Genomic DNA, 58,991 nt, shown 5'->3' on the forward strand with positions numbered 1-58,991 from the left:
ACAGGTACACATCTGCACTCTGTATGTGAGGGCCAGGTAAGGTTACCTCCTCAACAGCTGCCCTACAGGGTCAGCCCCTCCTGCTCGCAGGTCCTCTGACTGCCTCTCCGAGCTGGGGGCCTTGCCCTCACACCCAAAGAGCCCCGGGATTGCTGGGCCCAAGCTCCTGCATAATTCTTTGCTGGAGCCTTTGTTCACCTTCTCTGCCCCTGCTTTGTGGCTTTCACCCTCCACATCAGCTTCCTGGTGAGAACTGGGCTTGGCCCCCCTTCCTGCCCCTTCAGTTCTCTTCTACTTCGGCAGAGAAAATATCCTCCCAGCCTCACTCCCCACATACACGTAGGATTCCAAGCCTGCCCCTTCCTGTCACCGTTCTTCTCACCCTCGGAACCTGCATCAGCTCCGGGGAGCGGGGCACCTCACCCCTTGCATCTCTTATGGTGAGATTTTTAACCTTCTTCTCATTTTTCACTGCTTCAGTTCTCAAACTCCCTAATCCTGAGTGTCTCAGGTATACACTTAGCATCTCGGGTTTTCCTGTCCTGACACAGAGCTTCAGGGATCCCTCCTTAAATGCAGTTTGCACATCCTGAGCACCGAGAGGCAGGCACTCCCTTCCACTCCCTGCTGCCCCATTCCACCGTCCTGAGCAGTGAGCCAGACCGCTGCCCCATCTCACACTTCACACCCACCACCGGGAGTCAGATTAGAAGTACAAGAACTGTCATGGATGTCTGGCTTTTTTTATCCTCCTAGACTTCGAGTATCCCACGGGGACCCCAGATACACACTTAGCAGCTCCATCCCTACCCCCTTCCAGGCTCACACATACTTCGTCCCTCATGTGGCATCTAGGACAGGAGATACGGCTAGAAAAGAAGGGGCAGCCACACACACACACACACACACACACACACACACACACACTTGATACGGCTAGAAAAGAAGGGGCAGCCACACACACACACACACTTGGAAGCAGAAACCATGTTTTCCTCCCAGATAGCTCAGTTCTGGGCCTTTCCGTCCATCTTGCACTTCACTTCCCTTGCCTTTCAGCATTCAGGCCTTGGGACCGGGTAGAGATGGCACCCCGAAGTGTCAGTCTCCCCCCTTCTGGTGCATAGCGGCCCCAAGAGAAGCTGTTGCCTCACTTGCCTCACGTCGCCTTTCTGATCTTGAATGGCTCTTCCACTTGCCCAGTCATGTCACCTCAGCGTGGCCTGGGAAGTCCAGGCAGCTGCTGTACAGGATGGTGCCGAATGCAGTGGGATTGGAGAGCAGAGGGGGAGGAACACTTATTTGGTCTGGTCCTGTCCTTGGGGCTCCTCTGTGGGCCTTCTGTTTCCCTGACCCCTTGCCCTGTCCTTCAGCTCTAACAGGTGTGCCCTGCCCTCTGCCCCTCCTCATGGACCTCACCTGGTTTACTTCCAGCTAGCTACTTCTGGTCTGACAGTCAGAATCTGTCCCCCCCAGAACAGGAACTTGTTACAGAGGGCCTGTGTGACTCCCTTCTCCCCATTTCACAGGGACGTATCAACACAGCAGATCAGCTCCCAGCATCGTCCCTTCACACACCCGTCCACAGCTCTGAATTGCTTTGACAGCTTAGGGACATCAGTTCCTATAGGTCATTGCCTCCTTCGGCATCCTCCCCTTGCCGAATTTTCAGGTGAACTGTGCAGAAAGAATGCGATCTCATCCTAATACTGGTTTAAAGAACAGAAAAGGTCCTTCACCGATTCCTAAAGGTCCATCTAATTCCACTGTGTTCATGGTGCCACGTGTTGAGTTCATACAGGCCAGAAAAAGCTGCCAGCCCCAGATATCTTACGGGAGGCCAGGGAGGGTGGGGATGAAGGTTTGAAAGGCACCGCCCACTGTCCATGTGTCCCCCGCCCCCGTGCTAAGTCCTGCGTGCCCTCTGGGGATGGGTGTTTGTATTGCACACTGGTGTGTCTGCTTCTGTGCCCTTTGTCACAAGTGCTGCTAAAGCTCACATTGCACTTCCCCCTTCTCGAACTGCTGCTTGAGTCAGCGTCCCCTGGAGCAGAAGGCCTGTAGAGAGGCATCTTTCCTATCAGTTTATTTAAAAGAGGGTTTAATTGTCTGCCTTGAGACCAGCAGACTCAGCTGAGACCAACAGTGTTTGCCATGCCTGGAGGATGTTCATGCTGCCTCTCCAGCCACCTCCTGCTCCTCACCCTTCTAAGGGTGATAAGAGAGAGGAAGGTCCTGGGAGTATGTGCCGGATCATTTAGCATATTGACAGTTAAATACAAAGTTGTCTGCTTTTCTCTTTGGTTTTATCTCCTCTTGTTCAGGGAAATTGCACATGTGAAACTTGGTTAGAGGAGCAGTGAGGCCATTGGCTTCAATAAAAATTGGCTGTTTGAATTTGGAGCACTTCCTCGAAGTGAGTGCCGCTCCTCCTAAGAGCTTTACAGAGGTGTCAGGTGGGTCAGGTAGCAAGGGGTTAGAGATGGCCATAGGTAGAAGTCAGAGAATCTTGTTTCCTGTTGGAGGAATCTAAAGATTTTGACCATAGAGAGAAAATGCCCAAGATGATGTTTGTGTTTCTTTGGGTGGATTTTAGCCCAGAGACCCTGGGATGAACTCATGGTCACTGAAGAATGCTTAGGATTTTGCCTAAGTGGACAACTATCTTTACTTTCTAGGGGCCAGTCTGGTGGACCTGGCTGGGAAAAATCTCCAGCCATAGACCAAGCAACCAGGAGCACTGAAGCCCAAACCCAGCTGTGCACCTGACTTACTGTGACCTTGGGCCCTTCCCAGCCCCTCTCAGCCCTTAAATTTTTCGCCTGAGGGTGTTAAACTGTATAACCATATACTTTGGCTACTTTCCAGCTGCAGCTTTCTGGGGGGCCCGATACTGATGTCAGTGTCTAGAAGACAGTTGAATGCCGTGTTTGGCCTGATTATCACCAGAGCCAGTCCCTCTTGGTCCCACCTGTTTTTCCCATTATCAGGGCAGCCCTTGGGCTGGTACCATCAGTTCCCCCCGGCAGTGAGAGACATAGGAGAGTGAGCCTAATGAATTATCTATACTCCGAGGAAGAATTCTGGTGGGTTAAACACCGTATGTGGTGGATATAAACATAAATTCAGAGGCCTCTGACAGAACAAAAACGAGGCATGTTGTCAAATTCTTGGCTTCCAAAGTAAACCTTAAATCCACGGCACTAAACCTATTAACAGGAAATCTACCCGGTTGGATGGGGGGGATTGTTTCTCTTCGTCACTTAGTGGACTGTTTTGATTCGTTTCACTTGCGGTTTTTGTCACTCTCGTTTCTTTGCTTCAGGCCTGTGAGTTTCCTTGTCATCCAGCCAGCTTTTAAACCATGCCAGTTGCAACATCTTAAATTGTATTGGGGACCACTTCTCCCTTTGGATTCCTGAGCACTAAGGGTGACCAAAGAGGAGAGGCCCACAGTTCTCTGCCTTTGAACTCCCATTGTCCTTGGTGTGTGTAAGGGCTGTGGTGCCCATTTTTGTGTTTTGCTGTTGTTTTTCGTCTTTGGTCCAGCTTCTCCCAACATACTCTCCTGAGTACAGAGCTTCCCAGTCAGTCCACTTGCTTGTGTTTAGCCACATAAATAGGTATCCACGAAAAAAGTATATAGAGTGTTTTTGTGTGTTTTAAAAATTTTTTACACGAGTGATACCTAGCTGTAAATCACATTTTTTCTTAATTTTTAAGGAAAGTTTAAGTTGTATTTTTGACTAATATCTGTACGATGCTACAATTTGATCTAGTTTGTTTCTTGTAACTCCTATATAGTATTCCACTGCAGGCATATCTTTTCATTTCACCTCCACTTTGGTGCTCACGACAAGGTTGTGACGAAGGTCCCTTGTCATGACCCCTGTGCTTTTGTGCACAGGGTTTCTTCCAGGAAGAGAGGTTTGGGGTCATAGGGTGTCAGCTTACCTAATCGCACCAAATACTGCCAGATCGCTTTCCAGAAGGGTTGTAGGAATGTAAAGGGCCACCAGCGGTGTCTGAAGGTTCACATTCTCCCCACACCCACGTGAACACCCGGCCAAAAAAAAAAAAAAAAAGGGAAAATGGATAATACCCGTCTGATGGTTGTAACCTGGAATCTCATTATTTCCACCTGTCCTTCTCTGGATGCTAGTCAAGTTTTTAACAACAGCCCTTTATATACTGTTATCTGCCGTTATCTTTTGCTTGTTCATATCTTGGCCAAGTTTTCAAGTGGGTTCCTAATTTTTATTGTTCATTTGCCAGGCATTCCCTTAATGTGCTAGTTATTAGTCCTTTTTCATTTGTAGCCATGGCAGAGTGGCTGCCTGTTAGTGTTGCAGTGTCTGTTGTTGAGCAGAAGCTTTAAATTTGGAACCGTCTCAAAGACAGTACTTTTTCTCATTTATGAATCTCAGGAAATCTTTCCCCACCTGTAAATCACTCTATTACTATAGAAATAGTTTAGGGGTGCCTGAGTGGCTCAGTTTGGTTAAGTGTCTGGCTTTTGATTTTGGCTCAGGTCCTGATTTCACGGTTTCTGAGATCGAGCCCCGGGTCGGGCTCTGCACTGACAGTATGGAGCCTGCTTGGGATTGTCTCTCTCTCAGCCCCTTCCCGCTGCTCGCCATGTGCATATGAGTGAGCACTCTCTTTCTCTCGAAATAAACTTAAGAAAAAAGAAAGCTTGGGGACACCTGGTGGTTCAGTAGGTTAGGCATCCAACTCTTGATTTCAGCTCAGGTCATGATCTCACAACTCATGAGCTCGAGCCCCATGTTGGGCTCTGTGCTGACAGCGCGGGGCCTGCTTGGGGTTCTCTGTCTCCCTCTCTCTGTCTGCCCCTCCCTTGCTTGTGCTGTCTTTGTCTCAAAAATAAGTAAACTTAAAAAAAAAGAAGATCTTGATCTTTAAAAAAATAGTGTAGAAACTGCTTCTCAAACTTTAATGTGTAAAAGGAAAGTCCTAGAGTTATTTAAAAAGAAAAAGAAGACATCACAACTCACAGTGATGCATTTTTACACACACCAGCTTGGCAAAAATTTTTAAATCGGACAGTGACGGAGTTGCTGACCATGTGGAATACAAGAACTCCTATGTTGTTGGTGGAAGTGTAAAATCAGTACCTCTTTGGAAAACAGTTTGACTTTATGTCATGAATTAGAAGTTCTTTCCTCGTACGCACTCTATGGAAGTTCACTACGTGCATGCTAGGACGTGTGTACACAGATGTTCACAGCAGCCTCATTTATAACAGCCAACCTGTACACAGTCCAAATATGCATCCCCACCGAATGCGTACCTTGCGACGTGTTCACGCAGCGCCACACTGTATGTAGCTGTGAACTTCACGGCAGCGGGGTGCTGTATCATGGATCGTATGTGGTTAAACACTCTGAAACAGATGAACCTCAACAGTATCAAACGATCACCACAGTAGCCTGGACGAGAGTGCACTAGAGTCTTTATTTTTAGATAACGTTTTGGTGCTCCTGTTACAGATGGCCCAGGTTCTGAGCTTTGAAAACTGCTGCCTTAGAATTTCATAGTATCCCTTCAGGAGATTGGCCTGATTCTTGGGGAGGGAGGTGGAGAGGACATTATTAGTAAACCCGAGGCGACGGATTCTGGACAGGTTCCAGTACTGTGTCACAAAGGCAGGCAGCTACAAGGCAGAAAGCACTAGAGCAGGAGCCCAGAGATAGATCCCAGACCTCTGACTTGGGCCGTTTGTTTCTGTTGACCTCCATGTCCTTAACCTGTGAAATGAGGGAGTGGGATTAGATTATCTGTGAAGTCCTTCCTCGCTCTGTGCTCTGAGGTCGTCATCCCCTCTCAACCCTGGTGTCTTCTCAGCCGGGTCCCAATGATAAGAAATCAGAACTGCTCCCAGCCGAATGGAACAGCAATAAAGACCTGTATGTCCTCCGGTATGAGTCGAAGGATGGGTCCAGAAAGCTCCTTGTGAAGGCTGTCACCGTGGAGAACAGCGTGATCATCAATGTGCTGGTGAGTCTCGGGGACATGTTGGTATCTGCTGGTGGGAGCACACGTTGTGATCACCTTTGTGCAGCTCATTTAACAGTACAGATCAAAGGCCTTAAATGTTTGTGAGGCCTTTATCCAAGGGATCCTACTTTTGGAACTGAGGCAAGAATCCTCAATATAAAAAAGCTTTGTGTTCAAAGATATTCACCTTCTGGTTTTATCAAGGGAGGGACTTTTCCATCACTGGGGAATGATTATGTAAATTAGGATAAATCCGTTCACTGACAACAGAGGAGGAAAATGCTTATTGTAGGCCCAGAGGACGACTATTCTTTGGATAAGCCTAGCTCTCTGCTATCCTGGAGCCCTTACGTTTCTTATTTCCAGGGATGGAAAAAACTTCCCCGCCACTGTGGGCCACCTCCCCCGCACCCTCCTCTCTGCCTTTAGCCCCTGCTAACTCCCTCCCGTTTTTCACTTCCTCAAAAAGTGCAGTCCTGACTACCTACTCTCACCTGCCAGAAAAATCTAAATTATGCCTCTCTACTTCATCATTTTATTTCCTTGCCTGGTACCTCCCACAGTTTGTAATTAGGTATTTAGTGTTTGTATTCTGCCACTGGACTGTGCACCACGGGGGCAGTGAACTCTTGTTAAGTTTGTCCTGGTTGTCTCTGCGTGCTCATAGAAAAGTACCATGCAGTCTACATACATTCCATGTAAAGATATACTTTATTTGTTTTAACTATGAGGTAGTCTCTAATAACCATAATGTATTTATCCCTTTCTGTTTTGATGAACATTTAGATCTTGTATCAGACAGAGTTCTTAGTAAAAAAATAACAAAATTGCCTTAGGTTAGTTTAAACAGATTGGGTTTATTAAAAGAGGTGGAATAGTTCACTGAATTATTGGAAAGGCTAGAGAAACAGGTTCAAGGCTGGGCTTTCAAGACAGTCCCTCAAAACCAGGCTGTAGAAACCACTGCTGCTGCTGTCGCCCCAGGCATTAGGTGCCGGCTGATGCTACAGGCCTTCGGCACCTTCTCGTGAGCCACTGGTGTCTCTGTGCCTCCCCTCTTTAGCAAGATGTCTGCCCCTGGCTTTTCCGTGTTGCTGCCTCCAAGTCAGAGACGTGCATCCATTTGGCACCTCAATTACATGCCTGTGCCCAAGCTACAAAAGAGCCTGGGAAGTAGGTTTATTGGGCTCTGCCCTACAAAGGTAATATTCCCAAATCAGAGAAGCCCCCTCTGCTTTGGAAGTATTTCGCGTCTTACAGACATTCCTGGTATGTTCCTTTGCTCATGTATATTTCCTTAAACTGAGTATTTAATTGTTGTTCTCCACTCACCCATTAGCCCAGAAATCTCCCCAGTCTTTCGTTTTCTGTTTTCATTTTTCTAGGAATGTGGCTCACAGCAGGTATCAGATTTGACACTGAACTTGGATGATTATGTCGATTCAGAACACCTGGGTGACTTCCACAGGTACTTCTAAGTGATGGCTTTTCCCTGGGGAAAAAGACGAGAGAAACAATGGAATAGGGCAGAGAAGTCGAGAGAGTCAAGAAAGGTTAATAGAATGGTCTTTGTCTCCTGGGCACAGTCACTTCTCAGTTCTCTTTTCTGTTTTTAATTTATTTTAAGAGAAGATTCACATGGGAAGTGCCACGTGAAGTAAAGTGATGTAATCAAGCATCCACAAGTGCTACAGTGGCCACAGGGGAGCGGTGGGGTCAGTCAGAAGAGGCTCCTGGAGGAAAGGTGTACCTAATTCGATCTCCGCTTCCAACTTTGTTTTCTTTTGAATGGACTTTATTTTTTAGCGCAGTTTTAGGCTCACAGTGAACGAGCGCAAAGAGTTGCCATGAACACCTCCCCCTCCAACCACCCACACGGCCTCCTTCACCGTCAGCGTCCTGCACCAAAGTGCTGCATTTGTTATAGTGGAAGAACCTCCATCAATACACATCCTCACCCGGACTCCATAGTTGACCTGCAGGTTCACTACGGGGAATGTCGGAGTATGTTTGCTTCTCTAAGAAACTGCCGTGCTGTCTTCCATGGTGGCAGTACCATTTCGCATTCCCACCAGCAACGTATGAGAATCCCTGTTGCTCCACAGCCTTGTAAGCGTTTGGTGGTGTCGGTTTTGCAGATTTGGCCATTCTGATGAGTGTATGGTGGTATCTTGTTGTAATTTACAGTTCCCAAGTGACACATGATGCCGAGCATCTTTCCATATGCTTTCTTGCCGTCTGCACATCTTCTTTGGTGAGGTGTTCGTTTGGGTCTTTGGCCCATTTTTTCATTGGTCTGTTCTCTTACTATTGAGTTGTAAGAGTGCTTTGTATATTTGGGGTACAGTCTTTTATCATATGTGAGTTTTGCAAATATCTTCTCCCGGTCTGGCTTATTTTCTCATTCTCCTAACGTTTTATTTTGAAATTTGCTACCCCACAGAAAGGATGGTTTGTAAAAATATTACAGTGAACGCTCGCATACCTGTCATCTCTGTTGACCAGTTTTTAACGTGTCGCCACATTTGCTTAGTTTTGCTGTGTGCTGTTCTGTCCTTGAACCACCTGAGAATTCTTTCCACACTTTGTGAACCTTCACCCCTAAGCTCAAGCAGTATCTCCGTATTCATCAAGGGCACCTCCTATATAATCTTAACACAGTTATCATGCTCAGGAAATGAAACGTAGATATATGACTGTCCTTTAATACACAGTCTGTTGATATTTCTGCGGTCATCCTGGCAGTATCCTTTTTAACTAGTCTTTTGGCTCTTTGGGGGTTTTTTCTTACCCAACCAAACATCACATATTGCATTTATTTTCCTGGCTCTTTAATTACTTTTAATCCAGAACAGTTTCCTAGATGTTTATTTTCCATGGTTTTGGTATTTTTGAAGACTTGAGGTCAGTTGTTGTGTAGGAGGTTCAGATTGTTTCCTCGTGATCAGGTTTATTAGGTTATTTCCTCCTCATTTGATTCCGGTTGAACATTTTTGACAAGAGCACCCCATAGGTGAGGCTGTGCTCTCAGGGTGTTTGCATCAGGCATAGACATCTGTCTTGTTGACTTGGTTCATTTTGATGACTTGGTTAGGACAGCGTCTGCCAGCTCTTTCTATAGTGAAGGCATCTGTTTTCCTTTGTGTTTCATCAGCGATCTGCGGGATTATGCTAGCAGACCATACTGTCTTTTACCCGGTAGTTTTGGCATCTGTGGATGATTCTCGCCTGAGTCAGTTACTACAGTGATGTTTGTAGGGCAGTAATTTTCTACTCTAATCATTCTAACTACATTTATCAGCATTTTTTATAAAAAAGAGTTTTCTATTCTCCCTGTCCCCTTTATTTTTATTTCTTTTAAATACCAGTGTAGACAATGGATTCTTTTTTATTCTAAGTTATGGTCCATTTCTATCATGCTTCGGATGCTTCAGTTGTTCCAGAGTTGGCCAGTGGGAACCCTTTCAAGCTGCCTCTTTGTCCTTTTGACATGTCCCCATCACTCTTAGAGCGTTTCACACTTTCTGGCACAATAAAATATTCCCGCCTTCCCTTGTAATTTCCTTGTCCCTGCCTTGTAATCAGCCGGTTTTCTAGGGAGCCATGATTTCTGTTAGTGGGGAATCGTATTTAACAACCAAAATCTGGGCCCTGAATGTGCTCATTAATACAAGGATGCTATTGCTTCCAGGCCCTGTAGATTAGAATAGAGCTTGAAAGCTTTTTCCTTAAAGTCTTTTCTTAAATTGTAAACTGATGCTTTCGTTTTTAATCTAACACCAAGGGATTCTTAACTCTCTTATTCCGTACTTGTATCTCCTTCTGTGGCGTGGACCCTGATTTCCAACAGTATCAGCATATTTACTCATTTGTTTGATCCTGAAGTACACACATAGTTTCTGAACTGCGACGTCAGTGCCAACAAAGAACAAGTCAACCAAGTAAAGTTCCAAGTATAATTTCTTTCCGATTCTTTTGTTCTTCAACTGTGTCCCACTGAGGATGTTATAGTCAGAGTATTGTGTTCAAAATGTACTTAGATTAATGCTGCTTTCTCCTTAAGTGTAATGGCATTATCTGTTACATAGTCAGGCCCAGTTATTTCCACTTTATTCCATTTTAGGGACTTTGTTGCCATCCTGATCAGCCTCCTTGGTTAGAGGAAGCCCGGCATCACCGTAAATTCACAGTCACCAGAACTGCCTGGAAACCCTGTTGTGTTTTTTTTTTTTTTTAGTGTTTGTTTATTTTTGAGACACACACACACACACACACACACACACACACACACACACACTGACCGGGGGAGGGGAAGAGAGACAGAGGGAGACACAGAATCAGAAGCAGGCTCCAGGCCCTGAGCTGTCAGCACAGAGCCCAACACGAGCTGTCAACGAACTGTGAGATCATGACCTGAGCCGAAGTCAGACGCTTAACCAAGCCACCCAGGCACTCCTGTGTTGTATTTTATTATATCTAACCCCCTCCACTCCTCTCAGACTTCCAAATCACCTGCCTCCATCATTGTCTCTGCCCCCTTCCATGTGGCCTTTACGTGAGGAGATGCCTACTTCTGTTCCTGCTTACCACCTTTCAGTCGATTTCCCACCCAGTAGTCGGACCAGCCTTTTAAAACAGATAATAAGATTGTGGCTAAAACGCTTGCTTGAAATCCTTCAGTGGTACCATGTCACTCACGTTAGGATGGCTACTGTCAAAAAAAAAAAAAAAAAAAAAAGAAACAGAACACAAGTGTTGGCCAGGATGTGGAGCAATTGGAATGCTTGTGCACCATTGGTGGAAACATAAAATGGTGCAGCCACTATGGAAAACAGTGTTGTGGTTCCTCACAAAATTAAGTTACCATGGGGTCCAGCAATTCTACTTCTGGGTATAACCAGTAACATTGAAAGCAGGGTCCAGAATAGATATTTGCACACACATGTTCATAGAAGCATTTATCATACCAGCAGGAGTTGGAAGCCATGTAGGTATCCGTGAATACCTAGAACAGATGCATGGATAAACAAAATGTAGCGTATACATACAATGTGGTCGGTGACTACATTTGTTCAGCTTTAAGAAGGAAGGAGAAGCTGACACATGCTGCAACGTGGAATAACCTCGAGGGCCTTATGCGGAGCAAAATAAGCCACCCACAGGCAGACAGACACTTAGTATGATTCCGCTGAGATGAGGTGCCTATAGTAGTCACATTCATAGAGACAGAAAGTCAAATCGTGGCTGCCAGGGGCTGGGAACGTGGAGAATGGGGAGTTACTGTTTAATGGGGACAGAGTTTCAGTTTTGCAAGATTTCTGAAGACGGACAGTGGAGGCGATTGCACAATAACGTGAATACACCACTGAACTGTATGCTTAAAGATGGTTACGAGGGTAAATTTTGTATGTATTTTCTCGCAGTTAAAAATTCTTGTTAATCTGAAAGATACCTGAAACCCTTCAGCGAATGTCGGTTGCTCTTAGAATAAAGAACAAACTCCTTGAGGAGGCCTAAAGCGTAACCCCGTCCTGGACCACTTCGCCCCTAGTTCCTGTGTCTCAGCCTCCATGCCCTGCTTCCTCTCCCTTCTGCAGAGCTCTTCCCTGTGCCTAGAATATTCTCCCCAGCTCCCCATGCAGCCAACTCCTGTTCTCCCTTCAGTTCCCATTGAAGAGTTCTTCAGAGAAACCTCTCCTGCTCCCCACCACGTTTGAGCTTTCGAAACACCCTTTTCAGCATTTACTAAGTGGGTGTTCTGTGATCAGGGTCGCTCTCCCCCACCGGCTGTGATCCCCTTGAGGGCAGGGCCCGGGTCTGTTCCGCGTATAGTGGACTGTGGCATGGAAGAGAGAGGCGAGGCCAGCCCAGAGCTGCCGTTGTGGGCGCTGCCCGCTCCGTGACCCCCACGCTCCTAACGTGGGTAAGGGAAGGACTGGGAGTCTTCCTCTTGATTCTTCAATCTGGAATTCTATCGTGGGAGAAGGTGGAAGAACCCAGGTACCGTACGAGGCTGCGCATGCTCATTGCAGCTTTTAGCCCTGAGCGGTGCTGAGAGAAAAAGTGACCGTGTCTCCATTTCTTTTTTGGGAATACGTTTTTGTTGTTGGGGCTTTGTGTTGGGGGAGTATTTTGTTTTTTGTTTACCGTGAAATGAGGGACCAACAGTACTACCTCGCGGCGTCGTGAGAACAAAACAAGATGTCAGCACAGAGTGTTCGGTGCTGGGTGCAGCAGCTCTTAGATATGCACAGGGGAAAAATCTGATCACCGGAATCATCTCCATGGAAACTGAGGCTCTGTGAGCTGGCGTGTGGATCTGCCTCTTAATCATAAGGCTCTCTCCCTCTCTGCTCCGTCTTATTGCCGGCGACACTGAAGTGCCTGCTTCTAGTCACCTTCCCCCACCAGGCCCTCCTCTTTCGGTCTTCATGACATGTCTTGTCCACTCTGGGTGGGGATTTGTGCCCCTTGGTGAGCAATCTCTGATTTGCTAAGGGGTCCGAACCTGTTCCTTACTGCCAAGCCTCTTCTCTTTCCACTCCTTCAGGATGACAGGCCACAGGCTGTCTTTTGCTGCTACCAAAATGGCAGTGCTACTAAGGCTTAGAAATTGTGCAGAACTTCTTCAGTACTTAGCAGTTTTTAAATCAGACCTGAGCTCTACAGGTAAACACACACCCTCCAGAGGGAGATCGTAGGCCTTCCGGCTGGCTGTATCACACACAACCTCATCTGATTGAAAGGAAAGGGGACTTAGATTTATCCCTTCCACCCAGCTTGCTCAGGGAAGCAGCAAGGTCCCCATAATTCTAGGTTTTGAGCAAAACCCTGATCTTTATAGGGATGTAGAGACCACAGGCCCACAGATCTCCCAAGGCCTTGTAGGTGTTAAGACTTTTGAGCCACGGAACTCTTCTTCAAGCACAGTGTTCTTTAGGATTGACATTAAACTAGTTAAAGTAAAATTGCTCCGATGGAAAGGGTAGGGGCAGGAAATGAAGATCCCTGGGTCCCATCCACTTGGCTTTCTCTCTTGCTCTCCTTGGGCCCCCTTCTGTGCGAGAGAAAACTCGAAATTGCTGGTCTAGTTTAATATTCTCTGTTCTTCTTATGGTTATAAATATTAATTAAACCTTTTATTTTGAGATAATTATAGTCTTGTTGTAAGAAATAATACAGACATTTTTTCGTATCCTTTATACGTTTTACCTCAGTGATAACATTGTACAAAACCTTACTGGATACTACAGCCAGGATGTTAACATTGATATAATGATACAAAGCCTTTCTATCACCGTAATGGTCCCTTTTGATGCCCTTATGTGGCCACCCCACTCCCTTCCCATCCCTAACTCCTGGCAACCGCCATTTATTCTCCGTTTCTAAAATTTTCTCATTTTCAAAAATGTCTTATACATGGAGTCATACAGTATGTAAGCTTATGGGATTGGCTGTTCTCAGCGTAGTGCTCTTGTCATCCCTCGGAGTTGTTGCATGCATTGATAGCGTGTTCCTGTGTAAAGCTGAGTGGCACTTCACCGCATGGGCGTGCAACAGTTTGTGTAACTATTCACTCCTTGAAGGATATCTCATTGTTTCCACTGTTGCACTATTACAAATGGAGGTACTAAGGATGTTCCCGTGCAGGCTTCTGTGTGGACGTGATTCTCCCTTCTCTGTGATAAATGCTCAAGAGCACGATAGTAGTTGCATGTTTAGTTTTTTAAGAAACTGCCGAATGATTTTCTACGGTGTCTGTACCATTTTATGTGTCCACTGCCGGTGTGTGAGTAATAAGGTTTCCCCGCACCTTCACCAGCATCCGGTGTGGTCACTCTTTCATTTTAGTTATTCTGACACGTAGTGATATCTCATCGTGGTTTTACTTTATATTTCCCTAATGGTTAACAATGAGCATCTTTCCGTGTGTATCTGCCGTCTGTGTGTCTTCTTTGGTAAAATGTCTGTGCGTGTCTTTTGCCCATTTTGTTTGGATTGGTTGGGTGGGTTTTTTTGTTTTGGTTTTTTTAACTGTTGTTCATTTGAGAGTTTTTATATTTTTTAGATGCAAGTCCTTTCCGAGATGGTAGCTTATAAATGTTTTCTACCAGCCTGTAGTTTGTTTCTTCATTCTTTTAACAGGGCCTTTCACAAAGCGGACCTTTTTAATTTTGATAATACTTATTTTATCAATTTTATGGGTCGTGTTTTTGGTGTCAAGAACGCTTTGCAAACTACCTCTAGCTCCCCAAGATTTTCTGTGTGTTTTTTTTTAATGATTTTATAACAACATCTTTGATTTGTTGTTTTAATTTTTTTTCATGTTTTATTTATTTATTTTTTTTGAGAGACAGGGAGGCAGATCATGAGTCAGGGAGAAGCAGAGAGAGAGAGGGAGACACAGAATCCGAAGCAGGCTCCAGGCTCTGAGCTGTCAGCACAGAGCCCGACGTGGGGCTCAAACTCACGGACCATGAGATCATGACCTGAACTGAAGTTGGACGCTCAACTGACTGAGCCACCCAGGCATCCCTCCTATGTTTTTTTCTAAACATTTTATGGTTTCATGTTTTAGAATTAAGTGTGCGGTCGGTTTTAAGTTAACTTTTGTATAAGGTATGAAGTTCAGACAGGGGCTCATTTTCTTGCCTGTGGATGTCCAGTTACTCCAGCACCATTTGTTCTTCCTTCACTGGATTTGCTTTTACAGCTTTTTCAAGAAGCGATCGTCTCTGTTTATGTGGGTCTATTTTGGGGTTTTCTATTTTTTCCCATTGATCTTTGTGTGTGTCCCTCTGCCAGTATCAAACAGTTTTGATTAATGTAGCTACATAGGAGACCTTAACATTGAGTAGAAATGATTTCTCTCACCGACTTTTTCTTGTCAAGATAGTCTTAGCTATTCTGGGGTCTGTGCCTTTCTGTACAGACTTTAGAATAAGCTTGTTTATGTCTATAGAAACCTTGCTGGGATTTTGATAGGGGTGGCATTAAACCTATAATGAGGAAAATCGACATTTTTACCATGAACATGGTGTATCTCCATTATTTAGGTCCTACTTGATTTCTTCATCATTTTGTAATTTTCAGCAGATAGATCTTATTAAACATGCTTTTGCTATTTCTTCTCTGCAGGAGAGGAGTGATTGTAAATGGTGTTCTGCTCTTAGTTTGCTTTTCGAATATTTGTTATTGGTGTATAGAAATGCAGTTTATTTTTGTAGATCATTTATATGCAGTCACCTTGGTGAACTCAGTGTTCTTGGAGTTTTTTTGAGGATTTCTTGGTAACGTCAAGATAGACTATCATGTCATGTGCAAATAGGGGCAGTTTTATTCTTTGCTTTATTCTGTGCTTTTTCTTTCCTTTTTCTTATTTATTTATTGCCTTATTGCAATATGTTATTTAAGAGTGGCGAGAGAGAACATCCTTGCCATATTCCCAGTCTCGGAGGCAAAGTGTTCAGTCTTTCATTATTATTATTATTATTTTTAATTCTACCTTTATTTACTAGATCTGTAATAAATACTTCTGAAAACTCATGTAGTTAATGTATATAAAGGACTTAGAACAGTACCTGCCACATAGTAAATGATCGGTAAATATTAGTTGTTACATCATTATTACTCCACTCATATGACCAGCCTTCTTCCAAAACTCAGTATTTAAGGTCCAGAGAACATACTGCCTAGGGATATATACCTATAGGTGTATATCCATATAGGAATGGAATCCATATCTGCCTATTCAGTGGCTTCCCAGTAAAAGAGAAACTTAATTTGTAAGACTTTTTTTTTTTACCTCTATTCCCATTCCAGTAAGCCAAAAGGGGATAGAAAGCCACAGTGTAGCTTTTCTTCCCTCCTTACCTAAGTCTCTCCCTCCCACTTAGCTTCAGAAATACCCTCCAATCAACTCAAGTCTAGTATGTTGTTAACTGTAGGTTTTCGTAGGTATTTAAAAAAATTTTTTTTTAATGTTTATTTATTTTTGAGAGAGAGAGCGTGAGCAGGGAAGATGCAGAGAGAGAGACAAAATGTGAGGGTGGGGGGGCAGAGAGAGAGAGGGAGACACAGAAACCAATGCAGGCTCCCGGCTCTGAGCTGTCAGCACAGTGCCCAGCGTGGGGCTTGAACTCACGAACCGTGACATCAAGACCTGAGCCAAAGTCGGATGCGTAACTGACTGAGCCACCCAGGCACCCCGTAGGTATTTTTTATGAAGCTCAAGAGGTTCCTCTCTTTTCCTAGTTTGTTGAAAGTTTTTCTCATGAGTGGATTTACATGTTGGATTTTGTCCAGTGCATTTTCTGCTTCAATTGATAGGATCGTGCGATTTGTCTTAGCTTACTGATATGGTAGGGATTCGTGAATACTGAACCATCCTTGCATACCAACAGTAAATCCTTGGCATATGATTCTTTTTATATATTTTTAATTCAACTTGTTAGTGTTTTCTTGAGCATTTGTGCATCCCAGTTCATGGGAAATACAGGTCTGTAGTTTTTGTTTTTTGTACTCTCTTTGGTTTTGATATGAGGCAATACTGGCCTCATAAAATGAGTTGGGAAATATTTCTTCATCTTATGTTTTCTGGAAATAACTGTAAATTGGTGTAATTCTTCTTTAAACGTTTGGTGGCATTCTCCACTGAAATCATCTGGGTCTGGAGATTTGTTTTGGGTGCTTAAGTATGAATTTTGTTACTAGAATAGAACTATTTAGATTATCTATTTTATTTTGGCGGAGTGGTTAGATTGTGGTTTTTGATGACTTGGTCTGCTCTGAGTTGTTGAAGTAAGTTATTTTTAGTTCTCTTATGACCCTTTCAGTGGCAACAGATGTGTTTTAATAGCCCATGTCGCTCTCAATATTGGTGATTTGTGTCTTCTCTCTTTTTGTGTTTGCCAATTTTGCTAGAAGTTTGTCAATTTTATTCATTCTTTGGATGAACTAGTTTTTTTATTGATTTTTCTCTATCATTTTCCTGTTTTCTCTTTCATTGATTTTTATTCTTTATTATTTCCTTACTTCGGCTTGCTTCAGGCTTAATTTGCTCTTTTTCTGTGTTCTTGAGGTCAGAATTGTGATTATCGATTTCTTTCCTCTTTTCCAGTGTTTTTAGTGCTAAGAAGTTTTTTTAAAAATTTTTTGTTAATGTTTATTTACTTTTTGAGACACACACACACACACACACACACACACACAGAGCGTGAGCAGGGGAGGGGCAGAGAGAGAGAGAGAGACACAGAATCTGAAGCAGGCTCCAGGCTCCAAGCTGGGGCTCAAATTCACAAACCGCGAGCTCGTGACCTGAGCCGAAGTTGGATGCTTAACCGACTGAGCCGCCCAGGCGCCCCCCCTTTTTTTTTTTTTTTTTAAGTTTTTTTATTTTGAGAGAGAGCAAGAACACACGTGAGCAGAAGAGGGTCAGAGAGAGAGGGGAAGAGAGAAAATCCCTAGCAGCCTCTACGCTGTCAGTGTGGAGCCCAACATGAGGGGCTCGATCTCATGAACCCTGAGTTCATGACCAGAGCAAAATCAAGAGTAGGACACTTAACCACCCAACTGCCCCTAATAGGTTGTATTTTTATTTTTATTAAGTGCTTTATAGTTTTTTTTCATGTCTTCCTCTTTGATCTGTGGATTATCTAGAATCATATTGCTTAATTTCCATGTATTACAGGTTTCTTTCCGTTTTGATGTTTAGTGTGAATCTGTATGGTCAGAGAACATACTCTTTATGACTTTAGTTTTTTAAAGTTTGTAAGATTTGTTTTTTGATCCAGGATATGGCTCATTTTAAAACATCGAATTTTTAGAAACTCTGGAGCACTGCCCACTCGTCACTACCTCTGTCTGCCTCAGCACCTCAGCTACAACTTACAATTCTTGTCTGTCACAGGCAGAGAAAAGAGACCCAGAGCAGCCTTCCAAGAACCCCTGAGTTAATGACAGGACTGGACCTTGAGCCCTCAGAGCCCTCCCTTCCTGGACCAGGAGCCTGGTTCACACTCCCCGAGGAGGCTTGGTCGTCCGTGACCCTTCCCATGACACATGATGAACACACAATGAGGCCGAGGGTGGGGTTGGGCAGGTAATGAGGAGTAGCCGGTCCAGGCCCTGCGCCCTTACACCCTCACCTTTCTAATGGGGTGGTAAACGAGGAGGGGCAACTCAGATGCCTGAGAAGCTTAGGCCCAAACCTCGGAAACAACACCGGGCTGTTGCCCCCCTCACACAGGTCCGCCGGGCGGCCCATTCCCACCCTTATAAACAGCCCAAGCGCAAAGCTAAGAGCCATCGGGGCCGCCATTGCCGCCGACGTCGCCGCTGCCAGAATAGTGTGTGTGGGGTTGCCGGCCAGGTGCAAGCAGCTGATAGCTCGTCTCCTTCCTGCAGGACCTACAAGAACAGCGAGGAACTTCGGTCTCGCATCGTGTCTGGGATCATCACACCTATCCATGAGCACTGGGACAAGGCTAGTGTGAGCAGTCCCCACCGGGAGTTTCCCCCTGCCACTGCCAGAGAGGTGGACCCCCTTCGGATTCACCCACAGCACCCACACACGAGCCGGCAGCCTCCCTGGTAAGTACAGAGCCCCCATCGGGCAGCCCATGCTTCTGCAGGGCTCTGGCCTTTAACCCTCCTGCCACCTGACTCCCTCTCTGACCTCCATGCATCTTCAACAAGTTGTCAGAGTCTTGGCAGATGGAGAAAGAAAGTGGAGACGTCAATGGAGCGGTGACTTCTTGTACTGCTCCTAGTCACCCTAACTCCTCAGGTTCTCCAGGCTGCAGTGACCTGGGCCAGGCGTTTCAGGGAATGTAGGGATGCAGAAGTACTTGCCCAGAGGGGATGTAAGCCCAGTGTCTTGCTTGTTTCATTTCATCCATTGTAGTTGCCTAAACCTCTTTGACAACTTCAGAAGTTTTCCAAAATGCCATGGGGTATGAGCATGTCACATCCAAGATCTTAGCAGGTTAGGGTGGCAGCATTTAGGACAGGAGACTTGTTGGGCACCTGGGTGACTCGGTTAAGTGTCCAACTTCAGCTCAGGCCATGATCTCGCAGTTCATGGGTTTGGGCCCCTTGTCAGGCTCTGTGCTGACAGCTCGAAGCCTGGAGCTTGCTTTGGATTCTGTGTCTCCCTCTCTCTCTGCCCCTCCCCTGCTCACAGTCTGCCTCAAGATACCTCTCTCTCTCTCTCTCTCTCTCAAAAATAAATAAACTTAAAAAAAAAAAGACAGGGGACTTGTGCTCTGAGGTAGGAGACAGGAACCAGGGGGAGACCTTAGTCTCTGGCTGAGACAGCACTTGCCAATTTAGAGTCCACAGTGTAGTAGTAATGGGGGGTTGGGGAGTTCACTGTGGAGCCAATAGTAAGCACTCAGGAAATGTTAACTGCCATTGATATTTTATCCTATTTTGCAGTTCTGTGTCTTTCATTAATTAAAAAATGGGAAAGTGAATCGTTAGGATAAGTAATAATTGGTACATCCCTTAGGCACTCTTCAGAAATCCTGGGGAAGGGTGAATAATAAAAAGTAGTTGAAGGGGTTGGCAGCTTGTCTGATCTAACCTCCTTATTTTATAGATAGGAACAGAGATAAGATGGCCTGCCTAAGGTCACCAGCCACTAATAAAGAGGCAGGGCCAGGGCTACGGCTCAGCTATCATCCCAGTGCAGTGCTCTGTCTGTGATGTTCCCAGAAAACAGTGACAAGATTTCAGAACAAGCCCCCGGACAACAATCAAGGGCAGAGAGGGCAGGAATTTTTACAACTTAAGTAGGTAGTAATTCTCAGCTCTCTCAGACTCACTGCCCATTTCAAACAAATATTCTGTGAAATCTCCTTTACTTCTCTTGAACTGAAATTCATAGGTAAAAATGGCACCTGGGCAGCTCAGTCGGTTAAGCATCTGACTCTTACTCTCGGCTCAGGTCATGATCTCACGGTTTGTGGGTTTGAGCTCCATGTTGAGCTCTGCCCTGACATCGTGGAGCCTACTTGGGATTCTGTTTCTCCTCTCTGCCACTCCCCTGCTCACTCGCTCTCTCTCTCCCTCTCTCTCAAAATAAATAAACTTTAAAAAAAAAAAAAAGATTCTTGGGGCACGTGGTTAAGCATCCGACTCTTGCTTTCAGTTCAGGTCATGATCTCTTAGTTCGTGAGTTCAAGCCCTGCACTGGGCTCTGTGCTGGCAGTGCAGAGCCTACTTGGGGTTCTCTCTCCCTCTCTGCCCCTTCCCTGCTCATGAGTGCACGCTCTCTCTCTCTCTCTCTCTCTCTCTTTCAAAAGTAAATAAAAAAAAAAGATTCTAAAATAAAAAAATTCATAGCTAATCTAACTGAATGCATACTTCAAAAGGAATCAGTATAAAGTTCTAACTGTAATATAAATGAGAAGCAAAAAGAAAGTAATTAATAATAAGGTAATGTATATTTGATCATGTAGATGCCTGAACACCATTACAGTGGAAAATGTCAGACATTTGCACTTGTGTGTGGAGTTATCTTGAATTTGACAGTAACAGAAGCTGACATATACAGATGCATTGTAGCAAAACTCAGACTGTATTGCTGTATTGCTATTACAAACTATTGCTGTTACATGATTTTTCTGAAATGCTGCATAGCTCTTAGGAGAATGGCAAACAGAATAGTAGATGGACAGTGTCTCCTATATAAAATGGTCTCAGACTCCGGTGATTTGTAACAAGACTTTCAAAAGTCGTGTGGGATGCAGGTGATTCTTACAATGTAGAATTCATTATGTAGAATGCGCAGTCTGCCTTAAGTACCATAAGGCCCCTCCAACCACTACGGCAAACAGAAATTCTCCCAAGGCTTCCGCAACAGCACCTGGAGGCTCCCCCACCCTAACTGCGAGTCAGACCTCAAATTTATAATTGTGAAGATAAAATTTCCTAGCCTTGGAAGAACTGAAGGAATTCAAAATCACCATGTTGCAACTTCTGAAATAATGTACGTAGGCACAAATGGTCAATGTTTGCTAAAACCCTCAGTAAAAGGTTGCTGGGGAACTTTACAATGAATAGATCAGGCTGGGGGCACCTGAGCCCATAGATGAGTCTTAACACTAAAAGTGGGATAGCCAGACATGAAGTCTCTTCTAATGTGATGCAGTAGTAAGTGCATCGCAGCCTGTACCCGGATCTAACTCCCGTTTAATTGAAGCCTGATGGATAGAAGAACAAGTTAAACAGGCCAGACACATGAGGATATGTGTGTTGCAGCCCAAACTGGAACATGAAAATTTTTTACAGGATAAAAAATTGTCAAATAAATGAATAGCATGGAAAAGGGAGAGTGAGGCTGTTACTAAAAGAGTTACATCAACTAAATACAGTGTTGGACCTTGTTTGGATCTTGATTCAGACAAACTAATTCTGTGAGGCCCTGATACCAAAACCAAAGACCACAAGAAAACTACAAACCAGTATCCCTTTTGAATATAGATTTTAAAATCCTCCACAAAATACTAGCAAAAAAAATCTAGCAACATAAAAGGAGGATTATATACCGTGACCAAATGAAATTTATCCCAGAAATGGTTGGTTTAACATATGAAAAAAAGTTCGTGTAATATACCATATTAATAGAACAAAGGCTAAAAACCACATGTTCATCTCAATAGGCAGAAAAAAGCATTTGACAAAATCCAACACCCTTTCATGATAAAAGCATTGAGCAATTGAAGGAGTTTCTTAACTCAATAAATGGCATCTGCAAAAAGCCCACGGCTAACATTACTTAATGGAGAAAGATTGTATGCTTTCCCCCTAAGATTAGGAACAAGACAAGAATGTCTACTCTTGTTACTTTTATACCCTTGTTACTTTTATATAACATCATATTTGAGATTCTAGCCAGGAGAGTCACTCAATAAAAAGAAAAAGTATCTAGATTAAAAAGGAAGAAGTGAAGCAAACTTTGTTTGCCAATGACATGAGATCTCATATATAGAAAATTCTAAGGAATTGTCTAAAAAAACTTTTTTTTTGAGAGAAAGTGTGTACAAGTGAGTGGGGGAGGGGCAGAGGGGGGAGAGAGAATCCTAAGCAGTCTCCATGCCTAGCACAGAGCTTGCTCTCAGGACTGTGAGATCGTGACCTGAGCTGAAATCAAGAGTTGGATGCTTAACCGACTGAGCCACCCAGGCACCCCTAAAAACACTTTTAAAATAAGCAAGTTCAGCAGTGTGATAGGATACACAGTCAAAAAACAAAATCAGTTGTATTTCTGTATATTAGCAATGAACAATCTGAAAATTAAGGAAATCCCTTTTATAATAGCCCCCAAAAGAAAAAGTACTCAATAAATTTAATGGGGGTGCTTGGGTGGCTCCGTCAGTTAAGCGTCCAACTTTGGCTCAGGTCATGATCTCATGGTCTGTGGGTTGGAACCCCGTGTTGGGCTCTGTGCTGACAGCTCAGAACCTGGAGCCTGCTTCAGATTGTGTGCCTCCCTCTCTCTCTGCTCCTCCCCTGCTCGTGCTCTGTCTCTCTCTGTCTCAAAAACGAATGAATGATTGAATGAATGAATGAATGAATGAACGAACAAATAAATAAAATATAAAATAAAATAAAAAATAAAATTAGCTGCCAAGTGCTTTCCCCCTTAGAAACAAGGCAAAGAGACCCTGTCTCACCACTCTTACTCAGCATAGTACTGAAAGTTTTGCCACCACATTAAGAATTAAAAGGGAGGCAGATAAGACAGGAAGAAATAAAACAGTTTATATTTGCGATGACATACTAGTCTACATGGAAAAATCCTACAGAATCTACCTAATCATAATAATAATAATAGTGTTCAGCAAGGATACCAGCTCAGGGCTCAGAATGAATGTGAGCTGGTAATTCCAATTGGATCACAGATTTAAATGTGAAGCTTAATACTACAACACTTTTAGAAGAACTCACAGGAGAAAATCTTTAGGATCTGGGGCTTGTTGAAGAGTTCTTATGGCACTAAAAGCATAGTCTGTAACAGAAAGAAATTGACAAATTGGACTTCATCAGCATTAAAAACTTTTGCTCTGGGAAAGACCCTGTTAAGAGAATGAGAATGTAAACTACAGGCTGGGGGAAAATGTTTGCAAACCACACATGTGACAGAGCAGTCCTATCTCTAAGGATCCAGAACACTCAAGACTCGACAGGTTAAAAAACCGTCCAATTAGAAAATGGGACGAGGATATGAAAACATACCACACTGAGAAGGATAAACAGATAGATGGCAGATAGCACATGAAAAGGTGTTTGCCATCATTAGCCATTAGGGAAATGCAAATTAAACAACATGATCCTTCACACCTAGAATAGCTGAAATTAGAAATAGCAGTGATACCAAATGCTGGAGAGGGTGCAGAGAAACTGAATCTCTTCTGCATTGCTGGTGGGAATGTAAAATGGTACGGCCACTCGAGAACATTGTTTGGCAGTTTCTTTAAGAACTAAACAAACACTAGTAAGATCTAGGAATCGCATTCCTGGGTGTTTATCTTAGAGGACCGAAAATTATGCCCACGCAAAAGCCTGTACGCAGATGTTCATAGCAGCTTTGTTTGTAATAGCCAAAAACAGAAACAGCCCAAATGTCCCTCACTTGGTGAGTGGTTAAGCACCCTGTGGCACTGCTCGTGGAATACTATCTGCAATATAAAGGAGCGAACTGTTGATGCACATAATATTTAGGATGGAGCTCAGGGTCATTGTGCTGGGTGAAAAAAAAAATTCCAAAAGGTCACACACTGTATGATTCCATTTATAGAACATTTTCGAAATGATAGTATTCTGGACATTCTAAACAGATTAGTGGTTGCCAGAGATTAGGAATGGGGGCTGAGGCAGGCTGTTGGGTATGATTAGAAAGGCAGGGGAAGTAGCATGAGGGAGCTTTGTGGTGGTATGACTTGGAGAAAACCAGGTGAAGGTACCCGGGATTCCTCCGCACTATTTTTCCAACTTCCTGTGACTCTTTAATTATTTAAAGATAAAAAGTATTTACAATTTTACAGCGTGCCTAGGTGGCTCAGTCAGTTAAGCATCTGACTTTGGCTCAGGTCATGATCTTGCAGCTCGCGTGTTCGAGCCCTGCATTGGGCTCTGTGCTGACAGCTCAGAGCCTGGAGCTGGCTTCAGATTCTCCATCTCTCTGCCCCTCCCCTGCTTACATTCTGTCTGTCTGTCTCTCTCTCTCTTTCAAAAACTAAACATTTAAAAGAAATTTGTAAACTGTTTACCTTTAGGGGTGCCTCGGTGGCTCAGTCAGTTAAGCACCTGATTTTGGCTCAGGTCATGATTTCATGGTTCGTGGGTTCGAGCCCTGCGTTGGACTCTGTGCTGACAGCTCAGAGCCTAGAGCTTGCTCCAGATTCTGTGTCTCCCTCTCTCTGCCCCTCCCCTGCTCATGCTCTGTCTCAAATAAATAAATGTTTAAAAAAATGTTTTTAATTAAGAAATATTTAAAACTTTAGATGCTGAGGGGCCACTTAGGTTCTTAAATCCCGGTATTTCTTGAGCTCACTAGGTGGGGAGCTCTAGATCTAGCCCCAGGTGCTTCATGAAGACCAGTGATGCCATCTGTGCCTGCTGTCATCACAGGGAGGGACAGGGTGCTAGGGAGCACATAGGTAGAGGAGCCGGAACCACACTTGGTGTTAAGGGAAGGCTTCCCCTAAGGCGGGTTCCTAAAGAATGAGGAGGGTAGGAAGGTGTTCCAGCATGAAGGCCTATCCTGTGCAGAGCCCTGGAAGGATAGGAAGTGATTAGAGACGGGTGCGATGGGGGTGGAGGTGACAGGGCAGAAGGCTGACCCTCATTGTTCCTGCATACCACTCTTAGCGCCTGCCACTTTTTCCACCCCCCACCCACCCCCCATATCAAGGAGAGTATTAAATGGCAGGCAGGAGCAGAGGCCTTGGAGGTGGGTCTAACTCTGCTTCTGCTTTCCCCACCACACCCTTCGGTTTCAGTGCATGTAATCAGTTTGTACCAATTCAGTGTAGTCAGCGCACCCTGAGTATGGAGGAAAACCCATTCCCTTGCCCTCCCTCCATTAGGGCTTTCTCAAGCAAACCTGTCTCCCAGGACTAGCACACTGAACTGGATGAGATGGTTGGAGAGGAGGTGGAGTGTTTAGGGAGGCTTTTTGCCGGCCACGCACCCCCCTCTGCCTCCGCTCCTCACCAGCCCCCTTCCTCTATCAGCACAGATGTCTGTAAGGACACCGATTCCTTCGTTGAGCCCCCTTCGACTCCAGGTTGCCGGGCAACCAGCACTCACATTTTCACCTTTTTGTTTTTCCCTCAGATGCTGGATTTGGGGGTGGGGCCTTAGGGCAGGAAGGCCTGAAAGAGCCCCGGAGCCTCCCATCTGGCTGCTGCGGGGTGTTAATTAGCCCATCAGTGAACAGCGCGGCTCCTGCTCTGAGCAGGAATGTCAGCCTCTGCCCCCTTCCCACAGGACACAGTCCTGTGTCTCACTGCTTGCCTTCCATACCCCCATCTAAGTCTGTCCCATCCCTGGAAACTTCTAAACCAAACCAAAATAGGGTGTCTGTCCTAGCATGGAAGGAGATTTGAGTGTGTGGGGACGTGTAGCTAGCGCTTGTCAAAGGATGCTGAGTCTGCCAGTTTGGTGCTGGCTGCTTCTAGGCCAGGGATGTATGTGGCGAGGACATTCCCTTGTGATGGAGACTCAATAGCAGAAAGTAGGTCTGTCCTACTCCTGACATCTCTAGGGAAGAGTTACTGAGAACAGCCCATCTGTAAGGGAAGGGTTGTGTGTGTGTGTGTGTGTGTGTGTGTGTGTGTGTTTATCTAAGCCTAACTTTTGTTGTTGTTGTCTTACAATTCTAACCCATTTCCCTTTGCCCCATCTGTCCTCACACAGACCGTATGCCCCAAATCCTACTCGCTGTTTTGAAAAACCAGTTTTTCCTATGCTTATCTGGCTTCACTAAAAATAAATCCTCAGATCTAAAGCTCTTGTCTTTCAAAATTCATTTTCAGTCCCAGTCTGTGTCTTTGCATATTTTTAATGTTTCTGATATTTTGTGTCGTGCATTTCCTTTTTAAAGTTTCATAATCTGTTTACTAAAGTGCCAAACATCTCTTTTTTAGTATCTGATATTATATTTTGCGGATATGCTGTAGTCTTGCCTAACCTCCATGGAGTATTTTAAGCATGTTCAGTTTTTCATCTTAAATAGTAAAGTTCTGTGCATCTGCATTAGAGTTTTTTCCTTTTACTTCGTTGAGTTATATTTTCCATGCTGGCAGAGCTCAACATTTTTTAGTCTCAGAAACCCTCTTGAACTCTGAATTATTGAGAAAGAATTATTAAATTCTGAATTATTAAAGAGTTCTTATTTATCAATCAATATTTACCATATTAGAAATTAAAACTGAAATTTTACAAATACATATTTATTCATTCACTGAAAAAATAACAATGGACGCCTAGGTGGCTCAGTCAGTTGAGCATCCAACTTCGGCTTGGGTCATGATCTCGTGGGTTCGAGCCCCACGTCGGGCTCTGTGCTGACTGACATCTCAGAGCCTGGAGCCTGCTTTGGATATTCTCTCTCTCTCTCTCTCTCTCTCTCTCTCTTAAATGTAAAAAAATTAAAAGTTTTTAAAAAACAATAATAAACCCATTATATATTAACACAAATAACACATTTTTACAAAAATACTATTTTCCCCCAAACACAGAAATTGCACGAGAAGAATGATTTGCTTCACTTCGCTGCAGACCTATTTATCGTTAGGTATGGAAGATAACTAGGTTCTCACTTCTGCTTCTGCATTTAGTCTGCAGGCAGTAATGTTTTTGTTGAGCCTTACCCTAATAGTTATAAGAAAAGAGAAGACTGGCTTAATAATGTTTTCAAATAATTGTGGATATTCTTATTTGCATTACACCAAAACTTGACAAGTGATAGTTTCTTGAAGGGTTAATTGTAGTGTGGAATCTGAATACCTAACAGCGAAGGTACGTTCTTGTACATTATTACGTTAAAATCCACTGGTCTGTCATGTCCTTTGGGTGGATCTTTTACCCATGTATGATATTGGAAGATCATGTATCGGTCATTTGGAAAATATTGGTTCACTGAGTTAATGCAGATCCGCTAAATGCTGACTCATTATCCAGTATCAAAAAAGTCACATTCATCAATATTACTATTCTCATCACCATCAGGACTAGGAAGCCATCAAGCTACTGATGAATACAAATTTTCAGATCGTTAATTTTCACCCAAAAGCTTCAATTTTATCATTGGCAACAGTGTCAGTTGTTTGTCTTGTAGTAACAGGCCGACATTGTTTTGAGAAAATGTCTACTAGGTAGCCCAAGTCTGAATAATCATGGTTTGTCTGTCAGTCATTCTTTCAAGTTAAAATGGTTTTCCATGAAAAAATGGCTAGTTGAGCTAGCAACTTAACTGTGAAAGTATTGGTAAGTGCCATTGTACTTCTTTATGCAGAAGTGCTCTATGCCTGTTTTCCCATTTCATCACCGAGAATACCAAGAAGAGGTGTATTCAAAGATGGGAATTTTAGAACACTGGGTAATTTTTTACTGCTTCATCAAGGACATTCTAAAGTGACACGAGAGTTATGCAGCAGGTGACTGGTGAGGGAGGGTACACCCGAATGCTAGTTTAGTGTCCCTGCTTTGATTCATACTAAGGAATCAGTGATTTCTCTCACCGCTGCTTTTGTACCGTCAGTGCAAATGTCAACACGGTGAAGAAAGCAAATAGCTTCTAAGAGGAAATAGCTTTGATCTCATGGACCCCCTGAAATGAAAGAGTTTCAGGGACCCCTAGAGTTCTGTGGAGAACATTTTGAATACTTTCTTTTTCTTTTTTTAAAATGTTTACAAGCCCTTTTAGATATTCCCTTTCGTTGAAGAGTCTTTCAGATCTCTTACCCATTTTTATATTCGGTTGTCTTATCTTTTTATGATTTGTAGGCATTGTTTGTGTATTCTGGATTTAAGTCCTTGGTCAGATACATGTATTGCAAATATTTTCCCTCTGTGGTTTGCCTTTGCACTCTATCAGCGGTGTTTTTTAAATTAAAGTATTCTTAATTTTTATGTAATCTAGCTTATCAATGCTTTCCCTTTGTTTGATGTTCTTTTTGATGTTTGAGAAATCTTTGCCCTACCCCACAGTCATGGAAGATTTCTCATATATTTTTTCTAGGAGCTCTGTTGTTTTACCTTTTATATTTAGATCTATAACCCATTTGAAATTAATTTTATGCATGGTACAAGATAGATTGATGTCTTACTATATTGAATCCAGTTGGTACAGCACCATATTCCAAAAAGATTTATCCTCTACCTATGTCACCTTAATAATTAAATTTTCAATTTTTATTAGTCATGAAACTATTTCCTTTCTTTCTTTCTTTTTTTTTTTTTTTTTTAGTGTACATATTTAGTTTGAGAGAGAGAGAGCACAAGCAGGAGAGGGGCAGAGAAAGAGGGAGAGAGAATCCCAATGCAGGGCTCAAACTCACCAACTATGAGATCATGACCGGAGCTGAAATCAAGAGTCAGATGCTTAATCGACTGAGCCACCCAGGCAGTGCCCGTTATTCCGTATTCTTAAAATTTGCCCTCATTGTCTTTCCTCTTAGAGGCAAATAATCTTGATCTCTTTGGTTTTTCTCATGTATGGCAAAGCTAGTTCAATAATAATTATTCAATCACTGCTTGTTGAGTGCCAATTATTGTAAGCCACAAGCTAGGCGTTTCATCCATATGCGCATATTTTATTCTCTCTACCCCATGAGATGGGCAAGGGCTCTCCTCATTTTACAAGTAAGGAAACTGAGGTTCATGTATAAGTAATTTGATCACAACCAGTAAAAAGCAGTTGTGATATAATAATAGAATATTGGATACCACTTCTTGAACTTTTTATTATGTACCAGGTGTTACACTCTTGTAAACATCCTCGTGTGACACCTACAACAACCTCGAGAAATACTGTTGTCGTACTTTACAGGAGAGAAAGCTAAGGTGTAGGGATTTCATGACCTACCCCAAGTCACACAGCCACTAGATGGTGAAGCCAGAATTTGAACGTGGGTCTAACTCTAAAGCCTTTGCTTTTGCCTTCTTACAATTTCTCGTTCCCAAGTAAGTCTAAGTGTTGCTTATGTGTCAGGCACTGTACTGGGCACTGGGAATACATGATGAGGTGTGGACCCAGCCTTGAAGGAGTTCACAGTTGATCCCCCGCTGATTGCCCTGTTCATTCCAGATCATAAGTCCTTTAAAAACAATGACAAGTATTTTCTGAGGTCTAGCTAAAGCACAGAGAAGGGTGATTATTCTGAATAATATTCTGAAGGATTGAGCGGTACAAGATAGAAGGAAAGGCTTCACAGAGATAATGCCTGATGAGCTAAATTCTATAGGACTAATAAAAATTCTGTGATATTGAAAGTAATTGGCATGTATGGCTGAGGGGACAGTGGGTTTAAATGAGGCTCTGAAATCATCTCATGCATGTGTATGTTGGGGCAAGAGAGAGAGTGAGGGCATTATATTTGTACTGGCATGTGAAAGGAGAGTAGGTGAATGTGAGGACCACATCACAAGGGGCCCCATGTGCTAAGGAGCTAGATTTGATCCTGGGTAATGGGAACCATCAAAACATTTGGGACAGAAAGCAGTCTGGTTGGGACCCCATGAACCACTGACTTTTTTCTGTGGAGGAATCCCGGTTAGGTTCTGACAACTAACGTGGTTAATATTTAGCAAGTCTTTACTGTGTGCCAAGCAGTTACATTAAGTGTAAAATATAATCTCTTAATCCTAACGAGAATGAGATAGATGCTGCTATTCCCATTTTATAGAAAAGAAAACTGATGCACAGAGAGGTTAATTAACTTAGCCAAACCAACATAGCTCGTAAACATTGGAGCAAGATTCAGCCCTTAGTATTTCCTCCTTTTTTGTTTTTTAATGTTTATTCATTATTGAGAGATAGAGACTGAGCATGAGCAGGGGAGGGGCAGAGGGGGGGGGAGACACAGAATCCGAAGCAGGCCGAGCCGTCAGCACAGAGCCCGACGCGGGGCTCGAACTCACAGACCGTGAGATCATGACCCGAGCCGAAGTTGGATGCCCGACTGACTGAGCCACCCAGGCGCCCCTAGTATTTCCTCCTCGTAACACATGTATCAGCAATCATTTCAAAAGAAATGATCGTTTTGGATTGTTCCGAGAATAAAGAGAAAGTGGTGTGGTTGGAACTCAGTAAACTTGGGGGTGGAGAATAGAGAGATCGGTGATGACACTGTGGGGGTGAGCAAAGGCCAGGGCATGCGGAGTCTTGGGGGCAAGATCAAAAGCAGTAGGGATCCCTGGGAGGGACTTCATACTGTTTATGTTTTATTTTTCAATCACTCTGGCTCCTTTGTGGAGAATGGAGTATAAAGGTCCAAGAGCAGAAACAGGAAGATGGCGCCAGGAGCTGACACGGGCACCCAGGGAACAAACAACGGTGGTGGTAGGGGGAATGGTGGCAGAGACGAGGCAGATGATCTGGGGTATGTTTGGAAGTATACCTGATCGGACTTGCTGATGGGTTGGTTTAATGAAGGAGAGACAGATCTAGGATGATGCAAGGCTTTTGTGTTTCTTAGCCTAAGTCATCCCTAACTTGGGGCTACCATAGCTAACACCTCAGTGAACATATTTTGAAACTTAGAGCACATCTCTGAATGTTTCCTTAGCATCTGTCGCTGGAAGTAGAACCAAACAATTGTATTTGTTGGCATTCCCACCGTATTTTGATGCTGTTTCCCTATCCTTGCCATGTTGCTGGAGTTGGTCTCCTTTTTCTTTTAAATTGTTTAGAAAAGCATCACCCCCGTAACATTTGTGAGCTAACTGAACCCAAATTTAGTTCCTTGTTTTTGTAGGACTTGAGCTCCCCATTCCTCATTGGCTGTTGGCTGAGGGCCTCTCAGCTCCTTAAGATTCCCTGCGTCTCTTCTCACACGGCCCCCTCCGTCTTCAAAGCCAGCGATAGTATGCCAAGTCCTTCTCATGTTTTGACTCTCCCCTTCCACCTTCTCTTCTGCTGCCAGCTAGAGAAAGTTTTCTGCTTTTTAGGGCCCACGTAAGTAGATTAGCCCATTCATATAATCTCCCCTTTTTGAAGTCAACTGTGCAGTATTACCTAAAACAATCGCAGGAGTGATTTGTCATCACATCACAGGTTCTGGGGATTAGACAGTGTGGAATATTGAGAGGGGGCCATTTCTAGAAATGTTACCTACCATAGTCTACCGTCTGGCCTCCCAAATGCAAAATACATTTCCCCTCCCCTCCCCATCACCTTCGGGGTAATGTGTACCCATTACTACATCAGCTGAGTGTAAAATCTTACCTGAATTTCATCAGCTTGCAGAACTCCAATCTCACCTTCTGAATCTTCCAAGTCAGGTGCAGCTGAGGCTTCTGAGCACAACTCCTCTGTCTGTTGATCAGAGAAGCAGGTTGTCCCCATCATACAGTGGTAGGACAAGCAGACGGTAACATTTACCGATTTCTTTCTTTTTTTTAAGTTTATTATTTTTTGAGAGAGTGCATGCAGGAGTGGGGGAGGGGCAGAGAGGGAAGGAGAGAATCCCAAGCAGGCTCCGCGCTGTTAGTGAACCGTGAGCTCATGACCTGAACGGAAATCAAGAGTAGAATGCTTAACCGAGTGAGCCCCCGGTCGCCCCCCCAGTGAACTGATTTCTGACAGAAAAAAAACATGTGCACAAAAGTCACCAATTACACCATCATTTATAGTTAACCTACCAGAAGCAATACCAATACATACAGTAGAAGGTCAAGTAAATGTTAAAAATTTGCTTCACTTGAGTGATTATTACTTGGTCATTAAAAATGTCAATAGCAAAGACAGACAACTTGGGAAATACAGGACGTAAGTGGAGGAAAACAGTGGGATCTAAAATGATAGCATTATAGTTTTATAAAAGCATGCTTATGAAAATAGACAAGAAAAGAATAGCAAAAAGAATCATGTTAGATTATGGTGACATCTTTCTTACAATTTTTAAATTTATGCATATCTGTTTCTTCTTTTCTTCTAAAAATAATTGTTTTCCTAGCCCAAATGCGATACTTCCCACCCACCCTCCATTCCCAGTTCACCTTTGAACTCACAGGATATCCTCAGCAGGGGGAAAAGAGAAGGTTTAGTGCTCTGCTTGCTCAGAGCACTGTAACTGCTGCCATACGTGTATATGCACACACACTCTTGTCTACTGTCCTCAGCATCTCCATGTTCCCAGTCCTAAATTTCTACGCTTAGCAGAACAGAGTAAATAATCCTAGGCTACCAGAATTTCCCAGCTGAACTTGTACCCTGGCAGTCTTAGTCATTGGTGTTCCCCAGACTAGCAAAGTCCAGTCACGTTTCACTCAGTTTGTGAAACATACAGAATCTCAAGTCCCACTCGTGATCTTCTGGATTAAAACCTGCCCTTTTCTTGCACTGCTGGTGGGAATGCAAGCTGGTGCAGCCACTCCAGAAAACAGTGTGGAGGTTCCTCAAAAAATTAAAAATAGAACTGCTCTACGACCCAGTAATAGCACTACTAGGAATTCATCCAAAAGGTACAGGAGTGCTGATTCATAGGGGCACGTGTACCCCAGTGTTTATTGCAGCACTTTCAACAATAGCCAAATTATGGAAAGAGCCTAAATGCCCACCCACTGATGAATGATAAAGATGTGTTTATATATACAATGGAATACTACTTGGCAATGAGAAAGAATGCAGTCCTGCCATTTGCAACAACGTGGATGGAACTGGAGGGTATTATGCTGAGTGAAATAAGTCAGTCAGAGAAAGACAGATATCATATGTTTTCACTCATATGTGGAATTTGAGAAACTTAAACAGAAGACCATGGGGGAAGGGAGGGGGAAAAGAATAGTTTCAAACAGAGAGGGAGGCAAACCATAAGACGCTCTTAAATCCAGAGAACAAACTGAGGGTTGATGGGGGGGCACGAGAGAGGGGAAAATGGGTGATGGGCATTGAGGAGGGCACTTGCTGGGATGAACATTGGGTGTTGTATGTCAGTGATGAATCACGGGAATCTACTCCCGAAACCAAGAGTACACTGTATGTGCTGTATGTTAGCTAACTTGACAATAAAGTATATTTTAAAAAAGAAAAGAAGGGGCGCCTGGGTGGCGCAGTCGGTTAAGCGTCCGACTTCAGCCAGGTCACGATCTCGCGGTCCGTGGGTTCGAGCCCCGCGTCGGGCTCTGGGCTGATGGCTCAGAGCCTGGAGCCTGTTTCCGATTCTGTGTCTCCCTCTCTCTCTGCCCCTCCCCCGTTCATGCTCTGTCTCTCTCTGTCCCAAATATAAATAAACGTTGGAAAAAAAAAAAAAATTTTTTTTGAAAGAAAAAAAAAAAAAGAAAAGAAAAGAAAAGAAACCTGCCCTTAGCCAGATCCCCCACTGATGCATCTGCACATCACAGTTTGAGTAGAACTGGGTGGTCCAAACAATGCTTGGCAGCACATATGTGGTACAGCACTGGACAGCACTGCAAAGGCTTTGAAAACAACTGACATTGAAACCAGAACTTGGATCCTGAAGCCAGCTATGTTGATTGCCTGCTAAAACAGAAATATCAGGATTCTTCAGAGCCTCCAGGATACAATTCTAAATTACTGGGCATACAAAGAACCAAGAAAACTTCAACTCACACAACTCACAAAAAGGTAACAGGTGCCAGCACCGAGATGACACAGATGTTGGGATTATCTTGACAAAGACAGAAAGCAGCTATTATAAAAATGCTGCAAGAAGTGAGGGCAGACTGTCTTGAACTGAACAGAGCAGCAGGTCTCAGCAAAGAAATAGCAGGTATGAAGAAGAACCAAATGGAAATTTTAGAATTGAAAAGTAAAACAATCAAAACAAGCTCACTGGATGAAGGCATATCAGAATGGAAATAACAGAAGAAAGAGTAAACTTGAAGACCGAGCAGTAGAAATTATCTTGTCTGAACACAGATTGAAAAATTAAGTTTCAGGGATTTGTGGGACAATTATAAAAGGTCTAACATAGGGGCAATCAGAGTCTTAAAAGAGGAAAAAGAAGACAGTACAGAAAAATTATTCGAAGAAAATAAGGGCTGAAAACTCCCCAGATTTGGCAAAAGACATTTTGGGCAAAAAACCCACAAATTCAAAAAGCTCAGCAAACCCTAAATGGATAAACCCAAGAAAGTCCATGTGCAGACTTATAATCAAACTGCCAAGAACTAAAAATGAAGAAAAAAAAAAATCATGAAAGCAGCTAGGGAAAAACAATGACTTGCCCGTAGAAGAATAAGAACGTGAACAATTGTGGATTTCTCATTAGAAATCATGGAGACCAGGGGCGCCTGGGTGGCGCAGTTGGTTAAGTGTCCGACTTCAGCCAGGTCACGATCTCGCGGTCCGTGAGTTCGAGCCCCGCGTCAGGCTCTGGGCTGATGGCTCGGAGCCTGGAGCCTGCTTCCGATTCTGTGTCTCCCTCTCTCTCTGCCCCTCCCCCGTTCATGCTCTGTCTCTCTCTGTCCCAAAAATAAATAAACGTTGAAAAAAAAATTTAAAAAAAAGAATATGCAAGAGAGATCGTATGTGGCCTGTAGAACAAAAGATATTTACTATCTTGCCCTTTATAGATAAAAAAAGAGTCATCCCCTCATCTATAGTGTGGTTGTGACTTCCAAACTTATATCCGTGATCAGAATCTCTCCGAGATGAGTTTATCCAACTACTCACTGGAAACTCATTGGGAACTCATGTTTCCAATTCTGTGTCTCCCTCTCTCTCTGCCCCTCCCCGTTCATGCTCTGTCTCTCTCTGTCCCAAAAATAAATAAAAAACGTTGAAAAAAAAAATTAAAAAAAAAAAAAAAAGAAATCATGGAGACCAGGAAGAGGTGGACAGATGTTCTCAAAGTATGGAGAAAAAAGAATTGTCAACCCAGAATTCTGTACCCAGCAAATATTTCACTTTATTTCCGAAGGATATTAAGAGTTCTTAGTGAGAGGAAACTAAGAATTCATAGTCAACAGCTCTTCTCAAAAGGAATTGCTGAAGGAAGTTCTTCAGACCGAAGGGAAATGATACCAGATGGAAACTTGGAACATCAGGAATGAAGGAAGAGCAATAGAAATGGTAAATGTCTAGGTAAATAGAACTGTTCTCTTGAATTCTCTAAAATGTGTTTTACAGTTGAAAGCAAAAATTACACATTTCGCTTTATGTCAGTATAATAGGGAGCAACTGTAACATAGAGGAGAATGAATGGACCTGTATATGCCTTCTACGGTCTCTGCCTTCTACTTGAAATGGTAAAATACTGTTTCAAAGTAGACTGAAGAGGTTCAGTCTGTATATTTGATCCCTCAAGCAACCACTTGGAAAAAACTCTAAGAAGAGATCGAGTAAAAAACACTAAAATTGAATAAAAAGAAAGAGGAAACGGAGGAATGCAAAACAGAGGGAACATTTGGAAAACGAATAATAAATGGTAGTAGCTATAAATCTAAACCTATCACATAAAATCACATTAAATGTAAATGGTCTCAACACATCAGTTTGAGCATGGATGGGTTTTGATGTTGGGCAGACCCAGGATGAATACTGTATTGGCCACTTACTACCTATGTGGCTTTGTTTAAGAAACCTTGCTTCTGAGCCTGTTTCCTCATCTGTAAAATAAGAATAAAAATCATACGTACTCAGAGGGCTGCTGCAAAGGTGAAATATGATAATGTATATAAGGCGCTCAGTGCATCCAGCTGTTAAAAAAGGAGAGATACATATTTGCCCTCTATGCATAGTATTTTTGGAAGGACATACAAGAAGCTGTATCTTAGTTGTCTGTAGGAAGACCTGGTAGGCTGGGGAACAAGGGTGAAAGGGAGAATTTTTGCTTTTGTGGGCCCATAATCTTTTATGTACAATTCTGATATCAAAGGAGCTCTGAGGGGCACCTGGGTGGCTCAGTCCGTTGAGCGTCCAGCTCTTGATTTCGGCTCAGATCATGATCCCAGGGATCGAGTGGGATTGAGACCCATGTTGGACTCTGCGCTGAGCATGGACCTTGAGGTATATTCTCTCTCCCTCCCCCGCTCTCTCCTTCTCTCTCTCCCTCTCTCTCCGTCCTTCCCTTCCCCTCCCTCCCTCCCCCTCCTTCCCTCCCTCTCCCTTCCTCTCCCCTTTCCTCTCCCCCTTCCTGTCCCTTCCTCTCCCCTCCTCTCCCCCTTCCTCTCCCCCCCACTTCCTCTCCCATAAGATTGGTGCCAAACCCTGTCCTGAAGTGGCATGAAGCTCCTCATACATTCATTTATCCCACTTACATATGAATAGGCATTCGTTTTGCAGAAACATTAGGGTATTTGTTACAGCCCGGGTGCTGCTTGGGAGTGTTACACAATGTAAGTTAGGTACACCCATCTGACCTTTCTAAATCTGAAGAATTCTGAATTCCAGGACACATCTAGCCTAAGATTATGGATGTGTGGGTCTTTTATCAGTCTTGAATTTTCAAACGGGTAGATGCATTACCTGTTGAGGAGATTACATTTTCAAAATTAGTATTTTTAAAACTAAATTAGTACAGGGCAGTCTCTTGGTAAATAGCGGCAGTGGCTGTTACCCACTTCTTCCAGGCCTTGCCTGGCAGCGTGTCTGTCTGTGCCCGCTGCGGCTGTGTCATCGTCAACAGCAGGCCCTGTGAGTGTTACTTCTTAGACTCCAGTCTTCTTAAAAGACTGAGGTGCAGGGGTTTGTGACACACCTGCCAACCACCTAGATCATCCTCCACCCAGAGCCCAGGGCCCGTCTTCTGTCCTCCAGTCCCGAGGCCTTTCCACATCGCCAAACCATGTAGCTGTTAGAGTGATGTCAGCGGGATTTGTGTGCCCAAGAGAGGAGTGGGTGACGTTTTTATCCAAGAGGAGAGGGGAGCACAGAAGGAGGAAATCGTGTGTGTTCGGGATCACCTTCAAATCCCTTCGGGGGGCCCTGTTGGAGCCGGGATCATATGGTCATGTGGGCCCAGGCAGGCACTTTGGCCTACAGCGTTAGTGTATAACACTCTACTTCAGCTGATTATCAGTTGAAGGAGGGGCTTGATTTCAGAGACCTTATACAAAAATCAGCTTTATTTTAATCCCTGTAGCCTCATTCAACATATTCTGGACTGAGACTTTTTTGAGGCATTCCCCTCAAAAGAACGGTCAAGAAGAAATTACAGCCAGGGGGACTTGCTGGACTGAGACTAATTTTTTTTTTTTTTTTTTTTTAATGTTTAAGAGAGAGAAAGCGTGCAAGCAGAGGAGGGGCAGAGAGAGGGGGAGAGAACATCTTAAGCAGGCTCCACGCCTAGCATGGAGCCCAACATACGGCTCGATCCCACAACCCTGGGATCGTGACCTCAGCTGAAATCAAGAGTCAATCACTTAACCAACTGAGCCACCCAGGGGACCCAGGACTGAGACTATTTTAAAATGGGTTCTGAGCATGTGCATAATAAATTCACAGAAGTGTGCGTGCGTGTGTTGCAGCGAGATTGTGGTAAGTGTTGAGTCAAGGGATAGGCTGTGACAATTTCAAGTACACAAATGGTTGCCATGGGCCTGGCAGCTGCCTTTTCCAGTTTCTCTTCTCTGTTCCTTCTCCCTGCCCCGTCCCATGCTCTGTGGCCCAGGAGAGAAAGGAGGAAAGGCTATGTGTTTCAGGAGCTATAAGGTGCTGTTCTCCTAGGCATTTTTATAGCCATTAGAAGCCCCTTCTGTTTGCTGACCTGTAGTGGGCCATTTCATGGAGATACACTCGGTGCTCTCCAGCACCCCTGTCCATCCACAGTGTGGCATGATGTTAACAGAGGCCACCAGCAAATTTGAACTAGGACTCGGGAACAGTCATCTACATCAGGAAAAATTCCTTCCCTTGGAAACCTAGCCACATCCACTTAAATCACAGTATCCTTTCCAGCATGATAGGTAGAACTGACTGAAGAAGCATCTCCTTTTGGATTTTTTCCCAGTTCTTTAATTAATGGCTTCTTACCTGTAAGTGTATATTAGCTGCTATTTACAAGGCTCTCCTGAGGTCTGGCAGGAACCCCCACCCCCTCCAGAACTGCAAGGTTTGTATTGCTTGCTAGGTCTCCAAGCAGGTTCCAAAGCACACTTCTGCAAATTTTAAGTATTTTTTGTTTTGTAGGAAAAAACCAGAAAAGCATAAAGAAAATCATCCCAGGAGTAACTGTCAGTCTGTACTCCTTTCAATTTTTATTTAGACATACACGCCCCCGCACACATTTTCACAGTTGATTCCCTGGGCTATTCCTAGGCTATCTCTTTTTCCCCCCCCACAGTTAGCACTAGAGCATAAGCATTTTTTCACATCATTTTATTTTATTTTTAAACGTTTGTTTATTTTTGAGGGAGAGAGAGCAGAGAGAGAGGGGGACAGAGGATCCAAAGCGCGCTCTGCGCTGACAATTGCAAGCCTGATGAGGGGCTCAAACCCATAAACCGTGAGATACGACCTGAGCTGAGGTCAGACACTTAACCGACTGAGCCACCCAAGGCTCCCCTTTTCATATCATTTTGAAACCTCTGAGAACATTGTCTCCACAATTGCATTTAGGGATCCACCATAAAGTGCCTAACTGGTCCCTACTTAGGCCATTTCCAGTTCCCTTGATTAAAGTCTTTATGGTGATATTTTAATTTGAATTATGTATTGTTTAAGATAAATGCCTAGATAAGGAACTATTGGATCAAAGAGTATAAAGATACGTTAAGACTTTTGAAAGACACAGGTGTTTTGTATATATTGGACAGTGCAGAATTGCTTTCCGGAAAGGATGCTCTCATTTATGCTCCCAGCTCATGCATTCCCAGTGAGAACAAAAGTGGGTTCTTGGTGTAGAGGTGAAAAAAATCTTAGAGGTTACAGTGGTTTGTGGCCCTCCAGTGGGCAGCGCATAAACAGATACACGGTGTCTGTGGGATCGAAATGTCGTGGAGAGGCCATACTGTTCTGGCTGTGTGTGGACACCCATCTTATTCCATCCCTGGAAGCTTTTAAGTCTTAGTCTTGGAGTTTGGGTTTTGTTTTTAGGATATTTTCTAATCTGAAAGTTCTTGGTTCGTGATACAAAGTTTAGAAACTTGAGAAAAGTGTAAATAAAATAAAATTTATCTTGAGGTTACTAACCACTGTCAGTACGTTTATTTTCTACAGTATCGAGGTCTCCTTGTTTTTAGCTTTGTGTTCAACTCTTTTCAATATTGCCCTTGTGATATATTAGTCTGTGCCAAAGACCACTTTGAAATATCCCTCGTGTTATGGTCTCATGCGGGGATTTCCCCTGTCCTCCAACCTGGCAGTGCATTTGTGACCCCACGGGCATTGGGTTCAATCCCTCGGGAGCCCAGGCACCCGGCTGCTATGGGACTTGTGGTAATTGTCCCTTGTTTGTTTCAGGTGTGATCCCCTGGGCCCGTTTGCTGTCGGGGGAGAGGATCTGGACCCCTTTGGGTGAGTCCTGCCAGGGAGGGGGCAGCAACACAACTTACTCTTGTGACTTTTCAGCCTCAGCTCACCTTCCAATCTTAGAGCTTTTCGTCAGCCTTGCTTTGGGGTGAAGGAGGCTGCTGGGGCTCAGCGGCTGAGAAGTCTCCGCCGCTGTTCCGCTCTGCCGTGCCTGCAGCAGCGAGGGAGAGCTCTGCTGGCGGGGTGGGGGAGGCGCCGAGCAAGCCAGCAGACAACTGCCCTGTCATTAGCTGACCCCGCTGGCCGTGGTGGGCGACAGACTGAAGGGCCGTTCAGGGCTCCTCAGCAGTCACCTCACTTGCTCAGGGGAGTCTCTGATCCCCAGTAGACTGTGTGTGTGGTTTCTGTCGTACACCCAACAAAGTCACTACAGCCTAGCCAGACCCTGTCTTCTCTGAATGCTTCCGGGTAGGTTTCAACCTGTGCTGCAAAGTGACCCCAACATGAGCACCTCAGTTTTAGACAGTGGGAAATCGCGTGAGCCTGCAGTTGAGCTTGCACAGTGGCCGCAAAGTTTGGGGAACATCAGCTCACACATCCTGCTTTGAGCACAGGAGGTCAGGTGCATCTAACTCCATGAGGGACAGATGCTGTCAGGAGCCAGATTTGGGCAGTCCACGCGCAGCCCTAGATCACCCTGAGGCCCTCTCAGGAAACTGCAAGAAAGCCATCGTCCGGAATTGTCCCAATGCCATTACTAGTTCTTAGACCTAAAATAGTGCCCTCCAGAACCTTATGATGGTTCTCCGTTGACCTTGGCAAGTTCTGGCACCTGTTCTTGATCAAGTTGTCCCCCTTGGATGTAGAACATGGCAGGGATCTCAGTTTTGTGGGTTCGGGCAGCCTGGAAAGCTGAAAGGGCAGGCCGTACGTGCCAGGAAAGGTGTGCTCTTGGTGTTCCTGTTCTTGCCCACTTCCTGCTGACTCTCGGGCAACCGTCCATCAGTGTCTGCTTGAGCTCTCCAGAGTACATATCCCAGGCATTTTTAGTCCACTCACCTCCTTCGCCTCTCCTCCAGCAGCTCCTTGCCCCACCTGCTTACCCACCTTTTCTTCTTGCCTCAGGTGTCGGAGAGGTGGCATGATCGTGGATCCCCTGAGATCTGGCTTCCCGAGAGCACTCATTGACCCATCCTCGGGCCTCCCAAACCGTCTTCCTCCAGGCGCTGTGCCCCCAGGAGCACGCTTTGACCCCTTTGGACCCATTGGGACCAGCCCGTCTGGGTAGGTACTCACTCAGGCCCGCTGAGAAATAGGGCCTGATGGCAACTCAGCTCAGCTCAGCGTTGCGGGAGCAAGCAGTCTGACTCTAGGTGCGGAGTCTCCACTGGCTCCATCATCCCCCACTGCCGAGGGAGTGGAGCCTCCTCCGGGCCCCGTGCTTGATGCCTCCCCAGAGCTCCCCAGCCCTCAGTGCCTCCCTTCCTCCAGCCCCCTCAGGGAGCACTCAGAGGAGGAGCTGCTCATACTCACTGAAGTTTAAGTCCGTGTCAGGACGCTGGATTCTAATAGCAACACTTAGGGGTACATATTACTGTCCATATTGCATAGATGCAGAAATCAAGACCCTGGAAGATGAATTAACTTACCCAGGGTGGGAGAGTCAGGATCATGGCTGTAGAGCGTGTGCGTTTCAACCCCACAGAGCACCACGTCGTTCTGGAGGGCAGGCTCCCTCTGCTGAGGCCCCGTCTGCCTGTGCGCCCCTGGCCCCGCCATCACTCCCAACTCACCAGCCCCTGTTTCCATTCCAGACCTAACCCAGACCATCTCCCCCCGCCGGGCTACGATGATATGTACCTGTGAAGGCCTCAAGAACGTAACATCCCAGCCTTCCCTCCACTCTCCGGGAGCTGCCGCCGCTGGCCCCGTCAGCAGCCGTGTTCTTGCGGTCTGGGGGCGAGGGACTCTGCCCATGTGTTTGCAGGCTGGCTGGGATTGCCTCCCCACCCCCTGTCAGAGCCAAGGCACCTGCTGCAGCTCTCCACCCGGCTGCGTATAGGTCCCAAAGAGCAGTCTGTGTGTCTCTCTCGCCACCAGCTCCCGCACACTTCTCAAGGGACACTCCGGCAACATATACTCTCGGCCCGATGCAGTCGCAGCTGCAGCGCTATAAGAACAGAACGCATTTTGGATGTTATTATAAGAACCAAATGTCAATACAAAAATCATGTTGCCAGGCTCCCACTCTTCTTTTCTGCGCAGCTCCCTTTCATTTCTGAGACTTTAGAGTTGAAATCTTTCTGGGGCCAAATGACTCTTTTCCTACCCAGGGCCTGTTCTTGCTTCTCAGACACCTTCCCTTCATAAATTGCTTTTGCAGTGTGGCTACACAGACGAAAATGAGAGACTAGAAAGCCCCATAGGCCACAAGGAAGACTTTCACAGGGGCAGGCACATTGCAGAGAGACTGCGTCATGCGGAGAAGGGCAGAATCCTCCAGTTCTGCTTGCCCGCACAGACCTGAAGGCTGATCTCATTTTTGCCACTAACTTACCGAGTTGACCCTAAGTAGGGCTCTCCCTTCCCAGGGCTTTCCTGCTGCCCTGGGAGGTGCCCTTCCGATTCTACAACATTCTGATGCCTGCCTCTGTGTGTGGCCACCTCTCGGAACTGGGCAAAGGAAAAGAATGAATTTTTGACGCTTTGTGTGGTGCTTACCTACAGGGTAACTCCGTGCCCCTTGGGGCCCACGCAAGAAAAGCACAGGAGCACGGGCTCCATCTGAGTGTGATATTGAACCCCCGTGGGAGCAGGGAGCCCAGCCTCTGGAAGCCAGTGGCTGGGGTGGATGGAGGAGCTAGTGAAGCAGGAAACAAGCCAGGAGGGCCTTTCACCCCCAGGGAGCCCCAGCCTCCAGAAGCCTGTGTCCTCTGTCCAGGCCCACCTGACCTCTGGTGTTCTCCGGATTCTTTTCAGCCCGAGGCCTGACAGACACGGTCAGTGATGAGCCCCCCCTGTGCTGGAGTGGAGAGAGCACCATAGAGCACCAGGCCCAGAGGCAAGAGATCAAGGCACTAGGCGCTTTCCCTCCACAGCTAGCATTGCATCCATGGATGGGCCTTTCTGCTTCTCAGATCCTTGGGTTCTTTCTCCTAAATGAGGACACATTATTTATCTGTGGGCACAGGGTAGGCTACCAGAGCCTTCCTGAGGTGTCTGCTAATATGCTGTAGCCTGGAACTGCCTGAGACGGGGTTAAGGGTACCCTCAGCTGGGGCTTGGGTGGGGAGGCCAGCATGAGCAGGCGCCCTGGCCATTTCTGGGAGACCCCATCTCAAGCACTGATTTAGTGAAGACCACCTTGAAGCCTTTAGCCTTCTTCCTTAAGGGCCTACAAATGGGTGGAGTGTTTTTGTTTTAGAATTGGGTCATGCTGGCTACGGAAAGGACTTGGGGCAGTTTGGTCACATAAGCATCCTTCATTATAAAAGGAAACATTAAAGGAACATCACACTAGAAACCATCAGACGAGCAGGGAAGCAGATCACTTTTAGATCTGTGATTTAAGGAAAAGAGGATTCAAACAATAAATTTGGCACTTGGTTTTTCTAGTAGCAAAAGTTGAAAGGATAGTCCTATACATAATTGTTTTCTGAAAACAGAAACTTCAGTGATTCTCATCTGCAGAATCAGCCATTTTTTGCGTGGGTCTCCTTGTATCAAGGACACTGAGGAACATCGTGTCTTAGTTCTGTGGGGGGAAGTGAGTGGGGCCTTCAGGAACTTCCACGTCACGCTGTCAGTGTTTGTTGTAGTCTAGGCCACTTCCTCCTTCCAGCCAGGAGTAATCACCAGGCCGAGTGGGAAGGGTTCCAGGGTATGCCTTGTGGAAAGGTGGGATCCTTAACAATAAATATCAGCACTTAATAACCTGTTCCTTTTTTTAAAAATTAAAAAAAAAAAACAAAAAAACAGCTTTATTGAGATATACCCACATGTACCCATGAAGTTTACCTTTTTCTTTTTTTTAATCTTTATTTTTGAGAGAGAGAGAGACAGAGCATGAGCAGGGGAGGGGCAGGGAGAGAGGGAGACACAGAATCCGAAGCAGGCTCCAGGCTCTGAGCTGTCAGCACAGAAACGTGGGGCTCGAACCCACGAACCGTGAGATCGTGACCTGAGCCGAAGTCGGCTGCTTAACCGACAGAGCCACCCGGGCGCCCCGCAGTTTACCTTTTAAAAGTGTGCAATTCAGTGGTTTTTACTATATTCACAGCGTTGTGCATCCATCGCCACATCTAACTCCTGAACATTTTCGCCACCTCAAAAAAAAAAAAAAAAAAAAAGGAACCCTGTACCTATTAACAGTCCCTCCCATTGCCCCACTCCTGGCCTCAGGCAACCACTGGTCTGTTTTCTCTCTAAAGATTTGCCTGTTCTGGACACTTCTCACGGGGACAGTCACACGGCACGTGGCCTTTTGTGTCTGCCTTCTTTTCACTGACATCTTCAAGGTTCCTCCGTGTTGTAGCGTGTGTCACTGCTGCATTCCTTTTTCTGGCTGAAGAATGCCGCTGTGTGGACAGAAACCCCCGTTCTCTTTTTTTCTTTCTTTCTTTTTTTTAAAATATAGTTTACTGTCAAGTTCACGCACATACAGTGCGTGAAGTGTGCTCTGCTTTTGGGGGTAGATTCCCGTGGTTCATCGCTCCCATACAACACCCAGTGCGTATCCCAACGAGTGCCCTCCTCACTGCCCATCACCCGTTTTCCCCCCTCCCCCCATCAACCCTCGGTTTGTGCTCTATTGAAGAGTCTCTTACGTATATCCCTCTTTCCGTGCCCACTTCAGTTAACGGACAGATGTTGGGTTGTTGCCACTTTTTGTGCTGCCGTGGACGTTCGTGTACAGGTCTTTGCGTAGACCTAGGGTTTCATTCCTCCTGGGTATATGCCTAGGAGTGGGATTGCTGGATCGCATCATAATCGTGTAACTTTTTGAAGAACTAACTGCTAGACTTTTCCAAACTGGCCGCACCACTTTACGTTCCCACCAGCAGGGTGCGAAGCTTCTCGTTTTTTCCACATCCTCGCCAGTGCCTGTCAGTCTTCCTGCATGTAGCCATCCTAGTAGGTGTGAGGTGTTTCTGGCTTAGCTGTAAGAAAAAGAACTTGACCTGGGCTGAGCGAGAGAGACCAGAACCAGTCACCTCGGGAGCAGACCATGGCTTTGGTCATCGCCACCTTGGGGTGACCATGGCTGGTGAGCCACAAAGGGATTGGGTTTGAGTTGGGAAGTTCTGGTCAGGATGCGGTACAGGATGGGTCCGGCCTATAGGGGAGTTTCCAAGTCTGGTGCAGTTCATGGCACCACTCTTGCTTGGTTTGAAATTTCTGTGTTTGCCCGATGGCTTACAAGGAGAATAAAAGTTGGATTCCAAATCCTCATCTTCTGGTGGCAGGCCATAGACCACTTGTACTGTCTTTCGCAACCCCCACAGCCCCATCTTCTCTTCCTTGCCTTGTTTCTTTCCCGGTTCCTGGAGCTGGCTGTGATTCCCTTTGCTTCTGTCTACTCCGTGTCCTGTGTCTGCGTTGTTGGCCAGGGTACAGAGGAGTACCACAGCCACCCTTCCCCAGCTTGCTCGAGCCTCGCGGTCTCCTGAGGCGCTTGCTCAAAGTACACAGTATGTCCTGGCGCCAACCCACACCTGTATCCAGATCTCCAGGGTCGGGCTTTTAAATCTGTTCGTCATGGGTTCCTCAGATTCATATGATCACGTAAGTTTGAGAACTCTCCAGGAGGGAAGACTAGATCCTTGCTACTCAAACCAGCTGCACCAGCAGCATCACGTGGGAACTTGTGAGAAATGCAGAGTCCCGGGCCCTACCCCAGACTTGGTAAATGAGGATCTGCATTTTAACAAATTCACCGGGTGATTCACGTGCACATTAAACGTTTGAGACGCTCTTTGTACGCTCTTTGTGTCTTTTCCTTTTACCTGGCCGTCAGGTGCAAAGAATTCAGCCAGTCTTCTTGGTTCGTGACACACTATGACTAAGACACGCAAGAATTCCCTCGTTTTGTTTGTCAGGTTTTACCCCCGACACCCACTCCGTTCCCTTGCTCCCATGGGTCACTCACATGTGTTTCACATATGTTTCTAAAACTGCATGTACCCTTGTAAAATGGCATATATCTTCAAGTCATAATAACCACAATAAGGTAGTATCCTCATTGTCTAGGCCAGAAAAAGAGGGTTTGGAAAGGTCCAGTAAGCTTGGCTTCCTCAAAGCCAAGCAGGAGCCTAAGAATCAGGCTGGCATGGATGTGAGTCACAGACTTCCCTCTGCCGGTGCGTGGCTTTATCTGCAAAATGCACATTACCTGCACCTCCAGGACTGTTACAAGGTCCGACCAAATGGTGTGTCTTAACAAACACACAGTTGGAGCTCAGGAGGCCATATGGATAGATAAGGCCTCATGAGGGCTCAAGGATGAGGCTGTCCTCCAGTGCACGCAACAAGCACTTATCTGGTGCCCATGGCCTGCTTGGCTTTTCCTAGCCACCACTCTAGCCACCCCCAAGGTAAACACTGTTGGCACTGGTTGAGGTGCTAGGCTTGCCCCTCTAGGGATGGCAGAACCATGATGGGAACCTGGGTCGGCCTGGTTCTAAAGCCAGTGCTCTTCTCGTAGAACTGCCTTCCCCAGGTCCCCATGCCCTCTCCAGGGAAAGAGCATGGGTCTCTGTGCAAAACCCATTCCTGAAGCTGGAAAATCAAGTCAGGACTTGTATGAGAAAGGAATAATGCAGCACAATCCCGGGGATGTTCTAAGACTCCCAAGTCTGCGATGTGTATCTCGTGTTCCTGAGCACGTCCACCTACAGGCCACAGGGCCCAGAGCGCCCAGGTTAGGAGCGTCAGAAGTTACCCAACCCGACCCCCATTTCAGAGGAAGAAACAAGCCTGTGAAGCCCCTCTGTGAGCGTGAGCTCCTAAGAGGCCTCGCCAGGCCCCAGAGATGGGCTTGGAGTCTGCACAGGGCTGTCCCCTGGCCCCAAGTGATGCTCACCTCTACCTTCCAAGTTGAGTAGGATAGAAGCTACTCTCCTCATTAAGCAGTTGAAAAAGCAGGTCTGGAGCAGTTGAGTGACTTTCCCAAGGCCTCACAGACCACAGAAATCGTAGCGCCACTAAAAACTGCCCCAAACAGTCATGTTGGTCCCCGAGACAAAAGATGAATCTCCTTCCCTTTCACCCTCTCCCCTCAGCTGGTCTGAGCGATGGAGGAAGGTACGGTCCAGGTTCAGCACCCTGGTCAGCACCAACCTTCTCTGCCGCTGCCTTTGGGCCAGGGTAGCCCGCATCGTGTCTGCTGCTCTCCAATCCAGGATGGCCCACTCTTGGGGCAGGCAGGCAGGCATCCCTAAGAGAAAAGGACCTGGACTTGGGTGTCCTGCCTCCAAGACACAGCCCCGCCCTGCCCCTCTTCTTCAGTTAGAATCACAGGACCGCAGTTTCATCCTGTAGGCTGCTTGGTTCCCAGGACATCAATTCAAGTGAGAAGCCTATGCCTATGAAGAAGAGAAAGACAAGCAGGGGCCCTGAGCCATGATGATCCTGGGCAAGTCCTACCCCCCCTATGGCTTTCCCCACCTGTAAAATGGGGCTAAAGGTGGAGCTATCTCCAAGATCTTGTCCAGCTGTGAGATTCCATGATTCTAAGTGGGCCATGGGCCTGGCCGAGTTCAGTACTCCCCCACCTGCCCTCTGCCTCCTCCCCACAGAGCTCCCCAACACATTTAAACCACAGGCCTCGAAGTGGCAGCCCACGGCCCAGATCTGCCCCCACACAAGCTCTGGCCTGCATGTTATTAAACTTAATACGAGGCATGATGGCATACTACTAAATCTGAGTCTTGACTCTGCTGTGTACCAGCCTGTGTGGCAGCGGACAAGTCACTTAACCTCAGCTTCCCCATCTGTAAAACGGAAGTAATGATAGCACCTACTCTGCAAGGTGTCGTGAGGTTTAAATGAGCTACTAGTTGTAAATGCCTAGAAGAGCACCTGGCAGACAGACCATCATGAGATGTCACAAACGGAATGGCCCGTGTGTGTAATGCGTAACTGGTTCATTGACATGTACAGACACAAAGAGTTTCCTCTCATTCAGCTGACCTCTGTCAGTGCCCCCTTTCTCATCTGTGAGTCATGGCCCAAGCAAGAACTCATCCCTTTGATTCTCCAGCTTGGTCCAGTCCCAGCTAGAACTTTCCAACTCACATCCAGTTCCAGGAGGTCTCCACTGACCTCTTTTGGACCTTTTGCTGCTCCTCTGTGGCAGGGCAAAGGAGAAGAAAAACAGCAAAGTTATCTCTTCGCTGGCAGGGATGGGGATGGGGATGGGGTGGGGGGAGGTACTCTTGCTCTGATTCACACTGGCTGGCTTGGGCGGGCTTTCTGATGCCGGGGTCCCCAGCAGACAGCAGGTGTAATTTTGTGGGGTGCCAGGAGCTTTGTCCTGGACCCTCAGAGAGAGTGGAGGCTTATCTAGTCCACCAGAGGCTCACAGCCCAGTTGCTTCTTGAGTTACCGTTTGGGCCGCACAGCCACCTGTGCCCCAGCAGCTCCAGCCTCCTCTCACTTCCGTGCACCAACACTTGGGGCCCCTCGAGCCACGGGGTCTTCCATGTGCCTAGAGTTCAGGGCCTCAGAACACCAGGAGGGAAGGCAGCACTGCCCTTCATCCTCCCTGATCCCCAGCACCGCTGTCCCTTCAAGCCAGCACAGGCCACGTCTGTGGCCTCCCACATCAGAAATTCTCCAGTCAGAAACAGACCTCATCCCCTTGTTCACAAACACCCCGGAGTTCCAGGGGACGCATTTCGAGCCCTCTCAAGAGTACTCTCCTTAAGTTTTTCATCTATTCGGTGCCGTATCTCCAAACCCTAGCAGAGAATTGGGGCGCAAATCTGTTGAAAGACTGAACGAAGGATCCTCGGATGGCCAGCACTCAGGTGGTCTGCAGGCCTTGCCCTTCAAACCTCCAGCCAAGAGGCAGAGGTCTGTCCACTTCGGGAGGACGCAGCCATCTGAGTGACTGGGCAGGGGCGAGGGGCGGATATCTGGGCCCCGCAGTCGGCATCTTACCAGACACTTCCGTGGCCTCAGTTTTGGCCTGTGACAGAAATGTGACATTTCCCAGGCCGTGGGATAATCTCCATCGGCATCCTTTTACCCACAATGTCCAGATGTCCAGCTGCTCGTGGAAAATCAGGAGCTCTGGCGAGCGTGAGCCCCTCCAACACAGGGCACTGGGCAGCCAGAGCTGAAGCAAGCACCCCTTTAATCCTGCCCTGGCTGTCCACAGCCACCTGCTTCCCTCGTGAATGTGACCTGCTGAGCCCTGCAGGCATGTGCACCGGGCCCTGCGTTCATTTTTGATGGGAGAGGGTGGGGACTCTCAGGAGGAAGATCAGATGGCTAACAGGTGAGTTTGGAATAGTGACAACTCGCCTGTGGGCCCCTAACCCCCAGGAGTGGCTTCACTGAAAGGAGATGTGGACACAGAGAAAGGAGTCAAAGAGGAGAACAGGGAAGAGCTGGGAGTGGGAAGGACATGGCCCTTCCTGAATGCCCTTGACACTGAGTCAGTATTGGCCTCCAGGGAAGAGGTTGGCATGGCAGCCCCTCCTTCCCCTACCCTCCCTGCTCCCCCCGGGGCCGGCTTTCCTACCAGAAGATCCTTCTACTCCTGAACCTCCCCTTAGGCCCAGGAGAGCAGCAGCCTCCACCTCGAGGTCATGTCCTCTGGCTACAGCTGGAGACCACAGTCCCACGGACTGGCCTCCCCAGTGCCAGTGTCGTCCCTATAATACATCTGCCATCAGAAGAGTCTTCCTGCCACACACATTTGACGGTTGGCAGTGAGCTCTCACCATGTCCCGGACCCCGTGCTATGCCCTATACCAGTGTGAACCCAGAGTCCTCTTAACGACCTTGTGAGTGGAGGACTGCGGTCATCCCCACGAAGACACACATGCCCGCCAGCGTGCCTCGTCTCAACACCCCAGCGTAGACCCTACAGACCCGGGCGCCGGCCCCCCTCCCCGCTAAACCCTGCACTTTCTATGCCACTGAGCCCCTGATCATGCTGTTCCCCTGCCCGGTATACCTTTCCTGCTCCCCGCATCAGATAACTGTCCTCATGTCAGACGCTGCCTGTTTACGATTCCTACTAGTCATCATCAAAAGGCTTCCAGGAAGGCCTTTCCTGACCCCCAACTCAGTCAGGTACTTTCTCTGCACACACACTCACACGCATAGCCTGATGTGCACTGTCCTGTTGCCCCAGGCATTCTGTGACTAACTTAGGGGCAGGGGCTGTGTGTTCCTGCAGTGCCTTGCCCAGGGAAGAGTGCTGATTAGATGTGAGTGAATGAATGAATGAATGAATGAATGGGAATAGCTAATAGTATTGAGTAATTATGGAGTGCCAGGCACCGGGCTAAGTGCTTTACAGGTATCTCATTCACTGCTGACCATGCCTTCCCGGGGAAGGTGCTGTTATTAGCATCCCTGGTCTACAGATGAGGAAACAGAGACTCGGGGACATTAGGCATCTACCAGGCATCCAGGCAGTCAGACTCCAAAGCCAGTTCCCATTTACTCTTACCTGATGGACCATCCTCAGTTGGCCCCCTCCAAGAGGCCCCCCCCCCCCCACCGCCATCTCAGACCTCTGAAATTTGAGTAGGGACAAAGCTCAGAAGTGCGGAGGGCAGCAATCCTGCCACCTGGGGCACCATTCAGATATCCTGGGGCTTCTCATTTGCTCGTGGATGACCTGACCCAGGAAGAGGAATGACCTGGGGAAGAGGGTATTTGGGCCAAAGACCAGAAGATACAGAGGGCCAGGCTCTGGCGACTGGGACATTGGCTCTCCTTAAAGAATGGGGGTTGGAAGCTGGGGGAGTCTCTTGATTCCATCCTACCCAACTCTACTATGCTCCATCCCTAACGATACCCAACAACCTGACCAGTAACCTAACACACCTTCCCTAACAAGGAGCTCCCTACCACTCCAACCGGGACAAGGTCTCAGCAAGCGTCTCCTTCCCTCAGGTGAAACTTAACCTCCTTGGGGACATCAAGGGGAGTCTACTCTCTCCCAGAGAAACCAACAGGCCCCGATGGAAGGCATCTCAGTTTTACCAGTGCCGCCAACACCCTACTTTTCTCCCAGACAGAACGCCAGCTCCTGGGGCTTCTTCATAATGCCTCCCTTCTTCCTCCCTCCTCCTGCCCCTCCAAAGCTCTCCGGACATAGGGTAACATGCTCTTAACTTTAGAATGCCCTCTGCTCGTGTTTCCTGATCTCCCGAGTCACCAGACAAGGCAGAGTGGAAAGGTTTCCAATTTCATTCTGGAGGACCAGAGGGGTGGAGCGATATGCCCATGGCCCATAGGGAAGGGGTGACTTCAGGACCTTGGCTCACCTGGTTCCCAGCCAGGACCACACAGTCCCCTCCCAAAATGCCAGGTGGAAACACCGTGTGGACATCTCTCCTCCTCCACCCAAGCAGGAGAGGGAGCAGGAAGGATAGAGATACCAGCATAACCTGGAGAGGGAGAACCTGACTGTGGCTATGAGGTTAGCTTCCTGGGAACGGCAAGGCCTGTGTGGCTTCTGGAGAAAGAGAAAACATTATCAATAATCCAGTGGTTGCTTTGGCTTGGAGCTGCTTCAAAAGAGTAGGTGTCCTTGGCTTCTGAGCGAGGTCAGACAAGAGAAAGGGGTGTGTGTGTGTGTGTGTGTGTGTGTGTGTGTGTGATGTCCCTGCCTAGGTATGTGCCCCTGTACATGTGCATGTGTATGTGTGGGTGTGTACATGTAACGAGGAGGGCATTTTTAAAGAGAATCCCAGAGAAGGTGATGCTTATTCTCAAGGAAGAGAGGTGGATAATGGTGGAACCTCCCAGCAGCAAGCACTTTCAGCCTGGGGTCATCCCAGAGGTCAGTGAACAGTTGTGATGATAGGCACGGGGGCTTCAGAGGTCCAGGCCCAGCCACTCAAGGTTCTTGAGTAAGAGAGAATCAGGCTGGTGTATCACAGGCGCCTAAATACCCAGCAAATGCCGCCCCTCCCCCCAGACTAGCTGGAATCTGTCTCCAACAAGACTGGGGGGGAAGAAGGGTCTTCCTCCATCAGAGAAACCCCTCCCGCTCCCCCTCCCCCACATAAAGCAGTAAGTACCAAGGCCCTGAGAGCAGAAGGCAAACGGATTCCCAAGCTCCAACGTCAGGTCCCAGAGACAAAACACACTCCATACTTCCAGCCCTGGGATCTTCTGCATGACTGTCGCCCACCCCTAGAGGGGGCTCCGGGAGGTGAGGCAGGGGCTAGGGGGTCTCCAGGACCCTGCACTGTTCGTCCAACAGTGAACACCTACTTTGTGTCACGCACAGTTCTAGCCCAGGGCCTACAAAATGCCAGCCCTCGTGTTGCTTGCGAGGGGGGAAGAGAGACGATAAGTATAAAACATGGCCTGCTGAGTGGTGATTAGCTCTGGAGAAAAAGCAGGAAAGGAAGAAAGAGAATGAGGTTGAGGTGGGGGAAGGGTGCAATTCAAAAATTTTTTTTAATGTTTTTATTTATTTTTGAGACAGAGAGAGACAGAGCACGAGCAGGGAAGGGGCAGAGAGAGAGGGAGACACAGAATCCGAAGCAGGCTCCAGGCTCTGAGCCGTCAGCACAGAGCCCGGCGCGGGGCTCGAACTCAGACTGTGAGATCATGACCTGAGCTGAAGTCGGACACTTAGCCGACTGAGCCACCCAGGCGTCCCTGAAAGGGTGCGATTTTACATCAGCATCAGCAAAGGACTCGCTGACAAGGGGGTATTTGAATAAAGCCCCTAAGGAGGCGAGCAAGTGGGCCTTGCATGTATTAAGGTGAAATGCCTTCCTGGTAGAAGAAGCAGCAAGTGCAAAGGCCCTGAAGTGGGAGTGTGCCTTTCAGGCTTGAGGAACAGCACAAGGAGGCGAGTGTGGCTGGAGTGAGCAAAGAGGCAAGGTGTGAGAAATAAGGCCAGAGAGGCACAGGGGCCAGACTGCGATAGGATTTCATGGACCACTGTGGGGAAGGGACACACATCTGGGGAGACCTGAATCTATGCAATTTCAGGGGCCATCCTTAAAAAAAAAAATTACATATAAAACGTTGACTCTGGGCCTCGGAAGGTGCCTGGGGCAAGTGAGGGGCCTGGACAGTACACCTGACCAGAGGGAGACTTTTGGCTTTTGCCCAGAATGAGAGGGAAGCATAGGAGAGTTCTGAGCCGACGAATGACCTGACCCAATTAAATCTGTCTGGCCGCAGTGTGGAAGATGAACTGGGGGCAGAGGGCGGACAGGAGAGAAATCGGAATACCGATGAGCAATGTGGACCAGGTAATTGCGGCCAAGGGGCGGGCACGGGCAGATTCCAAACGTAGAACCAACCAGATGTGCTCATGGGTAGGATGAGAGGTGTGAGAGGCGGCAGGCAGAGGGGCAGCCCCAAGGTCTTAGGCCTAATCTACTTACCCCCAACTGAGGTGGGGAAGGAGTGATCTTAGTGACTGGACCTCCTACCTCTCCCCCTTCACAGATAACACAATACTCAGAGACGTGGAGTGGCTGGCCCAAGGTCACACAGCCAGTGAATGGCAGAGCCTGGATTCAGACCCAGGGCTTCCCAACTCCAAAGTGGATAACCAACACACTAGGGAAGCAAGGTTTGGGGGCCCTGGTGGCATGTCAGGTGGGAAAGGCAGTTCCTAGAAGTGAGGCACATCCCAGGGACCACGGGGTTCCCTGGGACCGCTTCACAGCCACCCCCCAACAAAGCCTGCAAAGAAGGTTCTCGGCACCCTGCGCCACGTGTCTCCCCGATTCCTTCCTAAACCTGTTTCTGACCCACCGGCTGGCAGATCTGAGCCGCACTCTTGGGGAAATGTTTTTGGCTCTCCGGTTTTCTTAATTCACTGACAAGGTAATGACGGCCTCGATCCATTTATACACATTTTCTAAAGGAGTTTCTGCATTAGGATGCAAAGCAGGCTTCTCTGGCTTGGAGAAAACCTGAGATTCCCAGGATATGATCTTCCAACAGATTTAGCCCCTAAATCAATTCACTGCATTTACACTGATAGGAACTGAGGGTCCCAGATGCCTCCACTCAACAGGTGAGACTCAAATGAGCCCCCCACTGTCCCAGTAATCTATACGGCTTGGACCAGTATTTTTATTATTATCACTATGGATTTGAAAGGCCTTAACCCATCCTTTGGGATGTCCAACTTGACTGTAGTTTACATAGAGCATTCACTTCTTCCTTGGAACGAGGTGGGGCGGCAGGGGGGGGGGGGTCGGGGGGGGCGTGGAAATTGACACATCAGGGAAGCCCTGACTTGTGAATCTTTCACCAGCTAGAGGCTTTGTTCTTTTCAAACCACACCCCTTCGACACCAGGAACAAGAGCCCAGCGGGCCAAGCTGAACAGCCCTTGTCCCCTCCAGTCCTCCCCCAGCCCTCTGCTCCTGGCAAAACCTGCCAGCAGGAGCAGATATTTGATCTGTCGTAGAAGCTGTGCTGTTACATTTCCCAGATGTTCGGCTCCCGGGACTGAAGGCTCAGGTTACGGCTAATCAGGGCTGCTCTAGCCTACAGACCCCATTCCCACCACCCCCTCCCACCCCCAAGAGACAGTTGGGATCCAGGGCCCACGTGGCCAACGGAGATGGAGTGGGTAGGACCTGCCTGGGGTCAGGGGGCTCATGGAAATGACCCCTTTAGGGTCTTCACGTCAATGACTTGGAAGGTGTGTCCTCTCAAAGCCCTCTAGGGCCCGTCACACTGGGTGATGCCTCCCCCACCCCCCGGGCCTCAAGCACCTGTATCTCCCCGCCCCCTAGAGCTCACTTCCTTTCCTCGTCAGTAGTTTAGAGTCTGGAGGGACTCTGCAAACACCCCACGAGAAAAACGGAACAAAGAGTGGTCACTGCAGCTAGAGCTAGGCCACCAGAACATGCCTGATTTCTCCCCCAATACATTGGGGCTCACTTTACCGCTAAGGGGAAGAAGGGAGGTTACAAATTCAGCACTAAAAAAAAATTTTTTTTTCTGCTCCCAGGATAAGGTCCGGGGCCAGAGACGTAACATTGAGAAGTGAGAGGTGACAGAAGCCCACATCCTGTCCACAGAAATACAACAAAGGCCTCTCACCCTTTCTTGTACGAAAGACCGCTCTTGTCCAGGGGTGCACTGGACTTTGTAAAATGTGTGCGACGATCTGGTCGCTGCAGGTAATTCGATCCCCAGACCAAAATCGGGCTGTAGCAAACTTTGGACTTCAACCCAGCCTAACCAGGGGATTCGGGACCACGCGAGCGGCTAGATGTCGGACAGCGGCGGCCACCCAAGCCGGGCCAGAAAATGGCGGAGATTGGTGAGCAGCAGCCAGACACCCTCCTTTCCTGTATCTACTGGGCTCCCATTCCGAGGGCAGAACTGGAGGGGCCCCAGGGATCATGCAGCCCAACCCTCTCAATTCACAGTCAGGGGGACTGAGGCCTGGAGAGGGGATGGTCGCCTCGGTGTTGATTTCTCCTCTCCTCGGGAAGCCAGCTCCCAACAGATGGTCAGGGCTGAAAGGGGGGGGGGGGTCCCTCCGAGGTCGCCCAGCACCCGCACTTGGCTGATGAGGACAGCAGAGCTCCAGGAATTCCCCAAGGCATGAGAAACAGGATGGACAGCCTTTCAAAGGGCTCTCGATCCTTGGAAATGCCAAGAAACCTCATCTTCCCAGGGCAGCGGTTTCCAAACTTTTGTATTTTTAGCAGCAGAAGCCATCCTCCAAACAAACCTTATGCAAAACCTAAAGCTGCAAACACATCAGTGGGGGGGGGGGGGGGGGGGCGGCACGCACATGTGCAGCCGGGGCCCGGCCCCGGACTCCCCCCCCCACAGCACCCAAGACTGCTTCCACAGGACACTACGTGAAGCTCAGTCTACAACCCCAGGCTCTCGGGGGCCTCGTAGCCCTGAAGCTGAAGCAGCCAGACAGGGTGAGCTCTTACTTAAGACCCCTGGAGGGTGTGGCTGGTCTCTGAGACCTGGACAACTTCGTTCTCCACCAGAGCCTGGCCCCCGTCCCCATTGAGCTGTCTCATGCGCAGGTTAATGGAGCCATAGGTCTTCCTGGAGCCCCTGCCAGGGACGAAGGTGGGCCGGCGGTACAGCTCGCCCTTGCACAGGGAGACCATCAGCAGCACTGACAAGAGGATGCCACCCACTGTGAGCAGCCCCAGGCCCGCGATGATGCACTTGTCCAGGTGGGAGCCCAGGCGGGCATAGTACATCTCGAGTCGTTCCATCTCCCGCGCTGTCACCGTGTCAGGGTTGACGCGGGCCTCACGGGGGATGGCGTATGCAGTCACCACCAGGAGGATCCCACTCACCAGAAAAACCAGAGCAGAAACAAAGCCATAATCCACCGGGCGGCTCACGGGCTCCAGGCCTGGCCCCTCTTCTGAACGCAGGGATAGATCGTCCCGCTGGGATCGGGGCTGTGAGGGGACGCCCCCAGGGGGGCTGGGGGAGCTGCCCAGTCTGGTGTCCCCAGGGTTCTGGAAATGGGTCTCACGCTCCTCTGAGGAAAAGCAGGCATTCTCCACACCCTCCCTGGGTGGGCCCACCGGGCCCAGAGGGGCTGGTCTCCTTGGGATCTGGGGGCCATTGTGCAGTGTCTTCAGTTCCAGGCTGGGGGGAGATGCCATTGGGAAGGAGGGCCCCCGCTCATCCCTTGGCCCCTTGGCAGCTGGAAGAGAAAAGAAAAAGTCAGTTGAATTTAGCAGACCTCGACCAAGAGCCTGCTGGCCCCACGAGCAATGTGAGGGCGGTCCAGGCACAGTCCCTGGGGGAACCTGCCAGACAGATGGGGGTGGGGTCTTAGACAGTGTCCGAGTGGTGCCATCCTATCCAGCCCAGGACCTTGTCCCCCACTGGCTGGCAGGTGGCTTTGGGCAATTTACTTACCCTCTCTGGGCCTCAGTTTCCCTAGTAAGTGATAATACACTACTACTCCCTACTCACTGGGACTGATGTAGGGCTTGAGATAATCCCTGTAAACTTCTCAAAACAGTAAGTATGAGCAGCAAGCTATCACCGTCATTCAGATGGTGGCGATCAGGCTCAAATCCCAGCTTCGCCCCTTGAACTCGGGCAAGCGATGTGACCTCTTCAGACTCAATGTTCTCACCTGTTAAATGGGAATAAGCAAAAACGCCTCCCTCCGAGGTCAAGGTGAGGATTTCGCAAAATAATGCAAGGCCCCAGCCAGTTCAACTAAGGGAAATGAGAATGGCCGGGGGCAGGGGGGGAGGGGTGGAGAGGAGGAAGATGACGTACAGACAAAGAGGAGAAAGTCAGAGAAGCTTCTAAGGCTTGGTGGCATTTGAGCCAGACCTCAGAGAGTGAGTGGAAAATCCCCCGGCAGTGAGAGGGGATGAGGGCACTCTAGAGAGGGTGCCTCAGAGGCCAGCTGGGACCAGCTCTCGGACCACTTTTGGCTCATAGAGGTTTTGCTTTTTTCTTGTTTCTGGTCTGTTCATTTGTTTTTGAAGTAGTTGCCAGTATAGAAAAAGCAAAAGATTTTACATTTTAAACTTTGGGTTCCCGGCTTCTCTTGCAATAATGGAAGAATCTGGGGCGCCCCCCCCCGGGCGCGGGGCCCGCCCGCCACCCTCAGCCGGAGTGGATGACGCATCCTCTCGGGCAGGTCCAGAGCCTGTCCCCCTCCAGGTCCTACCTCAGCCCCCTTCCCCACGCAGCAGACAGAACTCCTGATCCCACAGCAGAACTACTCTGTTCCTTGTACACACGGACACCCAGGGCCCCAGGCACACAGACCCAGGTCTCCACGCTGTATGGAGACCCCGCAGTATAGGCTGGCTCACACGCCCTGGTGCGTCTACACACACGTATACACATGATTCTAGATGTTTCTCTGCATTCCCATGCCTGAGTTTATTCTCCAGTGCTCTGTGGTTCCGTGTGTGTGTGTGTGTGTGTGTGTGTGTGTGTGTGTGTGAGAGAGAGAGAGAGAGAGAGAGAGAGAGAGAATATGAGCAAATGAAGTGAATAGAGTGAATGAATGAATGAAAAAGAGCCTCAGTGCAGGAAGGCACGTTTTTCGATCTTTCTGATCTTCCTTCCATCGTGGACTTTGCAGTAGATCCCTCCTCTTGGCACACACAGGGCCTTTCATCTGAGTACAAAGCCAGTTTCCGCTTACAACCCATTCCTACCACCGCGTCCCTCTCTCCTGAGTTCCAATTTAATAAACCTTTACTGAGCACCTACACGCCCCAAAGCAGGCACTTCACTCAGGAGTGTCTCCTGCAACCTTCACCAGCCCCGTGAGCAGAAATTACTGTCTCCGTTTTGCAAACCACAGCCACGATCCCCTGGCAGGCATGTGGGGGCCAGGGGTTGAACACGGCTTCCCTAAGAATTATGATCACCTACAAACCTGGGAACCCCCAGCTGTCCTGTCCTGGTGGCACCGTTCCGCCCTGCGTCCCTGGTTCTTCCAGCCCCCACTCGTAGACTCTACTCTGCCCCAGTGTTTAAGGCCACGGTGAGCAGCTTGAGGGCAGGGATGTGTCTGAATCCCGCCTGGGTCCCGCCCAGCCCCCCTGGCTTGGAACACAGCCAGCCCTCAGGAATGGCGCAGCAACCTGCCCAGGCAGACAATCCCTCCCCCAACCCCAACCCGGGGTAGCAGGGTACCTACTCAGAGCCAGGCTCTGCCCAGACTGCTCCCACTTTCCAGTAAACGGACAGAAGAGGTGTGGCGTGCTAGCTGGCTTTTTTACTCTTGGCACCAAAACCATTTTCCTGACTGCCACCGCAAACAGGGACTGGCGGTGACCCCTCCTGCCCAGTGGGTGTCCAGATGTGTCCCTTCCCCCCCCCAACCCCCCCCCCCCACCACACACCCAGATTTTTAACACCTTACACAGAACTCAGCTCCTGGAGTGGCCCAAGAACTCCCCTCCCAAACCAGCATGCCGATGCTTCCATAGCCCAAGGAAACTCAGGGCACCCAAATTCTGGGAGCAGGGCTTTCTTTCACCCAGCAGGAACCCAAAACTTTTTCTTAGAGGACACCAGCGTCGGGACAAGGGCAGAGAAAAAGGAGGCATCCTGTCACCCAGGTTTGTGACGTCTCCCACACACGGATTCAGAGATACCCACCAGTTATACAAGGGCACGCCCAGTCACCCCAAACACAAGCAGAAACAAACTGG

The 58,991-nt window shown here is 47.2% G+C and overlaps 2 protein-coding genes and 1 long non-coding RNA gene across 5 annotated transcripts in view; 2 read left to right on the forward strand and 1 right to left on the reverse strand.

Moving 5' to 3' along the window:
• Positions 1–5,380: 5,380 nt before the first annotated feature.
• Positions 5,381–41,872, forward strand: PSMF1 (proteasome inhibitor subunit 1). The gene is made up of 7 exons (XM_040446807.1): positions 5,381–5,387; positions 5,831–6,018; positions 7,404–7,486; positions 18,424–18,609; positions 39,617–39,670; positions 40,751–40,909; positions 41,440–41,872. Exons 1-7 carry the CDS (start codon positions 5,381–5,383, stop codon positions 41,489–41,491), a joined length of 729 nt encoding a protein of 242 aa, XP_040302741.1. The 3' UTR covers positions 41,492–41,872.
• An 11,133-nt stretch (positions 41,873–53,005) lies between these two features.
• Positions 53,006–58,991, forward strand: part of LOC121012372 (uncharacterized) — a 10,804-nt gene continuing 4,818 nt past the window's right edge. The window contains exons 1-3 of the long non-coding RNA XR_005782072.1: positions 53,006–53,088; positions 54,812–55,745; positions 55,857–56,012. This is a non-coding gene — a long non-coding RNA (uncharacterized LOC121012372). The remainder of the gene's footprint in view (positions 53,089–54,811; positions 55,746–55,856; positions 56,013–58,991) is intronic.
• TMEM74B (transmembrane protein 74B) overlaps positions 53,904–58,991 on the reverse strand; it is a 6,393-nt gene continuing 1,305 nt past the window's right edge. For 2 of the 3 annotated variants that reach the window (XM_040447461.1, XM_040447460.1), the window contains exon 2: positions 53,904–56,497. In XM_040447461.1, coding sequence (XP_040303395.1) covers positions 55,758–56,456 — 699 coding nt within the window. In that variant the 5' untranslated portion in view covers positions 56,457–56,497 and the 3' untranslated portion in view covers positions 53,904–55,757. Of the gene's footprint in view, positions 56,498–58,699; positions 58,814–58,991 lie in introns of those variants that run through there. The other variant, XM_040447459.1, reaches the window with a different exon arrangement.

Source organism: Herpailurus yagouaroundi, unplaced genomic scaffold (genome assembly GCF_014898765.1).
Source record: "Herpailurus yagouaroundi ecotype Mexico unplaced genomic scaffold, PumYag 196, whole genome shotgun sequence".
NCBI lineage: Eukaryota > Metazoa > Chordata > Mammalia > Carnivora > Felidae > Herpailurus > Herpailurus yagouaroundi.

What these genes read in the sequence shown, in the direction of transcription:
- PSMF1 (XM_040446807.1), top strand. An exon ending in CACCTGGGTGACTTCCACAG is followed by an intron (nt 7,487 to 18,423) that starts GTACTTCTAAGT and finishes TCCTTCCTGCAG; the next exon opens with GACCTACAAGAACAGCGAGG. An exon ending in ATTGGGACCAGCCCGTCTGG is followed by an intron (nt 40,910 to 41,439) that starts GTAGGTACTCAC and finishes TTTCCATTCCAG; the next exon opens with ACCTAACCCAGACCATCTCC.